General features: G+C 42.4%; 5 non-coding genes and 5 pseudogenes across 5 annotated transcripts; all 10 read left to right on the top strand.

The window, feature by feature from the left end:
- Nucleotides 1–19,314: 19,314 nt before the first annotated feature.
- Nucleotides 19,315–19,513, top strand: LOC130121322 (small nucleolar RNA U3; annotated as a pseudogene).
- A 1,544-nt stretch (nt 19,514–21,057) lies between these two features.
- LOC130121341 (small nucleolar RNA U3) lies at nt 21,058–21,225 on the top strand (annotated as a pseudogene).
- A 1,548-nt stretch (nt 21,226–22,773) lies between these two features.
- LOC130121347 (small nucleolar RNA U3) lies at nt 22,774–22,955 on the top strand (annotated as a pseudogene).
- A 401-nt stretch (nt 22,956–23,356) lies between these two features.
- LOC130121343 (small nucleolar RNA U3) lies at nt 23,357–23,526 on the top strand (annotated as a pseudogene).
- Nucleotides 23,527–33,663: 10,137 nt separating this feature from the next.
- LOC130121306 (small nucleolar RNA U3) lies at nt 33,664–33,875 on the top strand. Its single transcript, XR_008811039.1, has one exon. It is a non-coding gene; the product is annotated as a small nucleolar RNA U3 (small nucleolar RNA).
- Nucleotides 33,876–38,176: 4,301 nt separating this feature from the next.
- On the top strand, nt 38,177–38,388 carry LOC130121323 (small nucleolar RNA U3). The gene has a single exon (XR_008811053.1). It is a non-coding gene; the product is annotated as a small nucleolar RNA U3 (small nucleolar RNA).
- An 8,966-nt stretch (nt 38,389–47,354) lies between these two features.
- On the top strand, nt 47,355–47,566 carry LOC130121314 (small nucleolar RNA U3). Its single transcript, XR_008811045.1, has one exon. It is a non-coding gene; the product is annotated as a small nucleolar RNA U3 (small nucleolar RNA).
- A 2,334-nt stretch (nt 47,567–49,900) lies between these two features.
- Nucleotides 49,901–50,119, top strand: LOC130121311 (small nucleolar RNA U3). The gene has a single exon (XR_008811044.1). It is a non-coding gene; the product is annotated as a small nucleolar RNA U3 (small nucleolar RNA).
- Nucleotides 50,120–51,108: 989 nt separating this feature from the next.
- LOC130121333 (small nucleolar RNA U3) lies at nt 51,109–51,285 on the top strand (annotated as a pseudogene).
- Nucleotides 51,286–54,873: 3,588 nt separating this feature from the next.
- On the top strand, nt 54,874–55,086 carry LOC130121307 (small nucleolar RNA U3). Its single transcript, XR_008811040.1, has one exon. It is a non-coding gene; the product is annotated as a small nucleolar RNA U3 (small nucleolar RNA).
- Nucleotides 55,087–60,948: the final 5,862 nt, after the last annotated feature.

Raw genomic sequence — 60,948 nt, 5'->3', positions numbered from 1 at the left:
GACTTCCAAGGTGAACACAACATAGAGGCATTTTGGGAATCCGTCCATGATAAGCAGAGGATTTCTTGATGGTGAGTGTTGTGAGGCCAGGTCAGGTCGCTCTCCATGGTGCCGAAGGTGGGTCAGCAGTCCAGTGGAGCGCCGATGGGAGATCGGGGCGCCACAGTGTATATAGTTTGTCAAAAGAGTAAAATACACCAGGTCCCATCGGATGTGACTGCATCTCCCCGGAATGAACTGTATTAGATATTTCAATATTTTTGAAATTATTTTTTTGATGCAGACTCTTCACAGAATCCATTTGTTGCCCAACCGGCATATGACAATTGGGCACCATGGATTGGGAGGGAGACGAGGAAAAGCAGCAAAGTACTCAACACAGAGTATGAAAAGGTCCCATTGCAGACATCGAACTAGAATAGGGTCTAATTGGCTTTTCAGATTTCATGTTTTCATCTTTTCAAGGCATGGCAAGGTTTTTGCCCACTGGACAGAGCAGTCCAAAGCTCTACTGAGAGGTGACCTGCCTCCTGTCTTCAGGCTCCCAAGACTCCGGGAACGGACGTTTTCGGAACTCGTCCAGGTCAGATTGAAATTCAATTTAACTACCGGTATAATCAGGACCATTAATACATTCAGGTGCTTCAAACACTTTATTAACTAATGTTGAAAAGTGTATTGTTAAATAAATATATTTTTCAGTCATCATCTGTCTTGTTGCTCTCTTACATTACAGGAACATAACGAGGGCTTAGAACCAGAGGGGGGTAAGTGACATTTGACAAACTTTACAGGACAGCCACAACAAAAAATAACCATACATTGTCATTGTGTGTTGTGTTTTTATGATATTTGATGAATTACTCTGGGTTGGTTTAGAATTCACAAGTCGTCCTTTGCCACACATCCCTAGAGGTTCCTCTGCATTACTTGATGACCACTACACCCACTACAGCAAAGATGGCAAAACGTGCAAGAGAAGCCCGCAGGTCTGCCCATGAAAGATTGGTGGACTTCATCATGAAGCTGAAGGGGTCAGACAAACGGCTACTGGTATGATACCAATAATAATAATGCTTATACATAAAACCATTTCTAATAGCAAAAAAGATGATCAAAGCCTGATCTTCGGCAGTGCATTTATTTGACATGGTCTGTTTCTATAGGAAATAATCACAGGTGAAGGCAGCTCCAAGTGGCTGGTGAATTTCAGGTCTGCGAAACCAGACAGGGTCTTTACCTACCTGGAAGAAGACGACCAAATTGATTAAGTTTTAAGCACATCAACTTGGTCCTCAAAGGAGCCACAAAATGTGCACCTTATGTCCCAACGACAGAGTTCCAGAGAGTCAGCTTCGTGTTGGATGTGCTGATGCCTGAGCTGAGGTTTAACTCAACCATCTAATCTTAGTTACATTGATTTCAATAATTGTCTGTTTATCCAGTCATCAAAGCCTGTATCATAACTGTTAAAAGGGCATTCCGCGATTTAGTGAATAGGTTATGCTCGCCCGACTACTAATTTGTATTGTGTTGTAAATATGGGACCCCTTTTAACTGGAGGTTATCTATCGCTACCAGGCCATTGTCCACGCTCTTGTGGCAGTGGACAACCTCTCTAGCTGAGGCAAAGAGGAGATTTAACGCGGGACCATTGTATGATGACAGGTACAAACCCTAACCCTAACCCTACAAATCTAAAATCAGTCTACCACTTTGTGCCTAACATCCCCTAGCTGTGTTAATATTCATGATATACCATGCGTTCTCATGTCCGATCGATTGTATTTCGTATCTCTCCTTTTCTCTGTCTCTTTTCTTTTCCCAATGTATTCTTTAGTGAGTGCACGAATTTAATGATATTATCAAGATGCAGAAGAGGCAGTAGATCGAGGCCGAGCATTAATATTTTTATTTCTATTTTATTTTATTTTTACTTTATTTTGTTTTTGTTTTGATGTTTTTGTTTATTATTATTATTATTATTATTATGTAAAACCTCAATCACATTCTATAAAATGCTGAACCCGATGATAACACTGAAAAATAATAAAATAAATTACTTTAAAAAAAAAAGAAATGTGCGTCTGCCTTGGGGGCCCTCCACCAAGCCCCTGGTCACAGATGTTTACCATGTGAAGATGTCAAATGTTGCGCACAATGTCACATTAATAAAGATTATTGTTATATTTAACCATATTATCAAGATGCAGAAGAGGCAGTGGATCGAGGCCGAGCATAAAGGCAGGGGTGACTTACATGTGTAAATGTATTGTTTAGTGTGTTAATTTTATTCTTTGACATTAACTAGTTTAACAAGCCTGTTCCTTGACCGTTATTCGCATCACATAAGCATACGTGAATGTGCTCTTTCACACAGTAGCCTTGGCTAAGTTTAGTCTCTTTACACAATACTGAGGTGCTTTGATAACAACATGTACAAATATGTGTACTGGTTTATTTACATGGATCGACAACATGAATGTAATGGTTAGAAATGTGCGTCCGCCTCGGGGGCCCTCCATCCAGCCCTCCACCCCGGGGACCCCCACCAAGCCCCTGGTCACAGATGTTTACCATGTGAAGATGTCAAATGTTGCGCACAATGTCACATTAATAAAGATTATTGTTATATTTAACCCAATTTATTCTGTTTGTACATGCATATTAACCCTTAATAGAGTGGGATATCCCACTGTTATTATGGCTAAAACAAATAGTCTCATTGTCATGTGTAGCTTAGACTGTGTGCCCAACTGCACTGGTAATTGTAAGATTTGACTGTATGAGAGGAAATGCCAAATTTCTCAGTTGAGTACACATCACATTCGGGATCAGCTTGATAGGTTTTGAAGGTATTTTACTTTTAGACATTGAATACTAAAAGCCTATGTTGACTTAACTACTATTTCACCTGGGCCCTATACAACAAAGTGAGGTTGTGTGTGTTTGTAAGTTTCGGTAGATAGCCCCTTCAGTCTCATTTGTCCCAGCAGTAGATAATGGCAGGTGTTATGGGTGTGTTTAAACTGTGGTTAGATAAGGCACCATGTTATCAGAGCTTGTGTATTGTGCTCACAGTGTTTGCTCAAAGGGGCATCTGTTTGCCATTGAGTCTAGGTTATTTTGCCCTTGATGGGCTTCTGTAAATCTTACCATGATTGTTACACACTCAGGCAGTGACTTTCTGTATCCGATAATAACTGATTAATGAGGGTGGAGTCGTTAGAAAAATAGCCCACATTTTAACCATCCATAGCAAACGTTAGCTAGCAATCGCTAGTGTTGTTAGCAGGAGTTAGCGGACGTGGAGACGTAACACATTAACATGACGCGGCGGCGCAGGTGTTAGCGGAAGTCAACGTAACACTTTAACATAACGCGGCGCAGGAGTTAGCGGAAGTCAACGTAAACATTAACATAACGCGGCGGCGCAGGAGTTAGCGGAAGTCAACGTAAACATCAACATAACGCGGCGGCGCAGGAGTTAGCGGACGTGGAGACGTAACAAGGGCATTCGATCTTACACCACTGGTGCATTATCTGTGTTAAAGCACCGCATTACAAATCCAAAGTTATCAAGCAGTACAGGATCATTGTGGTCTGCAACTGTCACAGCACAGCCAAAGCAACATTTCAGACCGTCATGACCCGCTCCACATCCTAGCTCATGTTTTATGAGTTTTTCATATTCCCCAGTGTTTCCTGTTTTATTGTGGGATTCACGTGTGTCTCGTTTTCAGATGCCACTTCCTGTCAAGTTGCCCTCCTGTGTGATTACCGGCCCCGCCCTAATGTGTTGCACCTGTGTGTCATCAGCTCCCCCATGTGTGTATTTAAGCCATGCGTTTCTCCCTCATGCTGCCAGTTCGTCTTTATCCCGGTGATGAGCCTGACGCCTCTGACTGAGCTGACTGGTTGCCGTGTAGCGACCCCCTTTTGTCCGGTTAAACCTTTTTGGAGCTTTTGCTGCCTGTGTCAGTCTGCTTTGTGGGTCCTTCGTCATTGTGAACCTACGAACGGGCCACATTATGGACTCCGCAGACTCAGCCCTGTTCGTACTGCTCTGCGAGCTAGGACCAGCGACCCCTCTGCTAGAAGCGATGTCTAAATCGGACGCTACATCGCCGTGTGACCCTGGTAAGTTTTCTTTTGTTTTCTCCTGTCAGACACCAAACATTAATGGTTGTCTTACACGTTTGGTAGTTAATGCTGTACATCAGAAACACTTTCACTTGCTGCTGTATTGCTTGTGCCGTAGGAGTGTGAGTAGACTCGCTAGCCGGTGGTCGTATATAAAAATACAAAAACCTCCCACAAACACCTGCACATATTGCATTCTACCACACAGCGACTAACCACCACTCCCAAGGGACGCACCCGGGTCTTCTGTGGTGTTTCAAATCTGTGGTCATAGAAAAAACACATTATTTCAGTAGTGTCAGTCAGGGCCTGGCGTTCGTTTCCATGCTTTATTATTAACTTGCAGGTTGGCCGCGAAGTGAGGCCGGCCGGGCCGGCTAGACTTCTCACCGAGACACGTGTCGCGGCGTGTCTGATGAGAGTTGGCATGCTATACTAGCGCCACGCCATGAGCTGCCGAGGCGAATAGCCACTGGTCTCGGCTAGTTTTTGACGGAGGGGAAAATAATTATGGACTGTGAGAGACTAATACTTCAGGCCATCTTCGGCTGCAAGGGCTAAAGGACACCGTTTTAACTGAGCCAGCCGACGATGAGGGCGCGGAACCGGCAGAAGACGAGGAGAGATGCCGAGGCATATGCAGAGCTAATTCAGTTTCTGGATGATAAAAGCTTGTCGCTGGTCATGCGAGAAGCAGCGGACAACGGTGACTCATTAAAACCAACAAAAGCTAAAGGAAGCTTCGTGTCTGTGAATGTTCTCATTCATCCAGGTCATGGTTATCCAAAGGAGTTGAATCAAGTGCAACTGGATGTGTGTGTGTGTGTGTATATATATACACGCTAGAAGACAGAGGTGGGACCAAGTCATTGTTTTGTAAGTCCCGAGTCAAGACCGACAAGTCCTACCGTTTGAGTTTCGAGTCCTTTTTAACAACAGAGAAATAATATTTAGATAGATCATGTATGCTTTTAAGATCTGTATTTATTTATAAAACCTTTTTTTTGCAAGAACATTGGTCAAACACATTTGAAAGAAGCAAATGTAATTTGCACAAAAAGTGCTGACATTGTATTTCCATAGCATATTGCAAAACCGTTTTCACCTTCAACTAGACAGGTCCTTTTGACTCCTTTCAAAACTTAAATCTAGCCTTAACCTTTTCCAAACATGTCATCCCTTAAAAAAAAAAAAAAAAAAAAAAAAAATCCTCACTCCCCAAAAAATTATCTGACTTATCACTTCTGGAAGGGTCTTCACTTTTGAAAAATTTCCTTAAGATTCAAGTGTCCTGACTTTCCAAAAGTGTTGGATTGTCTCAAAATATCCGTTTTTGTAAAACAGGCTTCACCTTCAAACTTAAATCTAGCCTTAAACTAAAAACCATGTCTTCACCCTCAAACGGGTATTTGGATGAAGTGAGGATCACAAAAACAGTCCTCCAAAAAATGTTACTTTTCCAAATGTTTCACCACTTTCTAAAAAATTTGTTTTTTTTAACTCCTTTTAAAAACCTAAGTGTAACCTTTTCAAACATGTCACCACTTTATAAAAGATATCCTCACTCCCAAAAAATTATCTGCATTCTATTAAAGTTCCCTGACTCTTAAGATGTGTCCATCACAAAATATCCTCAGTTTTGCAAAACAGTTTTTTTTTTTTTGGTTTTCCAACGTTTTCTCTAAAAATGTCTTCACATCTTCAACATATCCACACTTTCCAAAAACTTTCCTTCCACTCCAGCGTGTTCACATCCTCCGTTACGGTCCTCACAAATATAGAAATGCACACAAACATAAATCTACATGTAATATATTCACGCCTCTATCAGTTCCTATTGCTCCCTTGATAAATATCTTTGTGTGTATGTATATATATACACACATGGACCCTAAAATAATTGGTATGCATCCATAGAGAGACTCAGACTGGTGTGAGAGATTGGAAGGGGGGGCCAGAGGGCAAATGCATGAACAGAACAATGAGTAGGGTTGTGCTATTCTATGTCAGGGCCCTATGCTGCATTGCATTTGCAAAAGATCAAAGTGGCCAAAAGTCTGTCAGTCATTTGTGCAAGATGGGGACGTAGTATGATGCCACCATGGCTGAAAACTCGCTCCACTGGAGCACTAGAGGCAGGCACCGCCAAGACTCTGATGGCCACTCGGAAGAGTCTTCATGTTCAGTGCCCAGAACAAAAGGGCAGCCTGTCTTTTGGCTATGTCAAGGTAGTGACTTAGCTGGAGTGGTCCCAACATCCTTCTTCTGCCTCTTATGGTATGCAGCAAACAGCCCTTCTCCAAGATCCTGTTGCTGCTCTTCATCAACCAGGGGCACAGGTTGCTCAGTCTCTGCAGGATCAATTCTGGCAAAACGTAACGGCAACAGCAGAAACAAAAGAGCCCTTATTACCATTGATGTTGGTGATAGTGTTGGACTGAAAAATGTAATTATTGTTGCAGTCAATTAGATCAGATTATGAGGAAAAACTTTGCATTAAAGTCAATATTTACCTTTAACTTTTGCCACCTCTGCCTTGATGTCACGATTGACCAGCACATGGGGCTCCACCCACAGCAGAGAAAAGGCTGGATCCAAGGCGGCTGCTTTGAGGTACACTGGGTCTGAAAAGATCCCATCTTGAGTCCTGGCCATTTTCACGTTAATGAAGATCCCAAGAAATCTTTTTTTTTTCAGGGATACCTGGAGTCTTCTGACCAGGCCGCTCAGGAAACGAACTTGAGACTTCAGCTTCTCACGGTGGTGACTGAGGGACAAGACGGATGAAACAACTGCACTGATTGTGACGACCTTCTCCCCCTGTCAAATCAGTTGCTTCTCCAAACGGCTTCAAGATGTCCACCAACTCCAACAGATTCCACTCTCGTTGTGTGAATGACAACTCCTTATGCCCAGCCTTTTCTAGAACAGCACAGAGCTTAAGATGATCACACTGGAGAACTGCCTTCACTTGCCTCAGTGAGTTCCATCTTGTGTTGACTGCAGCAGGGATGCCTTTCTGTTCCCCAAATTCACTATCAAACACATCTTTGAATGTTGTGCTTGTGTGCAGCAGTGATCTGAGTTTAGATAACTTGGAAAGAGAAAGACGTACCACTTTTGTTTCTTTCAAACCGTCTCCTACCACCAGCTGAATTGTGTGTGCAAAACACTGCAGGCGCTGTTTCTTTGCCATAGCAGCATCTACCGTTTGCTGATCTTCCAGGGTTAAGTCACACCAGAGCTCAGGGTAATCAAGATGATCTCCGTCATCATCCTCTTGTTCACTGGGGAAGCACACAGTGAATGCCTTTCGCATGTTAGCAGCATTGTCACTAAATGTAGTACAATTTATTTTTATTGTATTGGTTCAGCTGTGTGTGACCCTTTAGAAGCGGTTGCAGGCCAAGAGATTAGTATTTAGCTGTATTCTCTCTGCCTCTTTCTCTATCCAGTGGACAGTGACACCAAGGAATCCCCTCATCTTTCGGTCAGACCAAATGTCCAGTGACTGAAACATGGTCAGTGTTGCTCAATTGAGTTTAATTTTGAACGTCTATCCTCACCGAGGCTCTGTTTTTGATGTCAACGTTCTGCGACACACTGGGCTGTACTTACTGTCAAGTACCGTCAGAAAGTGCCAAAAACTCTTGTTTTCCACAATAGACGGGGAAGTTGCAATCAATAATCAAGTCGGACAGTACTGCATTGGTGATAGCTTTATGCTGTGGATGACTCATGCTGTAATGCCCTACACGATGGTCCAGGAATTGAGATTGAAGGCTGTTGTGGTTCATTTATGATGCTTTTGTTCATCTGGTATTCTTCAAATCTGTAACAGGTAAGCATATGAAACAGATGTCAGAAAATCCCTTATAGCCACAAATGAATTGTATTTGAAACTAGTCTTTACTCATGTATTAATCGTAACATTGTGTTAATATTAATTGTATTGGTGTGTTGTAACATCTAATAAAATCAATTTCATTGTACGCTATATTAATATTTTCACTGCTTTACCTTGCCATCAAACAGCCCTTTCCGTCAGGAAACTGAAGTTATATGCTTGTTAATTCACTCTCTCCAGCACACCAGATTCCATTGACAAAAAGAGCAATTTTACCTCGCGTCACACAGAAATTGCTGGTCTACTGCTACCTCAATCATTAAATTTATTTGCGCTATTTTATGTCTTCGGTGATAGTTCAGCTTAGTTGTGAGGTACCGAAATGACATAAACGACCTCAATGAGGCAGCAGTAAACAAGCAACTCCCGTGTGCTGCAAAGTAAAATGGCTGTTTTTGTCAAAGGAATCTGGTGTGCTGGACCGAGTAAGATATACTTTGCTTTCCTGTCTGGCAGCAAGCTAACATGGTAACGTACACGTTCCTAACATCGAGTACATTTAAACTGACTTTGATTAGGTTTGCTTATGTTTTACTGCTGACAGCAGTCTACTGTGTGTGTGATGCTGACTAAGCACCTTATACAATCCCGCTTCAAACTGTCCTGTTACAATCTGATGAGTAGGGGGATGAACCCGCAGTGGATGCAGATTACCGTGTTTGCAAGGTGACGTTAACAGTGAGTTGACACACATTGATTTTAACTATGCAGCTAGCAATTACGTTACTTAGCCGGTAAGCTAGTGTTAGCTTTCATTCAAAACTTACCGTTCTTTGTGCAACTTCAAATGTCGAGCGAAGTTCCAAGTTGTGGCGTCTCCGTCCGTAATCTTCGACCCGCATGTTTTACATACTGCAATTCGTTTTTTGTTGACCACCTCGTAATTTTTATACCCAAACGAACTTTGGTATCACTTTGCCAACTGGCGCCTTGTTATCTGTTATTCTTTATTGGTTGTCCTGTAATTAGATTGGTTGGATGCTGTCGGATCAAAACAACGTGGCTCTAATTTGATTGGATGTCGTGCCGACAGCGCGCTTGCTCGCGCGCACACGTGTATGTACAAAGAGAGAGAGCGGTCCATGTCAACATACTTTTTAATCTTTGGGTTTAGGGAAAATAGCAAGTCTTTTCAAGTCCAAGTGAAGTCACGAGTTACTGATATTAAAGTCCAAGTCGAGTTGCAAGTCTCTTTACATTTTGTCGAGTCTAAAGTCGTCAAATTCATGACTGGAGTCCAAGTCATGTGACTCGAGTCCACACCTCTGCTAGAAGAACCCCGCTACAATGTAGCGGTTTGGTTATCCACCCGTCTAAATCTCCCTCCTCTTCATCCTGCCAGCTAACCGCCTACCCCTAAACCCCCCACTCCAACTCCCTCCCTCCAAATGCTCAATCATCTGAAATGCCGAGAAAAGTGGTTTTTAGCCATTTTTAGAAAAATTCATATTATGCATAATTCTAATTTTCTGGGATTTTTCCCTTTACTCTCTGAGACAATACCTACCCCCTCGAAAAAGAATTAGGATCATAAGTGCTGTAGTTTTCGGTCCCGCTATCTACACTAACACCACACACACACATTACGAATATATATATATATGTAGCCGGGTGGTAAATATGTTAAATGATTTTCCTCTTAAATTTAGTATAGTTTAACTGTTAATATATGTAATTGTTACTGTCAAGCCATGTAAAATGTCATTTGATGTAGTTAAATTGTGAAGCAGATTGTGAGTGTATTTTTATAGTTTTGGTTGTCCTTGCATGTTTTGACCAGTAAGTGGCAGTGTTGCGGACTTTTATTGTAACTCCGTGCAAGTTATCCAAGTGCATCTTGGGTATTCCTTTTTTTCTTGTGTGGAGCATCTGAAGATTGCGGTGTGACGGTGCTCTGACTCCGTAGTAAGTAAAGGTAAATATCTTGTGAAATATACCTGTAACATTATTCCAAACAATATTGTGTGTCGGTAATTTGACAAGATGGTTTGATTTAGACGCTACTGGAGTTGATGTTCGGTGATTTTGGGCGCGAGCCGTCGACCACTGTTCGCCATTGCAGGCATGACAAGGTAATGTTGGCGTGAATAAAGCCACACCATGCCATTGTATTTGGGATGTCAAGGTTTTATATGCATTTTAATTCTGTTTAAAGGTAACTGACAATGAGAAGTTGCGCGATCTTCAGGAAGTTCCACATGTCTTTGTTAAACCCTGTTTAACGTACATAGTCCACTGCCGTATTTTGTATTTATTTCCCTTTTTAAAATCTTTTCTGTTAAACTTGCCACATCTGAACATTTATGAGCTGTTTGCTCGAAAGACACAGGAATGTATGCACTCAGTAAAACGATCTGCATGCGAAGGTTCAAACAATAAAATTAAAGCTACAAGAACCCCGGAAGTGTGCAGATCCTCAGAAGTCTCTTCGGAGCGCGGGAATAACAAAGCGCGAGGGCGCGCTTCCGAGGAGGGTGACTACTAATAAGACACGTTAGTCAGTAGGTAACGGGTCTGACCCTTTAGCCGAGCGGTTAGCGATGTCGCCTTGTGGTGCAGTACACCCCGTATCGAATCCCGCACCGGGCAAGAAAATAACCGGTTACATATATATACTAAGTCCGGTCCAAGATACATACCCAGTCCAACTGCACTTCATTCAACTCCTTTGGATAAATGAAGCCTCCATTGCAATTTTTAACATGGTCTCCAAACCGAGAAAACCAACAACTACGTTTTTAAACAGAACATGAAAGAAATGCTTTCAATTAACCAAGTGAAGTTTTTTTTAAACAAGAATTTAATTTTTTGAACATTTTTAGAAAACATATGTGCAACCGATGTAGTATTTTTCTTTAGAAAAAAAAAAATAAATCCAATAGACTGGGGGAGTGTATGGCAACGTCTGCAGGAGGGTCGCCCTGTACATTCGCTTCGAGGGCCCTCACACCAACGGAACAGAATTGTGTCTCAGCATTGTTTGCGCGCCAGCGTTTTCGCCATTATCTGTATGGATCACCATATTCAGCAAGCGTCTGCAGAGTATGCTGCTGGTTCTGCAGAGCTACAGCCTCAGGTGGCGTATATATTGGTTGGCTAAAATAACCATAAATGATTAAACGCAGGAGTGTCTTCTTAACCAAACTTGTGCCGTTTAATTAAACAAAAGTTGCACTCGTGTCTGTCAGCTAGGCATGCTATCGGAACTAATCTAACCGTCTCAGTCCGGATGTTAACATTAACTACCTAAACCAATGTATACTGGTAGTTTTAGTCCTGTAACTAAACTATGTAGTCGGTTCCTACAGAGCCATTTAACTTGCTTTATTCATGCTCGGCACTGCCGTAAATCGGTTTATGGTGACACCTCTGGGGGTCACTGTCGTGATTAAGTAAACTAATCTATGACATCAGTACAGTGTATAAGCCGGGGTCAGTGATGCACGTGAGCGAGACCCTCAGCAGGGCCGCTGTGTCAAACACACATGCAGGGTCCATGCACAACGATCAAGCTGTCCGTAGTTTAGAGACAGCAGCTGGACGTGGAGCTCATCAACCAGGCCGACTACCTCAATGTCACAGACGGGCGACTCGTGCAGATCCGGCAACACGGACAATGACGAGCAACTCCAGGCTGTGACATCTGACTCTGCGCGGTTGGCCTGAAAACGGAGATAAAGCTCCACTTGCAGCAAGGGAATACTGGCATTTGAGCTCAGTATTCAAAGGTGAAAGTCATTACTCCGCCTCAAAATGTTGGCACGAGTGCACTCTAGTCGCATAGGGGTCGAGGCATTATAGATGAAAGTGTTATCGAAAAGGTGGAGAGATTCGGACACAGCCAAAACGTGTGCATTAAATCTGCCGGCTGGCCTCTACATCGAGGGCATAAAGGCTCAATGTCTGGATAAATCTTTGCCAATCTAGCATTAGTCAAATGTACTCTGCTAAACATAGCTTAATACAACGGAAAGTTGTACAGATGTAGACAGTGTTTATCAAATTTAAAATGGAGTCCCATTGGTCATCTGTTAAGTATTCCATGCCAGTTTTAAATTTTCCATGGAATGTTGCTTGATGTTAATGAACTCGTACATCTGGGATGTCAACCCTCTATGGGCTGAAGTCAATTCCAGGAAATGGTCGACATGTTTTTTTTTTCTTCATGGGTTTGTATGGAAATGAGGTAAATGTCTTTTGTATAAAACTCCTGGTCTGTAAATAACGAAAGAAGTGGTTCTAAGGTAAGTCATAGACTTTGGATAATTGAGGAAACGATGCAAATATGTATGTATTCTCTAGTTTTCTACTAAATTAAATGTGTTACACCAAACTGAGCCCCAAGCATTATTTTGTGTCTAATGGTGAAGTCTGGCCATCGAATAAATCTCCTAGCTTTGTTAGCCCCTGGCTGTACCATGCTTTAAACACTAGCTTATTGTTTTCCGCGGTGGTGTAGCGGTCTAAGCATCGGCTTTGTGTCGATGCAGTTGCCCACGGGGGTTCGCGCCCCGGTCTCGTCAGATCCGACTATGGCCGGACTCGATGAAGCAGCAATCATTGGCGACGCTGTCTTCGGGGGAGGGGCGGAGTCGGCTTGTGTTCGTCACGTGAATGCGTCTCTGTGTGTGTCGGAAAAATAGTGGTTCGGCCTGGAGTCGCCTTGTCACGAAAGTGGGGAGGCGGTCTCCTTCGAGACTGCCGGCCGGAGAGATGCAGTTGGCGAACGCATGCAGTACGAGGGTGGGTGTTTGAATTAAAATAGGCATTGATTGGCCACTAAATTGGGAGGAAAAATCAGAAATTTATTAAAAAAATTTTCTGCCCCCCCCTTTTAACATTCCATGTAGGGCTGCGACATCTAGTCCTGAGTCAAGCACCACTACTACCCTTCGTATCAACCCTAAAAAAAATCGGCAAAGGTAGTTCTTGTTGCTACAGGCACTTTTGTTGCATGAAATGTAGAAGATCCATCCAGTAGTGGAGCTAGAGTTTTATACAGGGATTGGCCAAGGCTAATTCAGGAGGTCCGCAGACAATGACAGAAAACTAGTGTATAACCCTAACCTGGCATTTAACGATTATGAATGAATCCTGTGGTTGCTGATTAGAGGTTGAAGTGATAATTCACTTAGCCCGGAGTGCTTCAATGTGGCACATGGTGTGGTCCGCTAGGGTTACTTCACTAGAATTCGTTAACATACTATGAGTAGCCAGTGTCTCTACCTCCAGAACTGCACCTCAATTTCTTTGTCACACACACTGCTATACTAATATACTATATTGGAGAGACTGGGGTCACTCTGTTTTCATGAATATATAATCTGGGTCCAAGTGTTGAACATCCAAAATATTTTCAGGAACTAAAGCCAAGCACCAAGGAGATAAGATAGCATTTGTGTGTGTGACATAATTTGCATAGTTTATTTATGGAAGTAAATTTACAAATAAACACTGCAATTTGATGTACCAGGTATGACCAACTTGTACAGACCTCTCTGATTCCCAAGTCAAACAATGTTTTTTGTTGTTTTGTGAAAACACAAGATATGCTTGCACAAAATATTATCAAGCAGAAATGGACTTGGAAAAAGAGAAAAATAATTTTGGTGCCCACCAAGGTTACAAACTTAAACAATGTTCCCTGCAATTATTGCAAGGTTTGTTTTTATTCAAAAACATAATTTCTCAAGTGGCTATAATTTCCTATACCTTACGATGGCAAACAGGCCATCTGCAAATTGTGGTAATGTTAACAGATTGATAAGAATTGTTCGTTTCGAGTTCAAGAACAAAAATCTGAGTGGATGGATTTCAGGTTCCTAAATGTTAACTTGCTGAACACTTGGTTGTATTAATTATCTAAATACTTGTATATTGTAACTTAGAACAGTTCGCTGTCTATGCATGGTGTGTATTACTAGCGCAGATGTGAACATAATGTTAGGCTAAACTGGGAACCTAGCTCTCTCAGCTGATTAACTCTGTTATGGAGTCAAATGGCCAGTATGCATCTACACAGCCACTCAACTTTCATAAAAGTTGTTCAGGAAACCTAAACTCGATGGTAAACCTTAAAACTTACTTCAAAATGGTGCTTTCACCGTAGGTCTGCCATAGTTGTCAGTTGCTTGTGTAACTCGTGAGCTGTGGAAATATTTTCTCATCCTCGATTTTTGAAAAGCAGTGTTGGATGTCAAAATAAACCCTTCTTTCAAGAAGAGGTGAAATGAGATGTCAATCGGCATCAAACTGCAAGTGATAGCGAATGAAGTTTTAGGATGGCATCTGGGCTGGCCAATCAGATGCCAGGGGTGTCCAGTGCCACCCCAGACACCCCTCTGGCTCCACCTTGATTGAGTGGAAGTTTTGTGATTGCACAGGAGCAAATTGTTGTCAGATGTCTAATAAACTGGCTAACAACCGTTTTTATTTTGTTTTAATTTCTTGACCTAGCAAGCACTGTGAGCAGCACTCACTACCTGCTAAACATTTTTAAAGTAGTTTCAAGGTTTTATATTTCATCCAACCTGATGCAGCACGCACTCAGAGATCGCTAATATAAATGGCAGGGAAGCAAGGAAAACTTTCATTCTGCTGTGAGTATTGGGGGAGGATGGAGTGCCCTCTATTGTCCAGAAACGCACATGATCTGTATGTGCTGAAATGTAGTCGATGAGGTTTTCTTGGTGAAATATGTTTCCATCCAAGTGTCAGCCTACCTGGACTAGCAAATTGCTAATGCTCCTGCATAAACATGGTTGTATTTAATTTGCAGGCGCTGGAATTGATGGACTCAACACCCTCACAGAAGGGACAGCCCACAAGAAAGGTAATTAAAAACTGCTCTCTGTATGAATAAATGTTCGAGTTTTGAGCTGCAATTGTTCAGTTATTTGGCGTTTGGTTTTGATTGTATGGTTGACGTGTGTACAAAAGGGAAGCACTATAAAAATGCCAATGTACATATCTAATTTATAGGCTCCAGCATCCCCGCGACCCTGAGAGCAGGATAAGCGGTTTGGATAATCGATGCATGGATAACAAAAGAATTCATGCACTGACATATCCTTGCATTAATGTAAGCCTTGTCTTGTTCCTTGCGATTAGGTCTTGTCAAAACAGGCAGCAAAATATATGGTACATTCTCTTAAAGAAGAACTTGGACGGAGGCCCAAAGACCCAGATCCAAACACAGGCCACCTCTTTATGACACACTCTGTCATGGATCTCAACAATCGGACACCAAGAAATGTAAGTAGTTGTAGTACTCTGTTTTTATTTTTTTGGGAGTGCACATTAATTAAATCATACATATGCCAGATTTAGCCTGTCATATAGTCCTACCTTAGCAATAACCTACAAACTTCATCTGAACACACTTTGCACAATTTACTAATTCACTTTCAGTTGGGTATGAATTTGAATATAATTAAGTGAAAACATCTCACATAAGCAATTGCAGCTCTTTTTAAGGCTTGTTTTCTATGATTAAACTATTTGTATTTTTGATACTGGTTTATGCCTACATTCCATTTGCCCCATCTTTTCTGTTCATGGTATAGAGATGAGTGACTTATTTCATATGGCCACATAGAGCTCGCTACCCCTGCAGCAGACAGCTATTAAATGTACAAGTACTTGTTGTTCTTATTTGGTTGATGTAGTTGTTAGTTTCAAATAAGACAACTGTACTTATTTAACTGAACTTTATTTGTGCGCCCAACAGCAAGTGGCCACAGCCTACCGAACATTTCAACAAGTGCCTTTCACTAGCAGCGCACCTTCCTCCTAACAGGAGGTTTACTGTAAAGACTGCAGTAGAAGTGACTAACAAAACAGGCTACTGTATTATAGGCACCAACAAAAGTTAACTTAAACTTAACTGTTGTCTCATTTAGGGCTGCAACTATTTTGACAGTCGAATAACTTATCGATTATTGATACAAATAATCGATTATTCAGATTATGACTCGCACAGTTACTCAATGGCTCTTATCTGTCTGCTTTCAAATGTAGCTTGAGGTTGTTTTAAGCATGCGGTAACGATAAAGATGAGACCTTCATTCAAAAATGTATTTTTTAATGACTGGCTAACTAGGACTAGTTCAGTGAGGGCAGTTGCTTGCTGGGGTGTACAAGTCTGCTTCCTTTGAAGAAAGCCATCCATGGTAGCATAACAAGATCCAACAAACCCACAACTTGTTCCAATTAATTTGAATGCGACCCACATTGGGCATGCACGCATAAACAACTTGCAGAAATCTTTCACAAATTCAAGTATCAAATCCTCCGGTGTTCTCCAAACTTTTGTGTTCGGCAGCAACACTATCTCCAGCCATACATGTCACCATGACAACAATGCGACGTTTAAGCAAAGAATTTCCAAATGGCAGACAGGCTCTGGTTTAACATTGTAAAGTTAGGGCACATGGAATGTGAACAGGATGGTTGTGAATATGTCCAATGTCATTAATAATTGATTGATCAAGAGAAAATGTATTTCAAAACAGAAAATGTTACAGCTTGTAACATGGCTTTTAACACTAACATTAGCTATACTAGCTAGCCAGCTAGCTTAACTAGACGAGTCTTCATCATGCAGACAGCCAACGCGCCACCTCTTCAGATTTTACGTCGCGTTGATCAGTGCATAATTTCCGTTGGTTGGTTAGTAGACGTAGCTCGTACTAACGGTCACATTGTGAGATGGTCATCCTAACTTTGTGACACTGTCAGACTTTTGTCCCAGGTTATCTTCGGTCGTAAGACTGGAATTATGGCCATCTTTGAACCTGTCTCGCAGTGCAACGTAAGACCACTTTTAGAACCCCGAGCAAACATATCGCCACGTTTACTCATCTGAGACGGCCCAAATCGCATAGTCTGTAGGAGAGAGATAATGTTTAGTTACAGAATTTTTTTCTTTTTCCAAAAAAAAAAACACACCCAAACTCCAAATCTGCCTGGAGACACACCATAGAGCCAATCGGTAATGAACAGGACAGCCCTCCAAATGGCACGTAAACTGACGATGATGATTGCTGCCTTCAGAAACTTCAGGGGGCTATTATGAAAGTAGAGTTGTCCTATATGGGGTTTTAAATTTTCAGTTCAGACAAAAACAATGTTCTTTACAAGGAAAAGAACTGATGATGAAATGAAACAAATTATGTAATCAAGAATTGGAAAAGTGGAACCCTTTCAGTTTTTAAGGATATGGTTCGATGAAAGAATTACATGCTTATCCATTCAGAAAGTAGTGGACAAATGTAAGAAGGTACTAAATGTAATGGTGTTTAGTTGGAAGTGAATGGGGCAGATGGAACTGCTTTGAAGGCCATATAGAATGGTTTACTTTGGTCAGTATTAGATTACGGCTGTGTAGTGTATGGGTCAGCAGCCAACATTGGGGGGAAAAAAAATGAGAAGGTACAATATCAGGCTTTGAGATAATGCAAAGGTGCATTTAAAACAAGCCCAATAGCAGCGTTACGGGTAGAAATGGGAGACATGCCACTAGAAATGAGAAGGATGGTTATCCTTGAACTACTGGGCTAATTTACAGGGCCATAGTCAGGATCATCCAACACTAGACACTTCAGTCCCTTGTTGGGAAAAGGAGAGAAGGGAAACAAAAAGCTTTGGATGGACAATGACACGGAAAGCAATAGAATTTGAAGTAGATCAATTAAACATTGAGCCAACAGTGCCTTTGCCAGCAATACCACCTCGGATACTTCCAGATTCCTCAGTAGATTTCCCATTATTAGAAAAGAACAAATGTAAGGATTTGAATTCTGATTGACATAAAATACAGGCTTACATTGATAATTACACAGTTGCATCCAGATTTATATGGATGCATCAAACAGGTCAGTAAATCAAGATGGGAGGTGAATTGTAAAGAAGAAACATTCAAATTTACCGTATCCTTAATCCATCAAACTCTATCCGCATCCCTAACCCTAATTCTGGGGGTATCTCCAAGCCAGCACTGGCGTAGGCCCTCTGGTGACACACGCTGGCCCGGGCATTCAACCCTTAGCTTTCACTCCGAGAAGGTCAGTATTATCCATCAGAAATGCCATTGCCATGGTTCGCTTGCCTACTGCGAAGAGTTAGTCTCTGTTGCTGTGGTGTTCTTTATGGGATTGTCTACCTGAGTAAGTAAAATCTTACCCTAACAAAAACCCAACCCAAAGGTGTGGAAAGATCCGGCAATTTTATCCAAAACTCACTCTGAGAAGCTCAAGACTTTACATAAGAAATGCCATTGCCGTCGTTAGCTTGGCTACTGCGAAGTTAGTCTCTTTTGCTGTGGTATTGTCTGCCTGAGCAGATAAATCCCGTACCCTAACCCAACCGAATCATGTAGAAGGAGGCATCCGTTAACTTTATCCAAAACTCACTCTGAGAAGCTCGGTGCTTTCCATTATAAATGCCGTTACTGTGGTTAGCTTGGCTACCGTGAAGAGTTAGCCTCTGTTGCTGTGGTATTTTCTGTGCGATTGACTGCCCAAGCTGATAAAACGCTTACACTAATCGAAATATGTAGAAAGAGCCGTCCGTTAATTTTATCCAAAACTTTCATTCCGAGAAGCTTGGTACTTTACATCCGCATTGCCATAATTAGCTTGGCTACGATGAAGAGTTGGTCTCTGTTGCTGAGGGATTGTTCGACTAAACGGATAAAACCCTTACCCTAAGTGAAACCTGTAGAAAGCACTTCAGTAATTTTATCCAAAACTTTCACTCCGAGAAGCTTGGTACTTTGCATCACAAATGCCATTGCAGTGGTTAGCTTGGCTACTGCGAAGAGGTAGTCTCTGTTGCTGTGGTGTTCTCTGTGCAATTGTCTACCTGAGCTGATAAAACCCTTACCCTAAGCGAAACATGTAGAAAGAGCCATCTCGTTCTACATCTTTCAGTCAGGGTTGGCGTAGGGTTATGGTCAGCAACAGAGACTTACCATAGTAAGAGACTGTCTTGGTGGTTGCCAAGCTAACCACTGCAGTGGCGTTTCTGATGGAAAGTGCAGAGCTTCTCGGTGTGAAAGGTTTGGATAAAATTAACGGATAGCTCGTTTTACACGTTTTTGTTAAACTTGGGGGTAGAACTAGGGTAAGAGGTTGTTTTTTTTTTTTGCTCAGGCAGCCAGTCTCTGCTGTAGAATTGTCTACCCTAGCAGATCAAACCCCAGCCCTAACCGCAAGATCCACCCGTTAAGTTTATCCAAACCTAACACTAACCAAAAGCTGCAGAAGACTGTATTTTCAGCGATCATTTCTGCCTTAACTTCAAATATGTTAAGTGATTCCCGCCAGCCACGATAATGGGCTGTTGTGAATCTTCCTGAGCGCAAAGCGGGTACAGGAAAGTTGTTTAATGACAAACTCTGCTTTTATGACCGTTGAGTGCTCCTTTATGGGAGCTTTGAGGAAGGAGCACATTCTGAGGGGTTAAAAAGGGGGGGAAATCCAGAACTCCTCCAGTTTTATCCAGACCTAAATTTTAGTCCTAATCCTTACCCCTAAAAACAGTAAATTGCAATAGCAGACCACTTCAAAAAAAAGCAGCTTATATTACTCTAAACCCCACCAATAACTTTTCAAGCTTAAAGCAGGGTAAACTAATCAAGATGGGAGGTGAATTGTAAAGAAGAAACATCCAAATTTACCGTATCCTTAATCCATCAAACTCTATCCACATCCCTAACCCCAATTCTGGGGGTATCTCTAAGCCAGCACTGGCAGAGGCACTCTGGTGACACGCGCTGGCCCGGGCATTCAACCCTTAACTTTCACTCCGAGAAGCTCAATATTATCCATCAGAAATACCATTGCCGTGGTTAGCTTGGCTACTGTGAAGAGTTGGACTCTGTTGCTGTGGTGTTCTCTGTGCGATTGACTGCCTGAGCTGATAAAACCCGTACCCTAAGCGAAACATGTAGAAAGCGCCATCCATTAACTTTATCCAAAACTTTCACTTTGAGAATCTTGGTACTTTCCATCAGAAATGCCATTGCGGTGGTTAGCTTGGCTACCGCGAAGAGTTAGTCTCTGTTGCTGTGGTATTCTCTGTGCGATTGACGGCCCAAGCTGATAAAAACCTTACCCTAATCGAAATATGTAGAAAAAGCCGTCCATTAATTTTATCCAAAACTTTCACTCTGAGAACCTTGGTACTTTTCATCAGAAATGCCATTGCAGTGGCTACTGCGAAGAGTTAGCCTCTGTTGCTGTGGTATTCTCTGTGCAATTGTCTGCCTGAAAAAAACCCATACCCTAAGCGAAACATGTAGAAAGAGCAATCTTGTTCTACATCTTTCAGTCAGGGTTGGTGTAGGGTTATGGTCAGCAACAGAGACTGTCTGCCTGTGCAGATAAAACCCTTACAACTAAGCGAAACATGTAGATAGAACCGTCAATTAATTTTATCCAAAGTGTTTACTCTGAGAAGCTTCGTACTTTCCATTAGAAATGCCATTGCCATGGTTAGCTTGGCTACTGCAAAGTTAGACTCTGTTGCTGTGGTATTCTCTGTGCCATTGTCTGCTTTGAGTGCTCCTTTATGGGAGCTTCGAGGAAGGAGCGCATTCTGAGGGGTCAAAAAGTGGGAATAATTCAGAAATCCACCAGTTTTATCCAGACCTAAACCTTAGTCCTAATCCTTACCCTAAAAACATTAAATTGCAATAGCAGACAACTTAAAAAAAAAAGCTTATTACTCTAAACCCCACCAACAACTTTTGAAGCTTAAAGCAGGGTAAACTAATAAAGATGGAAGACAATGGGAGGTGAATTGTAAGGAAGAAACATCCAAATTTACCGTATCCTTAATCCATCAAACTCTATCCACATCTCTAACCCTAATTCTGGGGGTATCTCCAAGCCGGCACTCTGGTGACACGCGCTGACCCGGGCATTCAACCCTAAACTTTCACTCCGAGAAGGTCAGTATTATCCATCAGAAATACCATTGCCATGGTTCGCTTGCCTGTTGCGAAGAGTTAGTCTGTTGCTGTGCTGTTCTAGAGAAATGTGTTTCTAAAGTGAGTCCTGCTACCCACGATGATGAGCTGTGATGCTTCTTCCTGAGCATAAAGCAGGTACAGAGAAGTGGTTTAATCACAAGTTCTGTGCTTTTGTGGAAAGAAGCATGCTCCGAGTGGTAAAATGCAGAGAGCCATCAATTAATTTTATTTAAACCTAACCCTAAAAACAAACTGCCGTAGCAGTGAACTTAAAAAAAAAAATCATTTATAATGCTCCAACCCCCACCATCAATTTTTCAAGTTTAAACTGGGTAAACCAATCACGATACAAGACAGTGGGCGATCAATTGTAAAGAAGAAAAATCATCCAAATTGAACCTACCATTAACCCATCAAACTCTCTCCATAACACTAATCCTGAGGGTTTCTCCAAGCCGGCGCTTAGGCACTGTCCACCTGAGCAGATAAAACTTTACCCAAACCCTACCTAAACCGAAACATGTAGAAAGAACCATCTGTTAATTTGATCCAAAACTTTGACTACGAGAAGCTTGGTATTCTCCTTCAGAAATGACATTGCTGTGGTTAGTTTGGCTCCTGCTAAGAATTAATCCCACAAAGAAAACCATAGTAACAGAGACTGTCTTGGCGGTTGCCAAGCTAACCACTGCAGTGGCATTTCTGATGAAAAGTAGAGCTTCTCGGTGTCAAAGGTTTGGATAAAATTAACGGATAGCTCAGTCTACGTTTTTCTGTTGGACTTGGCGGTAGAACTAGGGTAAGAGGTTTTTTTTTTTTTTTTTTGCTCAGGCAGCCAGTCTCTGCTGTAGGATTGTCTGCCCTAGCAGATCAAACCCCAGCCCTAACTAAGATCCATCCGTTAAGTTTATCCAAACCTAACGCTAACCAAAAGCTGCAGAAGACTATTTTCAGCGATCATTTCTGTCGTTCTTAACTTGAAATATGTTTCTACTAGAGGAACCCTGCTGCAATGTAGCGGTTTGGTTATCCACCCGTCTAAATCTTCATCCTGCCAGCTAACCGCCTGCCCCTAAACCCCCCACTCCAACGCCCTCCCCCCAAATGCTCAGAATCATCTGAAATGCCGAGAAAAGTGGTTTACCCCCCTACTTCAACTCCCTCCCCCCAAATGCTCAGAATCATCTGAAATGCCGAGAAAAGTGGTTTACCCCCCCTAGTTCAACTCCCTCCCCCCAAATAATCAGAATCATATGAAATGCCGAGAAAAGTGGTTTACCCCCCCTAGTTCAACTCCCTCCCCCCCAAATGCTCAGAATCATCTGAAATGCCAAGAAAAGTGGTTTTTAGGAAATGCATATTTTGCATAATTATGTATAATTGTTAAAATTGTTTTAATTTTCTTCTATTTTTCTGGTCCTCTCTGGAACAATACCAACCACCTCCAAAAAAAATTTGGATCATAAGTGCATTTTTGCAGAAATGCGTTTATTTTGCATAATGCCAAACATTGATAAGTCTGATTTTTTTTTTACATAGGTGAAAAAATGAAAGATGCTCAATCATCTGAAATGCAGATAAACGTGGTTTTTAGCCATTTTTAGAAAAATCCATATTTATGTATAATTTTAATTTTCTGGGATTTTTCCTTTACTCTCTGAGACGATATCTACCACCTCCAAAAAGAATTGGGATCATAAATGCTTTAGTTTCCGGTCCCGCTATCTACACTAACTAACAGACATATACGCGCACATTACGAAAACCTATGAGTAGAAAGTGATTCCCGCCTGCCACGATAATGGGCTGTCATGAATCTTCCTGAGCGCGAAGCGGGTACAGGGAAGTTGTTTAATAACAAACTCTGCTTTTATGACCGTTGAGTGCTCCTTTATGGGAGCTTCGAGGAATGAGTGCATTCTGAGGGGTTAAAAAGGGGGAATAATTCAGAAATCCACCAGTTTTATCCAGACCTAAACCTTAGTCCTAATCCTTACCCTAAAAACATTAAATTTCAATAGTAGACAGCTTAAAAACAAAAAAAGCTTATTACTCTAAACCCCACCAACAACTTTTGAAGCTTAAAGCAGGGTAAACTAGTCAAGATGGAAGACAATGGGAGGTGAATTGTAAGGAAGTAACATCCAAATTTACCGTATCCTTAATCCATCAAACTCTATCCACATCTCTAACCCTAATTCTGGGGGTATCTCCAAGCCGGCACTCTGGTGACACGCGCTGACCCGGGCATTCAACCCTAAACTTTCACTCCGAGAAGGTCAGTATTATCCATCAGAAATACCATTGCCATGGTTCGCTTGCCTGTTGCGAAGAGTTGGTCTCTGTTGCTGTGCTGTTCTAGAGAAATGTGTTTCTAAAGTGAGTCCTGCTACCCACGATGATGAGCTGTGATGCTTCTTCCTGAGCATAAAGCAGGTACAGAGAAGTGGTTTAATCACAAGTTCTGTGCTTTAGTGGAAAGAAGAATGCTCTGAGTGGTAAAATGCAGAGAGCCATCAATTAATTTTATTTAAACCTAACCCTAAAAACAAACTGCCGTAGCAGTGAACTTCAAAAAAAAAATCATTTATATTGCTCCAACCCCCACCATCAATTTTTCAAGTTTAAACTGGGTAAACCAATCAAGATAAGACAGTGGGCGATCAATTGTAAAGAAGAAAAATCATCCAAATTGAACCTACCATTAACCCATCAAACTCTCTGCATAACACTAATCCTGAGGTTTTCTCCAAGCCGGCCCTTAGGCACTGTCCACCTGAGCAGATAAAACTTTACCCAAACCCTACCTAAACCGAAACATGTAGAAAGAACCATCTGTTAATTTGATCCAAAACTTTGACTACGAGAAGCTTGGTATTCTCCTTCAGAAATGACATTGCTGTGGTTAGTTTGACTCCTGCTAAGAATTAATCCCACAAAGAATACCATAGTAACAGACTGTCTTGGCGGTTGCCAAGCTAACCACTGCCGTGGCATTTCTGATGAAAAGTACAGAGCTTCTCGGTGTCAAAGGTTTGGATAAAATTAACGGATAGCTCGGTCTACGTTTTTCTGTTGGACTTGGCAGTAGAACTAGGGTAAGAGGTTTTTTTTTTTTTTGCTCAGGCAGCCAGTCTCTGCTGTAGGATTGTCTGCCCTAACTGTAAGATCCATCCGTTAACTTTATCCAAACCTAACGCTAACCAAAAGCTGCAGAAGACTATTTTCAGTGATCATTTCTGTCGTTCTTAACTTAAAATATGTTTCTACTAGAGGAACCCTCCTGCAATGTAGCGGTTTGGTTATCCACCCGTCTAAATCTTCATCCTGCCAGCTAACCGCCTGCCCCTAAACCCCCCCACTCCAACGCCCTCCCCCCAAATGCTCAGAATCATCTGAAATGCCGAGAAAAGTGGTTTACCCCCCTACTCCAACTCCCTCCCCCAAATGCTCAGAATCATCTGAAATGCCAAAAAAAGTGGTTTTTAGCCATTTTTAGAAAATGCATATTTTGCATAATTATTAAAATTGTTTTAATTTTCTGCTATTTTTCTGGTCCTCTCTGGAACAATACCTACCACCTCCAAAAAAATTAGGATCATAAGTGCATTTTTGCCGAAATGCATTTATTTTGCATAATGCCAAACATTTCTTAGTCCCAGATTTTTTTTTACATAGGTGAAAAAATGAAAGATGTTCAGAATCATCTGAAATGCAGATAAAAGTGGTTTTTAGCCATTTTTAGAAAAATCCATATTTATGTATAATTTTAATTTTCTGGGATTTTTCCTTTACTCTCTGAGACGATATCTACTACCTCCAAAAAGAATTGGGATCATAAATGCTTTAGTTTCCGGTCCCGCTATCTACACTAACTAACAGACATACACGCGCACATTACGAAAACCTATGAGTAGAAAGTGATTCCCGCCCGCCACGATAATGGGCTGTCATGAATCTTCCTGAGCGCAAAGCGGGTACAGGGAAGTTGTTTAATAACAAACTCTGCTTTTATGACCGTTGAGTGCTCCTTTATGGGAGCTTCGAGGAATGAGTTTAAACAGGGTAAACCAATCAAGATACAACACAATGGGCGATCAATTGTAAAGAAGAAAAAACATCCAAATTGAACCTACTATTAACCCATTAAACTCTCTCCATAACCCTAATCCTGAGGGTTTCTCCAAGCCGGCGCTTAGGCACTGTCCACCTGAGCAGTTAAAACTTTACCTAAACCGAAACATGTAGAAAGAACCATCTGTTAATTTGATCCAAAATTTTGACTACGAGAAGCTCAGTACTCTCCTTCAGAAATGACATTGTTGTGCTTAGTTTGGCGACCGCGAAGAGCTAGTCACTTTCTGTGGTATATTCTGTGGGATTATCTGCCTGAGCAGATAGAGCTTTACCCCAACCGAAATGTAGAAAGTTTTTTTTAAACTGGATCCAAACATTTTACTCTGAGAAGCTCAGTATTTTCCATCAGAAATGCCATTGTCATGGTGAGCTTTGCTACCACGAAGAGTTAGTCTCTGTTGCTGTGGGATTGTCTGCCTGAGCAGGTAAAACACTTGCCCTAACTCAACCAAACATGTAGAAAGAGCCATCTGTTTATTTCATCCAAAACTATCGCGCCGAGAAGCTCGGTACGTTCCATCCGCAGTGCCATTGCCATGGTTAGCTTGGCTATGATGAAGAGTTGGTCTCTGTTGCTGTCAGATGTATCGGCGTAGCGGTGGAGATTGATACAACTTGACACTATTAGTATCTTTAGCCTTTGGCATATTTATTTTCCATCAGGCTCATCATGCGACCATGTTGTCGCATGATCTTGAATCAACAAGTCTACCGGAACTGGTAGGCTACCAACAGAAGAAGTGGCAGTGACATCACATCCTGATGCACTGCCTAGTGTAAACATTGCCCTCTGGTGGACAAATAATATTATTGCCCTCTACTGGGCACAGGAGTTATATCCATTACTATGAACACAATAAGTAAGGGCGTACATTATATTATAATAAAACATTCAACACCCCCACTCGCACATAGCTTATTGTGGTATAACAGTGCAATGTAGAAAACAATAACCAAAAATATTCCCGCTATTTGGGGATTAGTTACCAAAATAACAAAAATACAATGAGTCACACCATACATGGCGTTTTAGCAGTTCAAGTACCAAACAAGTGCTGAGCAAACTTTTTAAGTTGTAGCTTTGTGGCTGGTTTGGTCATCAAGTCAGCGATCATGCTGTCAGTAGGACAGTATTCCAGAGATATCTTACCACTACTAACAGTCTCTCGTATGAAGTGATATTTAATATCAATGTGTTTACATCTTTGGCGATTAACTGGATTTCTTGCTAAAGCAATTGCTCCTTGGTTGTCATCATAAACCTTAGTTTGTGCATATTTGTATTTATCCATACCCTTGAGTAGCTGATGTAAATACATACTCCTGAATAGCTGACGCTAAGGCCATGTATTCTGCCTCGCAGGTAGATAGTGCAACTGTCGGTTGTTTCCTACTCTCCTCCTCTTCGTCCTCTGCAACCTTTCGGGCTCCGTCTCCTTTTCCCTTCTTCCTGCACACTGAGTCAGCGTGCGAGTTGCTCCTGCAGTGACTGCACCACACTTTCTGGGTGCACTTGGTCCTGACATGTCCTTTAACACCACATCGGTAACACGTCAGAGTGGCTTCCCCATCTTTTCTTTGTGTCTTGGTGCCTTGTTTGCTTTGCTTAGTGTTAGTCTTCATCACAGTGTCCGCAGATCCAGACGTCCTCATCTTTTCGGACTCTTCATACACCCTCAATCTTCTCTTAAAGTCTTGGAATGTGACATTGTCCTCATTTTGTGTTACATGGACAGCCAGTGGTCTGAATGAGTCAGGCAGTCCATTCAAGATGGTGGCTACAAGTAGCCCATCACTTATATTCTCTCCTGCATCGCGGAGAGCTGTTATAATATTCTCTGCCCTTATTATGTAATCTGTAACAGTCTCAGTTCCTTCCATACTTATAGTGGTCAATGTGTATGTAATGAATGAAAGGTCACGTGTTTAACTTGACCTACTCACGGGTGTACGTGCAGTGCGTGTGACGTATACAGGAAGTGAGAAGCGCATGTTATGAAGGTTGTATGTCGGATGAACGCTAGTAAAAGCTACACAGTTAAGAACCTACGAAGTCGGCTCGTTCTTGAATTATTCTTATGTCAGTAAGACAAGGCGTCTACGGACATTACATGGTGTCAGAATAGTCTGTGTATCTGAACACGAGCGGTCATGCCGAAGTTTAATCCGCCGAGTGAATTCAAGTTTGACTGCCCCGTTGAATGGCCGGAGTGGAACCAACGGTTTTCGCGCTTCAGGCTCGCGACAAAGCTGGATAAAGACGACGGGGAGATTCAAGTGAGTTCGCTGATTTATGCAATGGGAAGCGAGGCTGAAAAGATATTCAGCTCGTTTGACTTCGCGGCGGAGGGTGATAAAGTGGACTATGATATCGTACTGAAAAAGTTCGACGACTACTTTATTCCCCGCCGTAACATCATACATGAGAGGGCGTGCTTCTATCAACGTAGCCAGCAGCCAGGAGAGACAGCGGAGATGTACATCCGGACATTGTATGAGCTGTCTGAACACTGTGAGTTTGGGGACAAGAGGGATGAACATATCAGAGATCGTCTGGTAGTGGGCATAAAAGATAAGGTGCTCTCCCGTCAGTTCCAGCTCACAGCGGACCTTACTCTGGTGAAAGTCATTGAACAAGTGCGCCAGGCGGAGGCAATAACAAAGCAGCTCAGCCTCCAAGCTAACCAACCAGAGGCCCAGCTGGCTAACGTCAATGTTGTCCGACGGCGGGACGAACGCCAAAACAAAAAGGGCGGACAGCGTCATGGTGGCGGCAGTCCGGCAACCAACAAAGTAGATGAATGCGGGAGGTGCGGCAAGACGCAGCACACCGATGAGCGGAAGTGTCCTGCAACGAACAGTAAGTGCAACAAGTGTCATAAAAAGGGACATTGGGAGCGTGTATGTCACTCTAAAGCGGTGAGAGAAGTCACTGAAGAGGTTAAACAGCTGTACTTTCTGGGAGAAGTTGGCAAAGAGAGCAGTCAGGAAGATTGGACTGTTAGTTTAACAATAAGTGATGTACCAATAACCTTTAAAATTGACACGGGGGCTGACGCTACTGTTATCAACCAAGGGACATTTAAAAAGCTGAAGCCAAACATAAAACTGGGACCTCCTGACACATGCTTCATAAGCCCAGGTGGAAACATCAGCTGCATAGGACAGTTTCAAGCCACAACCAACTACAAGGAGAAACAATACTCCTTTCCAGTGTATGTGATCAAGGGGAGAGGCAGCTGTCTGCTGAGTCGTCCAGAGGCAGTGGAGATGGGTCTAGTGAAGCGGATGAATGAGGTCAGTGGAGTTTTCGGTTCAAGTGGACTGCTGAAAACAGACCCAGTGAAAATAGCTCTGGTGGAGGGTGCCCAGCCATACGCGGTGCATACAGCCAGACGGATACCGCTGCCACTTGTACCACTGGTTAAGAAAGAACTGCAGCGCATGGAAAATGAGGGCATTATTGAAAAAGTGACTCAGCCCACAGAATGGTGCGCCGCTATGGTGCCGGTGCTGAAACCGAACAAGAAAGAGGTTCGCTGCTGCGCTGACCTCAGGAGGCTGAATCGAGCGGTGAAACGTGAGAAATAGGTGCTGCCCACTATGGAGGAAATAATGCCAAGGCTCGCAGGGTCAAAGTTCTTCACAACGTTGGATGCAGCAAGTGGGTTTTACCAGATCCCCTTGCATGAAGACAGCAGGGGGCTCACCACTTTCATCACCCCATTTGGGAGGTATGCTTTCTGCCGCCTTCCATTTGGTATAACGAGTGCTCCAGAGATTTTCCAGAGAAAGATGGCGGAAACTCTGACCGGGCTAGAGGGCACAGAGGTGTACATGGATGACATCCTTATACATGGAGAGACTGAGGAAATCCATGACCGGCGCCTAGCAGAGGCGCTGGGGGTCATTGAAACAGCAGGTCTCAAACTGAACCAAGCGAAATGCAAGTTCAAACAGAAACAAGTCCGCTTCCTTGGTCATATCATCAACGAGGCAGGCATCAGACCTGACCCGGACAAAGTGGCCGGAATAGAGAACTTTCCTCAGCCCCAGAACGTGACGGAACTCAAGAGGTTCCTCGGGATGGTGAACTATTTGGCAAAATACGTCCCAGAGCTGTCCACTGTAGGTCAGCCGCTTTATGGACTGCTTAAAGCAACGACAGAGTGGCTGTGGGGACCTGCACAGAACACAGCATTCCAAGACCTTAAAGCAGCACTCGCCACCGCCCCGGTACTCACCTTTTATGACATCACTAAGGCTACGGTGGTGTCAGCAGATGCCAGCAGCTACGGGCTGGGAGGCGTTCTGCTCCAGCAGCACGGGGAACACTGGAAGCCCGTGGCCTACTGCTCCCGACGGCTGAGTGACGCAGAGACAAGGTACGCACAGATCGAGAAAGAGTGCTTAGCCAGCGTCTGGGCATGTGAAAGGTTCGAGAAGTACTTGTTTGGGCTTCACAATTTCAGACTTGTCACCGATCATAAACCACTAGTGCCTCTCATGAACAGCAAAGACTTGGATAATGTGCCCATTAGGTGCCAGAGACTGTTAATGAGGCTGATGCGTTTCAATGCAGTGGCTGAATACGCACCAGGCAAAACTTTAGCTGTGGCTGATGCACTCTCCAGAGGCCCAGAGCAGTGCTACGGAGATGGTGCTTCTCATGATGATGTTGCAGCGCACATTGATGCCATCGTGTGCCAGGTGCCTGCCACACCTCAAAGGATGCAGGAGATAAAACAGAGCACGGATGGGGATCTGCAGCTCCAGACAGTGTTGGGCTTCATCAGACACGGCTGGCCTGAGTATGTCGATAAAGTGCCGGAGACAGTCAGAGACTTTTATCAGGTGAGAGGGGAGTTATCTGCGGTAGATGGTTTAGTCATCAGAGGCAGTCGTATTGTCATTCCCACAGAGATGAGGGAGGTGATCTTAGACAGAATACACGACGGGCACCAGGGGATAGTTAAGTGCAGAGAGAGAGCTAGCCAGTCAGTGTGGTGGCCCAAAATGACAGAGCACATTACAACAAAGATACAGCAATGTCAATTCTGCAGAGAACACAAGAACACACAGAGAAAAGAGCCTTTAATGTCAAGTGAGCTCCCATCCAGACCATGGCAGAAAGTTGGCATAGACCTGTGTGAGTACAAAAAGCAAAACTACTTGATAGTGTCTGACTATTATTCCAGGTTTTTGGAGATCCTAAATCTACCAACAACTACTAGCAGTCAGGTTGTAGCTAGGCTGAAGGCTACATTTGCACGTTTTGGTATCCCTGAAATTGTAGTTAGCGATAATGGGACACAGCTAGTTTCAGAAGAGATGAGGAGGTTCAGTGAGGATTATGATTTCATCCATGTGACTTCAAGCCCACACTACCCCCAGAGTAATGGACAGGCAGAGAGGGCTGTTCAGATAGCCAAAAGCATATTAAGGCAGGAAGACCCTCTCCTCGCCCTGTTGACATACAGAGCTACACCCTCTTCTTCCACTGGAGCCAGTCCAGCGGAATTGCTCATGGGTAGGAGACTCAGAACCACCTTACCCACATTGCAGCATAACCTGAAACCGGCCTGGCCTAAAGAGGAACTGATCAAAACCGCTGACGCCGCAGCCAAATCGAGGCAGGCTTTCTACTACAACCGCAGGAACGGCGTGCGGACACTGCGCCCACTGAACTCGGGTGACGCAGTACTCACCAAACTTGATGGACAGAAAACATGGACAATGCCAGCAGTTGTTCACAGTCAGAGCTCCACTCCCAGATCCTACATAGTGGAGACAGCTCAAGGTGAACATTACAGAAGGAACAGGCGCCACCTGTTGGCCACACCTAAAACACTCACCTTTGTCAGCAGGGATCCTGACCATGTCACTCCAGGGGAGAGTGGAAACACGGATGAGTCCCGAGCAGCAGAAATGCCAACGTCCACACCATATGTTACTCGCTCTGGCAGGGTGAGCAAGCCTGCAATCCGGCTGGATTTGTGAGGCCTATGGACTTGTGTACTGTGGGGGATTTTTTGTGAAAAGGGGGGTGATATACAGGTTAGAAAATCATCTTAGAGGGGGAGATGTAATGAATGAAAGGTCACGTGTTTAACTTGACCTACTCACGGGTGTACGTGCAGTGCGTGTGACGTATACAGGAAGTGAGAAGCGCATGTTATGAAGGTTGTATGTCGGATGAACGCTAGTAAAAGCTACACAGTTAAGAACCTACGAAGTCGGCTCGTTCTTGAATTATTCTTATGTCAGTAAGACAAGGCGTCTACGGACATTACAGTGTACAGATTCAGAATCCTGGGCTTGCTTTTACCTGTATAGTGCTCTCAATATTTTTAGAGCTTTGCGGCCATCTTCAGCAGCATCGTGTCTTATTAATGACAGACTTATCATCAAGTGAATTTACTAATTGTGCATAACAGTCTGCATTTCTTGCTACATCTGTAGCTATAGCGTTAGCATCGGCACCGTCGGCTGGTGCTTGTAAAATAGTGTCTTTTAATTTCAGAATGTGTAACCGGCTAAGAAATCTTGTCTCCCACAGATCGTACTTATCCTCTGCTCCGTCGAACACGGGCCTCATTAACTGCTGCTGTAACAAGGAGACCGTTCCTGCTGCAGCCGCCATTATCACTTTCTTTTCCAAGTTCAATCTCCAAACGTTGAACTGCGGCTTGTAGAAACTCTCGTTGCGCGCTTTTCACTGCATTTTCAGCGGGAGTCTCTCGGCGCCGTCTTCAGAAGCCCTTTTAGCCTAGCTAGTAGCTTCACTTGGCTAACAGACAAAAGTTCGTTTTTCTGTTACCTTTCCTTGCTCTAAACTGGCATGACTGGGCCCATAACCTGTCAGATGTATCGGCGTAGCGGTGGAGATTGATACAACTTGACACTATTAGTATCTTTAGCCTTTGGCATATTTATTTTCCATCATGCGACCATGTTGTCGCATGATCTTGAATCAACAAGTCTACCGGAACTGGTAGGCTACCAACAGAAGAAGTGGCAGTGACCTCACATCCTGATGCACTGCCTAGTGTAAACATTGCCCTCTGGTGGACAAATAATATTATTGCCCTCTACTGGGCACAGGAGTTATATCCATTACTATGAACACAATAAGTAAGGGCGTACATTATATTATAATAAAACATTCAACAGTTGCTGTGGGATTTCTGAGGGATTGTCCGCCTAAACGGATAAAACCCTTGCCCTAAGCGAAACATGTAGAAAGCACTCCGTTAATTTCATCCAAAATTTTCATTCTGAGAAGCTCTGTTCTTTCCTGCAGAAATGCCATTGCCGTGTTTAGCTTGGCTACTGCGAAGAGGTAGTCTGTCGCTGTGGAATTGTCTGCCTGAGCAGGTAAAACACTTACCCTAACCCAACCGAAACATTTAGAAAGAACCATCCGTTTATTTTACCCAAAACTATCGCTGCGACAAGCTCGCTACACTCCATCAGAAATGCCATGGTCGGCTAAGGCTGCCACCAAGACTGCCTGTTGCTTTGGTATTTGTATGGGATTCTCTGGCTGAGCAGATAAAACCCTTACTCTTAAGTGAAACATGTAGAAAGAGTTGGCTGTTAATTTCATCCGGAACTATCACCCCGAGAAGCTCGGTACTTTCCATCAGAAATGACTTTGCTGTGGTTAGTTTGGCTACTATGAAGAGTTAGTCTCTGTTGCCGTGGTATTTTCTGTGGGATTGTCTGCCTGAGCAGATAAAACCCTTACTGTAACTCTACTCTAACCAAAAGATGTGGAACGACCCAACCCTTAATTTTATCCAAAGATTTTATTCCGAGCAGCTCGGTACATTCCATCTGAAATGCAATTACTGTGGTTAGCTTGTCTATCGAAGTTATTCTCTGTTGCAGTGGTATTCTCTGTAGGATTTTCTCCCTTAGCAGGTAAGACCCTAACCCTATCCCAACCGAAACATCTAGAAAGAGCAATCCGTTAATTTTATCTGAAACTATCACTCCATGTTCAGAAATGCTACTGCGAAGAGGTAGTCCCTGTTGATGTGGTATTGTCTGTTGTATTGTTTGCCTGAGCAGACAAAACTCTTAGCCTAACTCATCCCTAACCGAAAGATGTAGAAAGAGCAATCTTAATTTTATCCAAACCTTTCAGTTGGAAAATCTCAGTACTTTCCATCAGAAATGACTTTGTCATGGATAGCTTGGCTACTGCTAAGAGTTATTCTCTGTTGTATTTTTTTGTGGGATTGTGTGACTGAGCAGATAAGTCCTAACCCAAACCTTACCTCAAGTGAAACTCTCCGTTCATTTTATGCAAAACTTGTACTCTGAAAAGCTCAGTACTTTCCATCAGAAATACCATTGCCGTGGTTAGCTTGGCTACTGCGACGAGTTGGTGTCTTGCTGTGGTATTCCCTGTAGGATTGTGTGCCAGAGCAGATGAAACCCTTGTCCCAATCCAACCGAAAGATGTAGAGCCATCCGTTACGTTTAGCCAAACCTAATCCTACTTTCGGGGATAAGTTCTTTAGTTTTTATCGTGAAATTTTTTTCTAAAGCGAGTCCCGCCATCCACGATGATGAGCTGGGGTGCTTCTTCCTGAGCGCTAAGCGGGTACAGAGAAGTTGTTTAATCACAAGCTCTGTGCTTTAGATGACGTTCAATGTTCCTTTTATGGGAGCATCAAGAGGAAGAAGCATGTTCTGAGTGTAAAAAGGAAAAAAAAGTGCAGAAATTCATCCATTTGATCTAAACCTTAGTCTTAACTCTTAAAACATTAAATTGCAATTGCAGAAAAGTTCAATTTGAAAAAAAACAAACAAACAAAAAACACTTGTATTGTTCCAAACCCCACCAACAACTTTTCAAGATTAAAACGGGATAAAGTAATCAAGATATAAGACGATGGGAGATCAGTTGTAACGAATAAACACCCAAATTGCCCCCAGACTTAACCAATCAAACTCTATCCATATCCTTAACCCTAATTCTGGGGGTATTTCTAGTCCAGCACTTGGGCATTGGCGGAGGTGCTCAGTTGCCATGTGTTGGCTCTGGCATTCAACCCTAACCATAAAGTTAACCTAGTATGTTCAGTGTGAAATGCCGGAGCCGTGGTTAGCTTGGCTACCGCGAAGAGTTGGTCTCTTGCTGTGGGGTTTTCTGTGGGATTTGCTGCCTGAGCAGGTAAAACCTCTACCCTAATACAAACCCTAACCCAAACGTGTTGAAAGAGCCGTCTGTTAATTTTATCCAAATTTTGCATACCGAGAAGCTCTGTACTTCCCATCAGAAATGCTATTGTTAGCTTGGCAACCTCCAAGACAGTCTCTGTTGCTATGGTATTATTTGTGGGATTTATTCTTAGCAGGAGCCAAGCTAACCACGGCAATGGTATTTCTGGTGGAAGATACTGAGTGTTTCGGAGCTTGTGGTTCGGATATAATTAGCGGCTGGCTCTTTGTACATCTTTTTGTAAGGATTGGGTTAGGTTTAGTATAAGGGTTTTATCTGCTTAGGCAGACAGTCTCTGTTGCTGTTGTATTTCTGCGGGATTGTCCGCCTGAACAGATAAAACCCTTACCATAAGTGAAACATGTAGAAAGAGGCGTCCATTAATGTTAACCAAAACTTTCACTCCGAGAAGCTTGGTACTTTCCATCAGAAATGCCATTGCGGTGGTTAGCTTGACTACTGCGAAGAGTTAGTCTCTGTTGCTGTGGTATTCTCTGTGCGATTGTCTGACTGAACAGGTAAAACCCTTACATCTAAGCGAAACATGTAAGAAGAGCTGTCCATTAATGTTTTCCAAAACTTTCACTCCGAGAAGCTTGGTACTTTCCATCAGGAATGCCATTGCCGTAGTTAGTTTGGCTACTACAAAGAGTTTTTCTCTGTTGCTGTGGTATTTTCTGTGCGATTGACTGCTTGAGCTGATAAAACCCTTACAATTAAGCGAAACATGTAGACAGAGCCGTCGATTAATTTTATCCAAAACTTACTCCAAGAAACTTGGTACTTTCCTTCAGAAATGCCATTGCCGTGGTCAGCTTGGCTACTGCGAAGAGTTGGACTTTGTTGCTGTGGTATTCTCTGTGTGATTGTTTGGCTGAGCTGATAAAACCCTTACAACTAAGCGAAAAATGTAGAAAGAGTCGTCCATTAATTTTATCTAAAACGTATACTCTGAGAGGTTTGGTACTTTCCATCAGAAATGGCATTGCCGTGGTTAGCTTGGCTACGACAGAGTCTGCTGCTGTTGTATTTCTGCAGGATTGTCCGACTGAACAGGTAAAACCCTTACCATAAGTGAAACATGTAGAAAGAGGCGTCCATTAATGTTAACCAAAACTTTCACTCCGAGAAGCTTGGTACTTTCCATCAGAAATGCCATTGCGGTGGTTAGCTTGACTACTGCGAAGAGTTGGTCTCTGTTGCTGTGGTATTCTCTGTGCGATTGTCTGACTGAACAGGTAAAACCCTTACAATTAAGCGAAACATGTAGACAGAGCCGTCGATTAATTTTATCCAAAACTTACTCCAAGAAACTTGGTACTTTCCTTCAGAAATGCCATTGCCGTGGTCAGCTTGGCTACTGCGAAGAGTTGGACTTTGTTGCTGTGGTATTCTCTGTGTGATTGTTTGGCTGAGCTGATAAAACCCTTACAACTAAGCGAAAAATGTAGAAAGAGTCGTCCATTAATTTTATCTAAAACGTATACTCTGAGAGGTTTGGTACTTTCCATCAGAAATGGCATTGCCGTGGTTAGCTTGGCTACGACAGAGTCTGCTGCTGTTGTATTTCTGCAGGATTGTCCGACTGAACAGGTAAAACCCCTACCATAAGTGAAACATGTAGAAAGAGCCGTCCATTAATGTTATCTAAAACTTTCACTCGGAGAAGCTTGGTACTTTCCATCAGTAATGCCATTGCCGTAGTTAGCTTGGCTACTACGAAGTTAGTCTCTGTTGCTGTGGTATTCTCTGTGCGATTGACTGCCTGAGCTGACAAAACCCTTACACTAAACGATATATGTAGAAAAGCCGTCCATTAATGTTATCCAAAACTTTCACTCCGATAAGCTTGGTACTTTCCATCAGAAATGCCATTGCTGTGGTTAGCTTGGCTATCACGAAGAGCTCGTCTCTGTTGCTGTGGTATCCTCTGTGCGATTGTCTGCCTGAGCTGATAAAACCCTTACCATAAGTGACACATGTAGAAAGAGCCGTCCAGTAATTTTATCCAAAACTTTCACTCCGAGAAGCTTGGTACTTTCCATCAGAAATGCCCTTGCCGTGGTTAGCTTGGCTACTGCGAAGAGTTATTCTCTGTTGCTGTTGTATTCTTCGTGCGATTGTCTACCTGAGCTGATAAAACCCTTACCCTAACTGAAAAATGTAGAAACAGCCTCCGTGAATTTTTTCCTGAAACTATCACCCAGAAGCTCGGTACTTGAGAAGAGCAGTGCCATTGCTGTTTTGCTTGGCTACGGCGAAGTTAGCCTCTGTTGCTGTGGGATTGTCTGCCTGAGCAGGTAAAACCCTTACGCTAACCAAATCGAGACATTGTTGTAAGAGCATATTTAAATAAGATCCAAAACTGTCACTCCGAGAAGCCTAGTACTTTCCATCAGAAATGCCATTGCCATGGTGAGCTTTGCTATTGTGAAGAGTTAGTCTCTGTTGCTGTGAGATTGTTTGCCTGAGCAGATAAAACCCTTACGCAAACCCTACCTCAACCAAAACATGAAGAAAGTCATCAGTTAATTTGATCCAAAATTGTGTCTACGAGAAAGTCGGTACTTTATTTCAAAATTGTCATTTCTGTGTTTAGCTTGGCTACCGCGAAGTGGTAGTCTCTGTCGCTGTGGGATTGTCTGTCTGAGCAGATAAAACACTTACCCTAACCCAACCGAAACATGTAGAGAGAACCATCCGTTTATTTTACCCAAAACTATCGCTGCGACAAGCTCGCTGCTCTCCATCAGAAATGCCATTGCTGTGGTTGGCTTGGCTACCATCAAGACTGTCTGTTGCTGTGGTATTTCTATGGGATTATCTGGCTGAGCAGATAAAACCCTTACTCTTAAGTGAAACATGTAGAAAGAGTCATCTGTTAATTTCATCCGGAACTATCACTCCGAGAAGCTCGGTACTTTCCATCAGAAATGACTTTGCTGTGGTTAGTTTGGCTACTATGAAGAGTTAGTCTCTGTTGCCGTGGTATTTTTTTGTGGGATTGTCTGCCTGAGCAGATGAAACCCTTAGCGTAACTCTACTCTAACCAAAAGATGTGTAACGACCCAATCCTTAATTTTATCCAAAGATTTTATTCCGAGCAGCTCGGTACATTCCATCTGAAATGCCATTACCGTGGTTAGCTTGTCTATCGAAGTTATTCTCTGTTGCATTGGTATTCTCTAAGATTTTCTGCCTTAGCAGGTAAAAGCCTAACCCTATCTCAACCGAAACATCTAGAAAGAGCAATCCGTTAATTTTATCTGAAACTATCACTCCATGTTCAGAAATGCTACTGCGAAGAGGTAGTCCCTGTTGATGTGGTATTGTTTGCCTGAGCAGACAACACTCTTAGCCTAACTCATCCCTAACGGAAAAATGTAGAAAGAGCAATCTGTTAATTTTATCCAAACATTTCAGTTGGAAAAGCTCAGTATTTTCCATCAGAAATGACTTTGTCATGGATAGCTTGGCTACTGCTAAGTTATTCTCTGTTGTGTTATTTTTTTGTGGGATTGTCTGACTGAGCAGATAAGCCCTAACCCAAACCTTATCTCAAGTGAAACATGTAGAAAGCTCTCCGTTAATTTTATGCAAAACTTTTACTCTGAAAAGCTCAGTACTTTCCATCAGAAATACCATTGCTGTGGTTAGCTTGGCTACTGCGACGAGTTGGTGTCTTGATGTGGTTTTCTCTGTAGGATTGTGTGCCAGAGCAGATGAAAGCCTTGCCCTAACCGAAAGATGTAGAGCCATCCGTTACGTTTAGCCAAACCTAATCCTACTTTCGGGGATAAGTTTTTTAGTTTTATCGTGAGAAATGTTTTTCTAAAGTGAGTCCCGCCACCCACGATGTTGAGCTGGCGTGCTTCTTCCTGAGCGCTAAGCGGGTACAGAGAAATGGTTTAATCACAAGCTCTGTGCTTTAGATGACGTTCAATGTTCCTTTCATGGGAGCATCAAGAGAGGGGGCATGTTCTGAGTGGTAAAAAGGAAAAAAAAGTGCAGAAATTCATCAATTTGATCTAACGCTAAACCTTAGTCTTAACTCTTAAAACATTAAATTGCAATTACAGAAAAGTTCAATTAAAAAAAACAACAAACAAAAAACACTTGTATTGTTCCAAACCCCACCAACAACTTTTCAAGTTTAAAACGGGATAAAGTAATCAAGATATAAAACGATGGGAGATCAGTTGTAATGAATAAACACCCAAATTGCCCTTAGACTTAACCAATCAAACTCTATCCATATCCCTAACCCTAATTCTGGGGGTATTTCTAGTCCAGCACTTGGGCATTGGCGGTGGTGCTCAGTTGACATGTGTTGGCTCTGGCATTCAACCCTAACCATAAAGTTAACCGAGTATTTTCAATCTGAAATGCCGTTGCCGTGGTTGGCTTGGCTACCGCGAAGAGTTGGTCTCTTGCTGTGGGGTTTACTGTGGGATTTGCTGCCTGAGCAGATAAAACCTTTAACCTAATACAAACCCTAACCCAACCCAAACGTGTTGAAAGAGCCATCTGTTAATTTTATCCAAATCTTGCATACCGAGAAGCTCTGTACTTTCCATCAGAAATGCTATTGTTAGCTTGGCAACCTCCAAGACAGTCTCTGTTGCTATGGTATTATTTGTGGGATTAATTCTTAGCAGGAGCCAAGCTAACCACGGCAATGGTATTTCTGGTGAAAGATACGGAGTGTTTCGGAGCTTGTGGTTCGGATATAATTAGCGGCTGGCTCTTACTACATCTTTTTGTTAGGTTTAGTATAAGGGTTTTATCTGTTTTAGGCAGACAGTCTCTGTTGCTGTTGTATTTCTGCGGGATTGTCCGCCTGAACAGATAAAACCCTTACAACTAAGCGGAACATGTAGAATTAGCCGTCCATTAATTTTATCCAAAACTTTTACTCCGAGAAGTTTGGTACTTTTCATCAGAAATGCCATTGCCGTAGTTAGCTTGGCTACTACGAAGAGTTAGTCTCTGTTGCTGTGGTATTCTCTGTGCGATTGTTTGCCTGAGCTGATAAAACCCTTACTCTAAGTGAAACATGTAGAAACAGCCTCCGTGAAATTTTTTTCCGAAACTGTCACTCAGAAAGTCAGTACTTGAGAAGAGCAGTGCCATTGCTGTGGTTAGCTTGGCTTACGACGAAGTTAGTCTCTGTTGCTGTGGGATTGTCTGCCTGAGCAGGTAAAACACTTACGCTAACCAAAACGAAACGTTGTAGAAAGAGCATACGTCAATAAGATCCAAAACTGTCACTCTGAGAAGCTGGGTACTTTACATCAGAAATGCCATTGCCGTGGTGAGCTTTGCTACTGCGAAGGGTTAGTCTCTGTTGTTGTGAGATTGTTTTCTTGAGTAGATAAAACCCTTGACCAAACCCTACCTCAACCAAAACATGAAGAAAGTCAGTTAGTTTGATCCAAAATTTCGAGTACGAGAAAGTCGGTACTTTATTTAAGAATTTTCATTGCTGTTTAGCTTGGCTACCGTGAAGTGTTAGTCTCTGTTGCTGTGCTATTTTGTGTGGGATTGTCTGCCTGAGCAGGTAAAACACTTAGACTAAACCAACCGAAACATGTAGAAAGAGCCATCCGTTTATTTCAGCCAAAACTATCGCTGCGAGAATCTTGCTACTCCATCAGAAATGCCGTTGGCTTGGCTACCACCAAGACTGTCTGTTGCTGTGGTATTTCTTTGGGATTATCTGGCTGAGCAGATAAAACCCTTACTCTTACGTGAAACATGTAGAAAGAGTCGTCTGTTAATTTCATCCGGAACTATCACTCCGAGAAGCTCGGTACTTTCCATCAGAAACGACTTTGTTGTGGTTAGTTTGGCTACTATGAAGAGTTGGTCTCTGTTACTGTGGTGTTTTCTTTGGGATTGTGTGGCTGAGCAGATAAAACCCTTACCCAAATCCTACCTCAAGCGAAACCTGTAGAAAGCGCTGTCCGTTAATTTTATGCAAAGCTTTTACTCTGAGAAAGCTCTCTACTTTCCATCAGAAATACCATTGCCGGGGGTGCTGGTGAGCAGTAACATGTGAGGACGTCTTTAGATTGAGCTCCTGATCAGGGCGAACTTTTCATTAATATTTTAACTTTTCAGATCAAACACAGATAAATTAGGTTTAACACACACGACACTTAAGCGCTAGCACACCGGACTCACAACCCTGTACTTGCATATCGATCATCTAGAAGACGCGATGGGCAAAAACAAATCCAGCAGTGACCAGGCCGCTAAAGCCTCGGGCTCTGGAGGAGGTACCAGGAGACAGGCCAGTACACCAGGAGCCGTGGAGGGGGCCGCAGGAGGACAACAACCCCGCAGCAGGACCGCTATCTGGTCCTTTGTGCAAGGAGGAACAGGAGGAGCACTGCCGGAGCCCTACAAAACGACCTTCAACAGGCCACTAATGTGCAGGTTTCTGCTCAAACAGTGAGAAACAGAATGCATGAGGATGGTATGAGGGCCCGACGTCCACAATTGGGGCCTGTGCTCACAGCCCAACACCGTGCAGCCCGATTGACCTTTGCCAGAGAACATCTTGGTTGGCAGATTCGCTATTGGCGCCCTGTGCTCTTCACAGATGAGAGCAGGTTCACACTGAACACATGTGACAGACGTGAGAGAGTCTGGAGACGCTGTGGAGAACGTTCTGCTGCCTGCAACATCCTCCAGCATGACCGGTTTGGCGGTGGGTCAGTGAAGGTCTGGGGAGGCATATCCTTGGAGGGCCGCACAGACCTCTACGTGCTAGCCAGAGGTACCATGACTGCCATTAGGTACCAGGATGAGATCCTTAGACCCATTGTCAGACCATATGCTGGTGCAGTGGGCCCTGGGTTCCTGCTCATGCATGACAATGCTCGCCCTCATGTGGCCAGAGTGTGTCAGCAGTTCCTGTATGTCGAGGGCATTGATGCTATGGACTGGCCTGCACGTTCCCCAGACCTGAATCCAATCGAGCACCTCTGGGACATCATGTCTCGTACCATCCGCCAACACGATGTCGCACCACAGACTGTCCAGGAGTTGACCGATGCCCTGATCCAGGTCTGGGAGGAGATCCCCCAGGAGACCATCCGTCGTCTCATCAGGAGCATGCCCAGACGTTGTAGAGAGAGCATACAGGCACGTGGAGGCCACACACACTACTGAGCCTCATTTTGAATCGTCTTGAAGAATTTCCACAGAAGTTGGATCAGCCTATGTTCTCATTTTCCACTTTGATTTTGAGTATGATTCTGAATCCAGACCTTAATGGGCTAATGATTTTGATTTCCATTGATCATTCTTAGGTTATTTTGCTCTAAACACATTCCTCTGTCAAATAAAGATTTTCAGCTGAAATATTTCATTCATCGAGGTCCATATTATGTTTTTAGGTGTTCCCTTTATTTTTTTGAGCAGTGTATTTGTGGCTAACTGGTATTGGCGGCTAATTGATATTAGCTGCCAAGTGCCAACAGCTAGCAGAAGTAACTAGCTAAGACACCAAGACAACAGGGTAATGTTATGGTTTAACTTTATCTATTTACTTTAACTTTTGTAATTTGAGACTCACAGATAATGTTACATTTTTCATTTAATAAGTGTCTCATACCTGCTGCCCATTTAAAAAAGCTATTTTTCTGTTTTATTATCGTGTGTGTGCATGTATGTGTATGGATGCTAATTATTATGAGACCCGTAACAGTGCTTTGGTGACGACTGCTAGGGCGACACCCAGGTCAGTGTCACTTACCTACAAAGGAACTGTATTATAACTGCTGTTATATGGGTGTAGATATATTTTTCTTTTTTTTTAATTTTTTAATTTTTTTTTTAATATGGGTGTTGATATATAGTTCTTAGGTATATAAATACTTTTTGGATTTAATATAATCTTAACAAGACCACTGTTCGCCCTGGTTGGGGTTTGTTAGAGGGTTTCTATATGGTTATTTGCCAGGTTATACTAGAAATGGGGGATGCGATCTCTAGGGAATTAGTAGATCAGCATGGGTTCTCAAGGCTCTGTTTTTGTTTTGTAGCTAGTAGGCAGGGACTTTTTCTTTTCTTTTCTCTTTTCATTTTTAGAAAAAATGTTTGACACTCAGAATACAGGTTATCTTCGTTTTTTGAGCTGGAATATAAAGGGAATTCACAATCCAGTAAAGCGTAGTAGGGTTTTTGTACATTTAAAATCTTTGAGAGCTGATGTCATGTTCTTACAGGAAACCCACCTTCGGTCAAGTGAACACACAAAACTAAAAAAAGCTTGGATAGGACAAATTTTCTGTTCCAGGAATGAGAACAGAACGCGGGGCACGGCCATCTTGATCAGGAAGGGTATCCCATTCGTTCCACAACTGACTATTTCTGACCCCAGGGGAAGGTATGTGATAGTGACGGGTAACCTGTATGGTACACTTGTGGCACTGGCAAATGTATATGGACCAAACTGGGATGACCCACTTTTTTTCTCTAGTTTCATAGCAGCCCTCCCAGACTTAAATAATTACCGATTAATATTGGGGGGAGATTTTAATTGTGTATTACAGATCAAACCCAAGACCTAATAGTAAAGTTTCGAAGGCAGGTGCTGTTATTCATTCATTTATGGAATCCTACTCTCTTTTTGATCCCTGGAGAAGAAACAACCCAACTACTAAACAATACTCCTTTTTTTCCCCAGTGCACCATTCTTACTCAAGGATTGATTTTTTTTCTCCTGGATAGTAGGGTCCTTCCTATGGTTAGGGGGAGCCAATATAATAGTATTATTTCGGATCATAGTCCTGTACATCTAGATATAGGTTTCATAGACTGCCCTAAACCCCAACGCACCTGGCAATTTGATCCTCTATTACTGTCCAGGGACTCCTTTAAAATTTTTCTCTCCCAGCAGATAGATATCTTTATGGAATTCAACCATACTCTGGATATGCCACTAACTATTGTTTGGGAGGCTCTCAAAGCCTACCTTAGAGGCCAAATAATCTCATACACAGCACATGAGAGAGAGAGAAACATAAACAACGTCTAACAGAACTGTCCCATAGTATAGCGGAAGTGGACCGTTCATATGCCGATTCCCCAACACCTGAACTTTATAAGAAAAAATTATTAAAAACAGAATTCGACAATCTCTCCATTAAACAAACAGAACAATTATTCTTTAAATCAAAACAGACATTTTATGAGTATGGAGAGAAAGCTGGAAAACTATTAGCCCATCAGGTTAGACAGTCCATAGCCGCTAACACTATTTCTGAAATTTGCACAGCAGCTGGGGTCAAGACTGCCGACCCTGACACCATCAATAACCAGTTTAAACAATTTTATATTACCCTTTATAGTTCAAAACTGCCCAGCGACTTGTTGCATATTTCAACTTTTTTAGACGGTCTGACTACACCAAAAATTGCCCTTGAAGACAGAGCACAGATAGACAGAGAGATATCAACAGAGGAAGTGATACAAGCAATTAAATCCATGCAGAGCAACAAAGCACCAGGTCCGGATGGTTTCACAATTGAAATGTATAAAGAATTTGCTACCAAGCTGGCACCAATACTTAACCTGATGTATCAGGAAATGTTTAACCAACAGAAATTGCCCCAAACTATGATGCAGGCAATCATATCAGTGTTACTTAGAAAAAGATCCCCTAATGTGTGGCTCCTACCGTCCTATAAGCTTGTTGAATTGCGACTACAAAATCCTTACAAAAAATCTTGGCCACCCGTATTGAAACTGTTGTCCCAACGGTTGTTAACCCTGATCAAACTGGTTTTATACCAGGCAGGCAGTCGTTCTATAACATGCGCCGCCTATTTAATGTACTATACACACCACATTCCGTAGAACAGACAGAAGTAGAGATTTCTTTAGATGCTGAGAAGGCATTTGACCGCATCGAATGGCAATATCTATTTGCTGTTCTAGAAAGGTTTGGCTTTGGTTTCACATTCCTAGCATGGGTTAAAATATTGTATTGCTCACCGACAGCCGCAGTGCGGACGAATAATATTATTTCTGATTATTTTTCACTCCATAGGGGCTGCAGACAGGGCTGCAGCCTCTCTCCTTACTTGTTCGATTTGGCAATTGAGCCACTCGCTATAGCTCTTAGGGCAGAGGATGGCATTAAAGGTATCTCAAGAGGTGGTAAATTGCATAAGGTATCACTTTATGCAGATGACCTGTTATATATATCCAACCCAATAGAATCTATATCAAGACTATTACTTACCCTGGATAACTTTGGTCGCCTGTCAGGTTATAAGATAAATTATTCAAAGAGCTTGCTTTTTCCGATTAACCACACTGATAGACTACTCTAGCTTTCCATTCAAACTTGAACATAATGTATTTACATATTTAGGAATCAGTCACTCATACAATGGGGAGGTTATATAACCATAACTTTAAAACACTAATAGAACAAACAAAAGATTTTAAAAAGTGGTCAACGCTACCAATTTCATTAGCGGGCCGCATTAATATAGTTAAAATGACAGTCTTACCCAGATTTCTCTATCTTTCAAATGATTCCCATATTCATACCTAAGACAACTTTTCAACAATTAGATAGATTAATTTCATCATTCATCTGGAACAATTCAAACCCCAGGATGAAGAAAATATACTTGGAGGTCCCTAAGGAGACAGGGGGATTAGGTTTGCCTAACTTTATTTGTTACTACTGGGCTGCGAACATTGTAAAACTTTTACATTGGGCATTTACATATGAGACTCAACAGGGTACAGATTGGGTTCACATGGAACTCTTATCCAATCCTTTACCGATACTCACCTCTCCACTACCACATAATCGTAACATACAAATAACAAACCCAGTGGTTAAAGCCTCACTTAGGATATGGCTCCAGTTTAGGAGGCATTTTGGATTAAAGCATGCTAGCGGTCTTTTTCCAGTAGCAAATAATCAATTCTTCTTGCCATCTGTGTTAGATAACACATTTCAACTTTGGCATAGAAATGGACAGGTGTTTTTCTGTGATCTATTTAAAGATGGAACATTCGCCTCATTTGAAACACTTACCAAAGACCATTACATACCCAGATCCCATTTTTTTAGATACCTTCAAATCCGTAGTTTTGCCAAGGAAGTGTTTCCCTCATTTCCGTATCTGCCAAACAGGAGCCAATTAGATGTTATTCTAGAGAAGGATCCCTTTGGGGAAAAAACGGGTCTCTATAATTTACACACTGATACAGGGATTGAAACAGATATCCTGGGACAAAACAAAAACTGCATGGGAGAGAGATTTGGGTGTAGAGCTTTCTGAAGAGGCATGGCGGGACAGCTTAACTCGTATTCATACGTCTTCATTGTGTATACGACATTGGTTAATTCAGTTTAAGGTGCTTCACCGTCTTCACTACTCGGGGGACAAGCTTGCCAGAATCTTTCCCACCACAGACCCTAGCTGTCCGAGGTGCAGTCATAGTCCAGCCTCGGTGGGACACATGTTCTGGGCATGCCCCTCCCTCAACAGTTATTGGGGACAGATATTTAATGTATTCTCACATATCTGTAAACAGACCATAAACCCCGATTTTCACACAGCCGTCTTTGGCATACCACCCCCTAACTGTAAGGTCACAACTTTGCAGGCAAATGCTCTAGCATTTGCCTCATTACTAGCACGCAGACTTATCCTATTTAACTGGAAGTCAAATAAAGCGCCATCATTTTTGCAGTGGTTGAGGGAGGTGCTGTCCTTTCTACTTTTAGAAAAGCTCCGATATAAAATATGTAAAACCCGCAAAAACTTTACTTTGACCTGGAGTCCTTTCATAGACTTTATTGAAGGGTTTCCCTTTTATTGAATGTACTTTTTATTTACCTGGTTGTAACGAAAATACTTATAGATATGTGTACAACTTTATATTTTCTTCAAAGATATGGTTATGTGGAATTGGAATAAGAAATCCCTGCGTAGTCCTTTTTTTTTTGAGCCTTGGGGGGGAGGGGGGATTACTGCATGTTTATTTTTGTTGTTGTTCGTGTGCTTTGTATACCTGTTCCAAAAAAACTTGAAAATTGGAAAATGAAGTTTATTTAAAAAAAAAAAAAAGAAAAAGAAATGACTTTGCTGTGGTTAGTTTGGCTACTATGAAGAGTTGGTCTCTGTTGCTGTGGGGTTTACTGTGGGATTTGCTGCCTGAGCAGGTAAAACCCTTACCGTAACTCTACTCTAACCAAAAGATGTGGAACGACCCAACCCTTAATTTTATCCAAAGATTTTATTCCGAGCAGCTCGGTACATTCCATCTGAAATGCCATTATCGTGGTTAGCTTGTCTATCGAAGTTATTCTCTGTTGCATTGGTATTCTCTAAGATTTTCTGCCTTAGCAGGTAAAAGCCTAACCCTATCTCAACCGAAACATCTAGAAAGAGCAATCCGTTAATTTTATCTGAAACTATCACTCATGTTCAGAAATGCTACTGCGAAGAGGTAGTCCCTGTTGATGTTGTATTGTTAGCCTGAGCAGACAACACACTTAGCCTAACTCATCCCTAAGCGAAAGATGTAGAAAGAGCAATCTTAATTTTATCCAAACCTTTCAGTTGGAAAAGCTCAGTATTTTCCATCAGAAATGACTTTGTCATGGATAGCTTGGCTACTGCTAAGTTATTCTCTGTTGTGTTATTTTTTTGTGGGATTGTCTGACTGAGCAGATAAGCCCTAACCTTATCTCAAGTGAAACATGTAGAAAGCTCTCTCCGTTAATTTTATGCAAAACTTGTACTCTGAAAAGCTCAGTACTTTCCATTAGAAATACCATTGCCGTGGTTAGCTTGGCTACTGCGACGAGTTGGTGTCTTGCTGTGGTATTCTCTGTAGGATTGTGTGCCAGAGCAGATGAAAGCCTTGCCCTAACCGAAAGATATAGAGCCATCCGTTACGTTTAGCCAAACCTAATCCTACTTTCGGGGATAAGTTCTTTAGTTTTATCGTGAGAAATGTTTTTCTAAAGTGAGTCCCGCCACCCACGATGTTGAGCTGGCGTGCTTCTTCCTGAGCGCTAAGCGGGTACACAGAAGTGGTTTAATCACAAGCTCTGTGCTTTAGATGACGTTCAATGTTCCTTTCATGGGAGCATCAAGAGAAGGGGCATGTTCTGAGTGGTAAAAAGGAAAAAAAGTGCAGAAATTCATCAATTTGATCTAAACCTTAGTCTTAACTCTTAAAAAATTAAATTGCAATTGCAGAAAAGTTCAATTTGAAAAAAAAGACAAACAAAAAACACTTGTATTGTTCCAAACCCCACCAACAACTTTTCAAGTTTAAAACAGGAAAAAGTAATCAAGATATAAGACGATGGGAGATCAGTTGTAACGAATAAACACCCAAATTGCCCTTAGACTTAACCAATCAAACTCTATCCATATCCCTAACCCTAATTCTGGGGGTATTTCTAGTCCAGCACTTGGGCATTGGCGGTGGTGCTCAGTTGACATGTGTTGGCTCTGGCATTCAACCCTAACCATAAAGTTAACCGAGTATTTTCAATCTGAAATGCCGTTGCTGTGGTTAGCTTGGCTACCGCGAAGAGTTGTTCTCTGTTGCTGTGGGGTTTACTGTGGGATTTGCTGCCTGAGCAGATAAAACCTTTACCCTAATACAAACCCTAACCCAACCCAAACGTGTTGAAAGAGCCACCTGTTAATTTTATCCAAATCTTGCATACCGAGAAGCTCTACTTCCCATCAGAAATGCTATTGTTAGCTTGGCAACCTCCAAGACAGTCTCTGTTGCTATGGTATTATTTGTGGGATTAATTCTTAGCAGGAGCCAAGCTAACCACGGCAATGGTATTTCTGGTGGAAGATACTGAGTGTTTCGGAGCTTGTGGTTCGGATATAATTAGCGGCTGGCTCTTTCTACATATTTTTGTAAGGGTTAGGTTTAGTATAAGGGTTTTATCGGCTTAGGCAGACAGTCTCTTGCTGTTGTATTTCTGCGGGATTGTCCGCCTGAACAGATAAAACCCTTACAACTAAGCGAAACATGTAGAAAGAGGCGTCCATTAATTTTATCCAAAACTTTTACTCCGAGAAGTTTGGTACTTTCCATCAAAAATGCCATTGCCGTGGTTAGCTTGGCTACCACGAAGAGTTGGTCTCTGTTGCTATTGTAATATCTGCGGGATTGTCCGCCTGAACAGATAAAATGCTTACTATAAATGAAACATTTAGAAAGAGCCGTCCATTAAGGTTATACAAAACTTTCACTCCGAGAAGCTTGGTAATTTCCATCAGTAATGCCATTGCTGTAGTTAGCTTGGCTACTACGAAGAGTTAGTCTCTGTTGCTGTGGTATTCTCTGTGCCATTGTCTGCCTGAGCTGATAAAACCCTTACTCTAAGTGAAACATGTAGAAACAGCCTCCGTGAAATTTTTTTTTCCGAAACTGTCACCCAGAAAGTCGGTACTTGAGAAGAGCAGTGCCATTGCTGTTTAGCTTGTCTACGACGAAGTTAGTCTCTGTTGCTGTGGGATTGTCTGCCTGAGCAGGTAAAACACTTAGGCTAACCAAAATGAAACATTGTAGAAAGAGCATACGTCAATAAGTTCCAAAACTGTCACTGCGAGAAGCTGGGTACTTTCCATCAGAAATGCCATTGCCGTGGTGAGCTTTGCTACTGCGAAGGGTTAGTCTCTGTTGCTGTGAGATTGTTTTCCTGAGCAGATAAAACCCTACCTCAACCAAAACATGACGAAAGTCAGTTAGTTTGATCCAAAATTTCGAGTACGAGAAAGTAGGTACTTTATTTCAGAATTTTCATTGCTGTTTAGCTTGGCTACCGTGAAGTGTTAGTCTCTGTTGCTGTGCTATTTTGTGTGGGATTGTCTGCCTGAGCGGGTAAAACACTTAAACCAACCGAAACATGTAGAAAGAGCCATCCGTTTATTTTAGCCAAAACTATCGCTGCGAGAAGCTTGCTACTCCATCAGAAATGCCATTGCCAAGGTTGGCTTGGCTACCACCAAGACTGTCTGTTGCTGTGGTATTTCTTTGGGATTATCTGGCTGAGCAGATAAAACCCTTGGGTGAAACATGTAGAAAGAGTCGTCTGTTAATTTCATCCGGAACTATCACTCCGAGAAGCTCGGTACTTTCCATCAGAAACGACTTTGTTGTGGTTAGTTTGGCTACTATGAAGAGTTGGTCTCTGTTACTGTGGTGTTTTCTTTGGGATTGTGTGGCTGAGCAGATAAAACCCTTAACCTAACCCAAATCCTACCTCAAGCGAAACTTGTAGAAAGCGCTGTCCGTTAATTTTATGCAAAGCCTTTACTCTGAGAAGCTCTCTACTTTCCATCAGAAATACCATTGTCGTGGTTAGCTTGGCTACTGCGACGAGTTGGTCTCTATTGCTGTGGTATTGTCTGCCAGAGCAGATAAAACTCTTACCCCAACCGTAACCAAAAGATATAGAGCAATCCGTTGAGTTTATCAAAACCTAATACTAATTTCAGAGAATTTCTTTAGTTTTTATCTTGAGAAATGTTTTTCTAAAGTGTGAGTCCCGCCACCCACCATGATGAGCCTGGGGTGCTTCTCCCTGACCGCGAAGCAGGTACAGAGAAGTGGTTTAATCACTCACTCTGTGCTTTTGGTGACCGTTCAGTGTTGCTTTTATGGAGTTATCAAGAGGAAGGAGCATGTTCTGTGTGGTAAAAAGGAGGTGCAAAAATGTAGAAATTCATCAATTTTATTTAAACCTACCCCTCAAACTTAGTCCAAACCCTAAAAACATGACAATTGTAGAAGTGCAATTCAATAAAAGAAACCCACTTGTATTGCTGCAAACCCCACCAACAACTTTTCAAGTTTAAAACGGGGTAAACTAATCAAGAGGGAAGACAATGGGGGATCAAGTGTAAAGAATAAACAACCTCCAAACAGATCCTATACCCAATCCATCAAACTCTCTCCAAATTCGTAACCCTAAACCCGGGTGTATCTGTAAGCCAGTATTTTGGCATTGTTGAGGCGCCTGGTTGACATGTGTTGGCTCTGGCATTCAATTCTAACCCTTACCTTTCACTCGGAGAAGCCTAGTATTTCCCGTCAAAAATGCCATTGCCATGGTTGGCGTGGCTAACATGAAGAGTTAATCTCTGTTGCTGTGGGATTTTTTGCCTGAGCAGGTAAAAACTTTACCTTAACACAAACCCTACCCTTACGTGTTGAAAGAGCCATATGTTGATTTTTATCCGAAGCTCTGTACTTTCCATCAGAAATGCCATTGCAATGGTTAGCTTGGCAACTGCCAAGACAGTCTCTGTTGCTATGGTGTTCTTTGTGGGATTAATTCTTAGCAGAAGTCAAGCTAACCACGGCAATGGTATTTGACGGAAAATACTGTCACGGAGCTTAAGGTTTGGATATAATTAACGGATGGCTTTCTGTAAGGGTTGGGATAGGTTTAGTATAAGAGTTTTATCTGCTCAGGCAGACTGCCTGTTGCTGTGGTATTGTCTGTGGAACTACTTTTGAGTAGGAAAAACCCTCGCTAACCCCACGCCAACCCTGGCCAAAAGATGTAGAAAGAGACAGCCATTAATTTTATCCAAAACTTTCATTTTGAGAAGCTCGGTACTTTCCATCAGAAATGCCATTTCCGTCAAATTATGCAAACCTAATCCTAACCAAAAGATTCAGAAGACTACACTTTCAGCGGTCATTTCTGTCGTTCTTGGTTTGAAAATTTTTTTAAGTGCGAGTCCGCCACCCACGATGATGAGCTGCGGTGCTTCTGCCTGAGCATGAAGCAGGTACAGAGAAGTCATTTGATTACAAGCTCTGTGCTTTTGAGGCAAAGAGCGTGCTCTGAGTGGTAAAAGAAAAAAATTGAGAAAGCCATCAATTACTTTTATTTTAAACGTAACCCTAAAAACATTAAACTGCAATAGCAGTGAACTTCAACCAAAAAAAAAAGAATCACTTATAATGCTCCAAACCCCACCAACAACTTTTCAAGTTTAAAACAGAATAAACGGTGGATAATCCCAAGTTGTGCTTTTGAGTCAAGATGCATCCTCTGATTGGTAAAATGGAGAAATCTATCAATTTTATTGAAACATAACTCTAAAAACAAACTGCCATAGCAAAGAACTAAATTTTTTTTTAAAAAAATCGTTTATAATGCTCCAAACCTCACCAGCAATTTTTCAAGTTTAACACGGGATAAACTAATGAAGATACAGGACAGTGGCAGATCAGTTGTAAAGAAGAAAAAACATCCAAATTGAACCCATCAATCTCCATAACTCTCATATTGGGGTATTGCTAAGCCAGCACATGGGCACTGTCTGCCTGAGCAGAAAAACTTGACCCTAAACTCAAACACTACGTCAACCAAAACATGTAGCAAGGACCATCCGTTGATTTTTTTATCCAAAACTTTTACTACGAGAAGCTTGGTTCTTTCCCTCAGGAATGCAATTGGCGTGGTTAGCTTGGCTACTGCGAAGAGTTAGTCTCTATTGCTGTGATATTCTCTGTGCGATTGTCTGCCTGAGCTGATAAAACTCTTACCATAAGTGAAACATGTAGAAAGAGCCGTCCATTAGTTTTATCCAAAACTTTCACTCCAAGAAGCTTGGTACTTGCCATCAGAAATGCAATTGCCGTGGTTAGCTTGGCTACTGCAAAGAGTTAGTCTACGTTGCTCTGGTATTCTCTGTGCGATTGACTGCCTGAGCTGATAAACCCCTTATACTAAGTGAAATATGTTGAAAGAGCCGTTCGGTAATTTTATTCAAAATTTTTACGAGTACCTCTACTTTACATCATAAATGCCATTGCCGTGGTTCGCTTGGTTACAATGAATAGTCTCTGTTGCTATGGTATTCTCTGTGCGATTATCTGCTTAAACAGGTAACACACTTACCCTAACCCAACGAAAACATGTAAGAAGAGCCATCCGTTAATTTTGTCAAACTTTCACTCCAAGATGCTCGGTTTTTCCTTCAAAAATGACATTGCCGTGGTTACCTTGGCTACCACAAAGAGTTAGTCGCTGTTGTATTTCTGAGGGATTGTCCGCCTAAACAGATAAAACCCTTACTCTAAGTGAAACATTTAGAAAGCACTCCGTTAATTTCATCCAACATTTTCAGTCCGAGAAGCTCGGTTCTTAACTTCAGAAATGCCATTGCCGTTGTTAGCTTCGCTACTGCGAAGAGTTAGTCTCTGTTGCTGTGGTATTCTCTGTGAGATTGTCTGCCTGAGCAGATAATGCCCTTACAACTAAGTGAAATATATAGAAAAAGCCGTCCAGCGATTTTATCCAAAACTTTTATTACGAGTAGCTTGGTACTTTCCATCAGAAATTCCATTTTCGTAGTTAGCTTGGCTACAATGAAGAGTTAGTCCCTGTTGCTGTTGTATTTCTGCGATTGTCTGCTTAAACAGGTAACACACTTACCCTAACCCAACCAAAACATGTAGAAAGAGCCGTCTGTTAATTTTATCCAAAACATTCACTCCAAGAAGCTCGATTCTTTGCTTCAGAAATTCCATTGCCGTGGTTAGCTTGGCTACCACGAAGAGTTGGTCTCTGTTGCTGTTGTATTTCTGAGGGATTGTCCGCCTAAACGGATAAAACCCTTAGACTAAGCGAAATATGTTAAAAAAAAAAAAGCCGGGCATTAATATTACCCAAATCTTTCCCTCCAAAAAGCTTGGTACTTTCCATCAGAAATGCCATTGCCCTGGTTAGCTTGGCTACCACGAATAGTTAGTCTCGGTTGTTGTTGTATTTCTGTGGGTTTGTCCGCCTGAACAGATAAAACCCTTACCGTAAGTGAAACATGTAGAAAGTGCCGTCCATTAATGTTATACAAAACTTTCACTTCGTGAAGCTTGGCACTTTCCATCAGGAATGCCATTGCTGCAGTTAGCTTGGCTACTACGAAGAGTCATTCTCTGTTGCTGTGGTGTTCTCTGTGCGATTGTTTGTCTGAGCTGATAAAACCCTTTCGCTTAGCGAAACATGTAGAAAGAGCGGTCCAGTAATTTTATCCAGATTTCACTCCGAGAAGCTTGGTACTTTCTTTCGGAAATGACTTTGCCATAGATAGCCTGGCTACTGCTAAGAATTATTCTTTGTTGTTGTATTTTTTTGTGGGATTGTCTGACTGAGCTGATAAAACCCTTACACTAAGCGAAATATGTAGAAAGAGCCGTTCAGCAATGCGACTACCTAACCCTATCACTCCATGTTCTATTGCTGTGGTATTGTTTGCCTGAGCAGATTAAAATCTTAGCCTAACTCATCCCTAATCGAAAAATGTAGAAAGAGCCCTCCATTAATTTTATCCAAAACTTTCACTCCAAGTAGCTCGGTTCTTTCTTTCAGAAATGACTTTGCCATTGATAGCCTGGCTATTGCTAAGAATTATTCGCTGTTGTGGTATTTTGTTTGTGGGATTGTCTGACTGAGCTGATAAAACCCTTACAACTAAGCGAAATATGGAGAAAGAGCTGTTCAGCAATGTTATCCAAAACTTTCACTCCGAGAAGCTTGGTACTTTTCATCAGAAATGCCATTGCCATAATGAGCTTGGCTACTGCGAAGAGTTAGTCTTTGTTGCTGTGGTAGTCTCTGTGCGATTGTCTGCCTCAGCTGATGAAACCCTTACCCTAAGTGAAACATGTGGAAACGGCCTCTGTCAATTTTTTGCCCAGAAAGTATCACTCAGCAGCTCGGTACTTGAGAAGAGCAGTGCCATTGCTGTGGTTAGCTTGTCTACGATGAAGTAATTCTCTGTTGCTGTGGGATTGTCTGCCTGAGCAGGTAAATCCCTTGCGCCAACCAAACCGAAACATTGTAGAAAGTGCATACGTTAATAAGATCGAAAAACTGTCACTCCGAGAAGCTTGGTACGTTCCATCAGAAATGTCATTGCCATGGTGAGCTTTGCTACTGCGAAGAGTTAGCCGCTGTTGCTGTGGTATTGTGTGTTGGATTGTTTGCCCGAGCAGATAAAAATCTTAGCCTAACTCATCCCTAACCGAAAGATATAGAAAGAGTACTCCATTAATTTTATCCAAAACTTTCACTCTAAGAAGCTTGGTTCTTTCTTTCAGAAATGACTTTGCCATAGATAGCCTGGCTACTGCTAAGAATTATTCTGTTGTATTTTTTTTGTGGGATTGTGTGACTGAGCAGATAAGTCCTAACCCAAACCTTACTTCAAGTGAAACATGTAGAAAGCGCTCTCCGTTCATTTTATGCAAAACTTTTACTTTGAAAAGCTCAGTACTTTCCATCAGAAATACCATTGCCGTGGTTATCTTGGCTGCTGCGATGAGGTTGGTGTCTTGCTGTGGTATTCTTTGTAGGATTGTGTGCCAGAGCAGATGAAGCCCTTGACCCAACCCTAACCGAAAGAGAGAGCCATCCGTTACATTTAGCCAAACCTAATCCTACTTTCGGGGATAAGTTCTTTAGTTTTTATCGTGAGAAATGTTTTTCTAAAGTGAGTCCCGCCACCCATGATGATGAGCTGGGGTGCTTCTTCCTGAGCGCTAAGCAGGTACAGAGAAGTTGTTTAATCACTAGCTCTGTGCTTTAGATGACGTTCAATGTTCCTTTTATGGGAGCATCAAGAGAAGGGGCATGTTCTGAGTGGTAAAAAGGAAAAAAGTGCAGAAATTGATCAATTTGATCTAACCCTAAACCTTACTCTTAACTTTTAAAACATTAAATTGCAATTGCAGAAAAGTTCAATTTGAAAAAACACAAAAAACACTTGTATTGTTCCAAACCCCACCAACAACTTTTCAAGTTTAAAACGGGATAAAATAATCAAGATATAAGACTGGGAGATCAGTTGTAACGAATAAACACCCAAATTGCCCCTAGACTTAACCAATCAAACTCTATCCATATCCCTAACCCTAATCCTGGGGGTATTTCTAATCCAGCACATGGGCATTGGCGGAGGTGCTCAGTTGACATGTGTTGGCTCTGGCATTCAACCCTAACCATAAAGTTAACCTAGTATGTTCAGTGTGGAAAAACCGGAGCTTGGCTACCGCGAAGAGTTGGTCTCTTGCTGTGGGGTTTTCTGTGGGAGTTGCTGCCTGAGCAGGTAAAACCTCTACTCTAATACAAACCCCAACCCAAACGTGTTGAAAGAGCCGTCCGTTAACTTTATCCAAATTTTGCATACCGAGAAGCTCTGTACTTACCATCGGAAATGCCACTGCAGTGATTAGCTTGGCAACCGCCAAGACAGTCTCTTTTGCTATGGTATTATTTGTGGGATAAATTGTTAGCAGGAGCCAAGCTAACCACGGCAATGGTATTTCTGGTGGAAGATACGGAGTGTTTCGGAGCTTGTGGTCCGGATATAATTAGCGGCTGGCTCTTTCTACATATTTTTGTAAGGGTTGGGATAGGTTTAGTATAAGGGTTTTATCTGCTTAGGTACACAGTCTTTGTTGCTGTTGTATTTCTGCGGGATTGTCCGCCTGAACAGATAAAACCCTTACCATAAGTGAAACATGTAGAAAGAGCCGTCCATTAATGTTATCTAAAACTTTCACTCCGAGAAGCTTGGTACTTTCCATCAGAAATGCCATTGCTGTGGTTAGCTTGGCTACTGCGAAGAGTTGGACTTTGTTGCTGTGGTATTCTCTGTGTGATTGTTTGGCTGAGCTGATAAAACCCTTCCAACTAAGCGAAACATGTAGAATGAGCCATCTATTAATTTTAACCAAAACTTTCACTTTAAGAAGTTTGGTACTTTGCATCGGTAATGCCATTGCCATAGTTAGTTTGGCTACTGCGAAGAGTTAGTCTCTTGCTGAAGTATTCTGTGTGGGATTGTCTGCCTGAGCAGGTAAAAACCTTGCCCTATCACAACCGAAACATGTAGAAAGAGCGATCCGTTAGTTTATCTGAAACTATCTATGTTCAGAAATGCTACTGCGAAGAGGTAGTCACTGTTGCTGTGGTATTTGTCAGTATGGCTTGTTTGCCTGAGCAGATAAAACTCTTAGCCAAACTCATCCCTAACCGAAAGATGTAGAAAGAGCAATCTGTTAATTTTATCCAAACCTTTCAGTTGGAAAGGCTCAGTACTTTGCATCAGAAATGACTTTGACATGGATAGCTTGGCTACTGGTAAGAGTTATTCTTTGTTGCGGTATTTTTTTGTGCGATTGTCTGCCTGAGCTGATAAAAGCCTTACCCTAAGCGAAAAGTGTAGAAAGAGCCGTCCAGTAATTTTATCCAAAACTTTCACCCCGAGAAGCTTGGTACTTTCCATCAGAAATGCCATTGCCGTGGTTATCTTGGCTGCTGCGAAGAGTTAGATTCTGTTGCTGTGGTATTCTCTGTGCGATTGACTGCCTGAGCTGATAAAACCCTTAGGCTAAGCGAAATATGTAGAAAAGCCGTCCATTAATGTTATCCAAAACTTTCACTCCGATAAGCTTGGTACTTTCCATCAGAAATGCCATTGCTGTGGTTAGCTTGGCTACCACGAAGACCTCGTCTCTGTTGCTGTGGTGTTCTCTGTGCGATTGTCTGCCTGAGCTGATAAAACCCATACCCTAAGCGAAACATGTAGGAAGAGCCATCTTGTTATATATTTTTCAGTCAGGGTTGGTGTAGGGTTATGGTCCGCAACAGAGACTGTCTGCCTGTGCTTATAAAACCCTTACACTAAGCGAAACCTATAGAAAGAGCCGTCCATTAATTCTATCCAAGACTTTCACTCCGAGAAGCTTGGTACTTTCCATCAGAAATGCCATTGCCGTGGTGAGCTTGGCTTCTGCAAAGAGTTGGTCTCTGCTGTTGTGCGATTGTCTGCCTGAGCTGATAAAACCCTTACACTAAGCGAAACATATAGAAAGAATCTTCCATTAATTTTATCCAAGACTTTCACTCCGAGAAGCTTGGTACTTTCCATCAAATACTATTGGCGTGGTTAGCTTGGCTACTGCGAAGAGTTCGTCTCTGTTGCTGTGGTATTCTCTGTGCGATTGTCTGCCTGAGCTGATAAAACCCTTACCCTAAGCGAAACATAGAAAGAGCCGTCCAGTAATTTTATCTTAAACTTTCGCTTCGAGAAGCTTGGTCCTTCCATCAGAAATGCCATTTCTGTGGTTAGCTTGGCTACTGCGAAGAGTTAGTCTCTGTTGCTCTGGTATTCTCTGTGCGATTGTCTGCCTGAGCTGATAAAACCCTTTCACTAAGCGAAACATGTAGAAAGAGCCATCTTGTTCTACATTTTTCAGTCAGGGTTGGTGTACGGTTATGGTCAGCAACAGAGACTGTCTGCCTGTGCAGATAAAACCCTTACACTAAGCGAAACCTATAGAAAGAGCCGTCCATTAATTCTATCCAAGGCTTTCACTCCGAGAAGCTTGGTACTTTCCATCAGAATTGCCGTGGTTAGCTTGGCTACTGCGAAGAGTTGGTCTCTGTTGCTCTGGTATTCTCTGTGCGATTGTCTGCCTGAGCTGATAAAACCTTTACACTAAGCGAAACGTATAGAAAGAAACTTCCATTAATTTTATCCAAGACTTTCACTCCGAGAAGCTTGGTACTTTCCATCAAATACTATTGGCGTGGTTAGCTTGGCTACTGCGAAGAGTTCGTCTCTGTTGCTGTGGTTTTCTCTGTGCGATTGTCTGCCTGAGCTGATAAAACCCTTACCCTAAGCGAAACATAGAAAGAGCCGTCCAGTAATTTTATCTAAAACTTTCGCTTCGAGAAGCTTGGTCCTTCCATCAGAAATGCCATTGCTGTGGTTAGCTTGGCTACTGCGAAGAGTTCGTCTCTGTTGCTGTGGTATTCTCTGTGCGATTGTCTGCCTGAGCTGATAAAACCCTTATACTAAGCGAAACCTATAGAAAGAAACGTCCATTAATTTTATCCAAGACTTTCACTCTGAGAAGCTTGGTACTTTGCATCACAAATGCCATTGTCATGGTTAGCTTGGCTATTGCGAAGACTTGGTCTCTGTTGCTGTGGTAATCTCTTTGCGATTGTCTGCCTGAGCTGATAAAAACCTTACACTAAGCGAAACATATAAAAAGAAACGTCCATTAATTTTATCCAAGACTTTCACTCCGAGAAGCTTGGTACTTTCCATCAGAAATGCCATTGCCGTTGTTAGCTTGGCTACTGCGAAGTGTTAGTCTCTGTTGCTGTGGTATTCTCTGTGCGATTGTCTGCCTGAGCTGATAAAACCCTTACACTACGCGAAACATATAGAAAGAGCCGTCCATTAATTCTATCCAAGACTTTCACTCCGAGAAGCTTGGTACTTTCCATCAGAAATGCCATTGCCGTGGTTAGCTTGGCTACTGCGAAGAGTTAGTCTCTGTTGCTGTGGTATTCTCTGTGCGATTGTCTGCCTCAGCTGATAAAACCCATACCCTAAGCGAAACATGTAGAAAGAGCCATCTTCTATATTTTTCAGTCAGGGTTGGTGTAGGGTTATGGTCAGCAACAGAGACTGTCTGCCTGTGCAGATAAAACCCTTACACTAAGCGAAACCTATAGAAAGAGCCTTCCATTAATTCTATCCAAGACTTTCACTCCGAGAAGCTTGGTACTTTCCATCAGAAATGCCATTGCCGTGGTGAGCTTGGCTACTGCAAAGAGTTAGTCTCTGTTGCTGTGGTATTCTCTGTGCGATTGCCTGCCTGAGCTGATAAAACCCTTACACTAAGCGAAACATAAAGGGCCGTCCCTTAATTTTATCCAAGACTTTCACTCTGAGAAGCTTGGTACTTTCCATCAGGAATGCCATTGCCGTGGTTAGCTTGGCTTCTGCGAAGAGTTGGTCTCTGTTGTTGTGCGATTGTCTGCCTGAGCTGATAAAACCCTTACACTAAGCGAAACATATAGAAAGAAATTTCCATTAATTTTATCCAAGACCTTCACTCCGAGGAGCTTGGTACTTTCCATCAGAAATGCCATTGCCGTTGTTAGCTTGGCTACTGTGAAGAGTTAGTCTCTGTTGCTCTTGTATTCTCTGTGCGATTGTCTGCTTGAGCTGATAAAACCCATACCCTAAGCGAAACATGTAGAAAGAGCCATCTTGTTCTACATTTTTCAGTCAGGGTTTGTGTAGGGTTATTGGTCAGCAACAGAGACTGTCTGCTTGTGCAGATAAAACCCTTATACTAAACCTATCCCAACCCTTTAAAATGTAGAAAGAGCCATCTGTTAATTGTATACAAACCTAAAGCTCCAAGACACTCAGTATTTCCCATCAGAAATGCCATTGCCGTGGTTAGCTTGACTCCTGCTAAGAATTAATCCCACAAAGAATACGATAATAACAGAGACTGTCTTGGCGGTTGCCAAGCTAACCACTGTAGTGGCGTTTCTGATGGAAAGTACAGAGCTTCTCGGTGTGAAAGGTTTGGATAAAATTAACAGATAGCTCATTCTACATTTGTTGTTTTTTTTTTTTTTTTATCCTTTATGGGAGCTTCGAGGAAGGAGCGCATTCTGAGGGGTTAAAAAGGGGGAACATTACAGAAATCCACCAGTTTTAACCAGACCTAAACCTTAGTCCTAACCCTTACCCTAAAAACATTAAATTGCAATAGCAGACTACTTCAAAAAAAGAGGAGCTTATTACTCTAAACCCCACCAATAACTTGTCAAGCTTAAAGCAGGGTAAACTAATCAAGATGGGAGGTGAATTGTAAAGAAGAAACATCCAAATTTACCATATCCTTAATCCATCAAACTCTATCCACATCCCTAATTCTGGGGATATCTCTAAACCAGCACTGGCGGAGGCATTCTGGTGACACGCGCTGGCCCGGGCATTCAACCTTCACTCCGAGAAGCTCAATATTATCCATCAGAAATGCCATTGCCGTGGTTAGCTTGGCTACTGCGAAGAGTTAGTTTCTGTTGCTGTGGTATTCTCTGTGCGATTGTCTGCCTGAGCTGATAAAACCCTTGCACTAATCGAAACATAGAAAGGGCCGTCCCTTAATTTTATCCAAGACTTTCACTCTGAGAAGCTTGGTACTTTCCATCAGAAATGCCATTGCCGTGGTTAGCACTGGCTACTGCGAAGAGTTAATCTCTGTTGCTGTGCGATTGTCTGCCTGAGCTGATGAAACCCTTACACTAAGCGAAACATATAAAAAGAGCCGTCCATTAATTCTATCCAAGACTTTCACTCCGAGAAGCTTGGTACTTACCATCAGAAATACTATTGGCGTGGTTAGCTTGGCTACTGCAGAGAGTTAGTCTCTGTTGCTGTGGTATTCTCTGTGCGATTGTCTGCCTCAGCTGATAAAACCCTTACCCTAAGCGAAACATAGAAAGAGCCGTCCAGTAATTTTATCTAAAACTTTCGCTTCGAGAAGCTTGGTCCTTCCATCAGAAATGCCATTGCTGTGGTTAGCTTGGCTACTGCGAAGAGTTCGTCTCTGTTGCTGTGGTATTCTTTGTGCGATTGTCTGCCTGAGCTGGTAAAACCCTTACACTAAGCGAAACCTATAGAA

The sequence above is a fragment of the Lampris incognitus genome, chromosome 11 (genome assembly GCF_029633865.1).
Source record: "Lampris incognitus isolate fLamInc1 chromosome 11, fLamInc1.hap2, whole genome shotgun sequence".
Classification (NCBI taxonomy): Eukaryota; Metazoa; Chordata; class Actinopteri; order Lampriformes; family Lampridae; genus Lampris; species Lampris incognitus.
This window is presented reverse-complemented; position numbering and strand designations above follow the sequence as displayed.